At 41.1% G+C, this 72089-nt stretch overlaps 3 protein-coding genes across 5 annotated transcripts in view; all 3 read right to left on the minus strand.

Moving 5' to 3' along the window:
* Positions 1-264: 264 nt before the first annotated feature.
* Positions 265-21471, minus strand: LOC149984362 (gasdermin-E-like). 2 transcript variants are annotated; one of them, XM_090220913.1, is made up of 10 exons: positions 21229-21471; positions 20358-20613; positions 12458-12662; positions 6225-6399; positions 5990-6110; positions 4958-5083; positions 1600-1727; positions 1204-1375; positions 1023-1096; positions 265-928 (listed from the first exon to the last, which is right to left on the minus strand). In XM_090220913.1, exons 2-10 carry the CDS (start codon positions 20587-20589, stop codon positions 695-697), a joined length of 1467 nt encoding a protein of 488 aa, XP_090077039.1. In that variant the 5' UTR covers positions 20590-20613; positions 21229-21471; the 3' UTR covers positions 265-694. The 2 variants fall into 2 exon arrangements, with proteins under 2 accessions (XP_090077039.1, XP_090077043.1); XM_090220917.1 differs by having other exon boundaries at positions 20919-21450.
* Positions 21472-22795: 1324 nt separating this feature from the next.
* LOC149984363 (gasdermin-E-like) lies at positions 22796-42399 on the minus strand. Its single transcript, XM_090220925.1, has 7 exons — positions 42080-42399; positions 33761-33881; positions 33150-33275; positions 31421-31548; positions 27551-27722; positions 27370-27443; positions 22796-23425 (listed from the first exon to the last, which is right to left on the minus strand). The coding sequence occupies exons 1-7, from the start codon at positions 42269-42271 to the stop codon at positions 23198-23200; spliced, it is 1041 nt and encodes a 346-aa protein (XP_090077051.1). The 5' UTR covers positions 42272-42399; the 3' UTR covers positions 22796-23197.
* A 9489-nt stretch (positions 42400-51888) lies between these two features.
* The window catches only part of LOC149984364 (oxysterol-binding protein-related protein 3-like), a 124592-nt gene continuing 104391 nt past the window's right edge, over positions 51889-72089 (minus strand). For both annotated transcript variants that reach the window (XM_090220941.1, XM_090220932.1), the window contains 8 exons: positions 71916-72053; positions 71732-71795; positions 67353-67431; positions 65623-65767; positions 63802-63946; positions 56656-56782; positions 55712-55834; positions 51889-53290 (listed from right to left, as the gene is read on the minus strand). In XM_090220941.1, coding sequence (XP_090077067.1) covers positions 53194-53290; positions 55712-55834; positions 56656-56782; positions 63802-63946; positions 65623-65767; positions 67353-67431; positions 71732-71795; positions 71916-72053 — 918 coding nt within the window. In that variant the 3' untranslated portion in view covers positions 51889-53193. The remainder of the gene's footprint in view (positions 53291-55711; positions 55835-56655; positions 56783-63801; positions 63947-65622; positions 65768-67352; positions 67432-71731; positions 71796-71915; positions 72054-72089) is intronic.

Genomic DNA, 72089 nt, shown 5'->3' on the forward strand with positions numbered 1-72089 from the left:
TTACTGTATATGTACTAATCAGAATACTATTATGTTACTGTATATGTATGAATTTTCTTTTTAATCCTAGTACTGAATATAATGTGTGTAAATATAATCAAGAATTAGAACAATGACTGTCTGTTCCTTGGTAGAAATTAATGAACTATATCGCCAGACTGGCTAGAATGCTTATCTACACAGGCTCTAGGCGAGGTGGGAAGGCTTGAGAACTATAGAGCCTTTCTACCAGTGTCAAGAAGAGACGGAACATTTAGAAAACGCTGACGTCATTTTCAGTTTATAACCTGTGGTAAAATGTGTAAGGAGCAGTACTCACGAGAATAAACGCAGCTGGTTGATTTCAAAGGCTGGTCTCTGTCCATTTTTAAACCAATAAGAGTCTTAAAACCTCCAATGAATTGACAGAGTGATTCATTTGAATTGGTTATTAAAACAGAGGAATGTAATTCCTGTAACACCATCTGAAACCATAACATTAGGAACACATGGACGCTAATATACCAGCTATACCACATATTGTTTTATACATTTTTCTTCACGTGTATTATCTTGTTGTTTATACTTTTTACTCCTGCTCTAAGTCTCTTTGCAATCGTGAACAATACGTTATAAAATGTGACATTTCTGAAATTCATCCCTGGCGGTGCAGTTTATATATCCACTTTGTAGCACAAGGAATGTTTCTATTCAGCTAAATCTTTCCTAAAGAGGCCAGGCCATTCACAGCGATACTCATGACAAGAGGAAGGTATCCAGGCTGGTCCTTCATCTCTGTCATCAGTGTGTCCTCCTCTCTCTTCAGTGTAACTTCAGAGTGACCAAAGAGACTCTCTGTCCTCTGATACAGCTCCTCCTCAGTCAGAACAGCCAGACCTGCATCTCTCAGAGAGAGGGTCTCCCCACTCCCTGCTGCCACATGCTGCACCTGGAGGACAAGCAGCACAGGAAAAAGCTTACATGCACTCTTATCTAAAAGGCCATATAGGACTAGAGGCTCAATCAAGCAGGTGTGAACTCACCAGGATCTGCAGGGCCAGTAAGACTGGAGGACTGCAGCAGGATCCCAACACAGAGAGACCTTCATCTGTCATTCCTGAAGATATAAATATACACACATAAAACCACAGTAGTGAACCTAGTTTCCCAGGAACTGATCAAATAATAACTGGAGAATCCTGTGAAAACTGCTCTCTATCTCACCGTCCATGGCACTGACAATGAGGTGGACGGCACTGAGAAGTGAGGATCTGATCTCGTCCTCATCCTTCCCAACACATTGGTCTACAAGATCCAGTATGGCCTGGACTGTTTCCCTCTCAGACTCTTCCAGATCACCCAGGTCAGGAGTCTCACCATCACACATCTGATCCAGCTGTGATGAGAGAGAGTGAGATATTCATCCCTGCTATTAGGTAGGTGTGTGTGTGTGTGTGTGTGTGTGTGTGTGTGTGTGTGTGTGTGTGTGTGTGTGTGTGTGTGTGTGTGTGTGTGTGTGTGTGTGTGTGTGTGTGTGTGTGTGTGTGTGTGTGTGTGTGTGTGTGTGTGTGTGTGTGTGTGTGTGTGTGTTTGGGCCCTGTTTCTGTACGCCTCACTCACCACACTCTCCAGCACACTGACTGCCTCTCTGTCCTCCATGGTTGCCTTGAGGAGCTGGAGCAGAGAGGAACGTGTGTCTGCTGCCAGGACTGACAGCAGCTGGAAATGACTACTCAGTTTCTCCAGTTCTGTCAATACACAAACAACAGACAGAACGTGTTACTTTGTAAAATATTGATCAACGGGTTTTTTATATACCAAAAGTGTGTTAACTTCATAACTAATCAAAAAGAACAACTTAAATATTGAACATTCTATTCAGTAGACTACATGTTGACCAGACTTTCCATTCAGTAGACTACATGTTGACCAGACATTCTATTCAGTAGACTACATTACATGTTGACCAGACGTTCCATTCAGTAGACTACATTACATGTTGACCAGACGTTCCATTCAGTAGACTACATTACATGTTGACCAGACGTTCCATTCAGTAGACTACATTACATGTTGACCAGACGTTCCATTCAGTAGACTACATGTTGACAAGACGTTCCATTCAGTAGACTACATTACATGTTGACCAGACGTTCCATTCAGTAGACTACATTACATGTTGACCAGACGTTCTATTCAGTAGACTACATTACATGTTGACCAGACGTTCCATTCAGTAGACTACATTACATGTTGACCAGATGTTCCATTCAGTAGACTACATGTTGACCAGACGTTCCATTCAGTAGACTACATGTTGACCAGATGTTCCATTCAGTAGACTACATGTTTACCAGACATTCCATTCGGTAGACTACATTAAATGTTGACCAGACATTCCATTCAGTAGACTACATTACATGTTGACCAGACGTTCCATTCAGTAGACTACATTACATGTTGACCAGACGTTCCATTCAGTAGACTACATTACATGTTGACCAGACGTTCCATTCAGTAGACTACATTACATGTTGACCGGATGTTCCATTCAGTAGACTACATTACATGTTGACCAGATGTTCCATTCAGTAGACTACATTACATGTTGACCGGACGTTCCATTCAGTAGACTACATTACATGTTGACCAGACGTTCCATTCAGTACATTACATGTTGACCAGACGTTCCATTCAGTAGACTACATTACATGTTGACCGGACGTTCCATTCAGTAGACTACATGTTGACCGGACGTTCCATTCAGTAGACTACATTACATGTTGACCGGACGTTCCATTCAGTAGACTACATGTTGACCGGACGTTCCATTCAGTAGACTACATTACATGTTGACCAGACGTTCCATTCAGTAGACTACATGTTGACCAGACATTCCATTCAGTAGACTACATTACATGTTGACCAGACGTTCCATTCAGTAGACTACATGTTGACCAGACGTTCCATTCAGTAGACTTCATTACATGTTGACCAGACGTTCCATTCAGTAGACTACATGTTGACCAAACCTTCCATTCAGTAGACTACATGTTGACCAGACGTTCCATTCAGTAGACTACATGTTGACCAGATGTTCCATTCAGTAGACTACATTACATGTTGACCAGACGTTCCATTCAGTAGACTACATTACATGTTGACCAGACGTTCCATTCAGTAGACTACATTACATGTTGACCAGACATTCCATTCAGTAGACTACATTACATGTTGACCAGACGTTCCATTCAGTAGACTACATGTTGACAAGACGTTCCATTCAGTAGACTACATTACATGTTGACCAGACGTTCCATTCAGTAGACTACATTACATGTTGACCAGACGTTCTATTCAGTAGACTACATTACATGTTGACCAGACGTTCCATTCAGTAGACTACATTACATGTTGACCAGATGTTCCATTCAGTAGACTACATGTTGACCAGACGTTCCATTCAGTAGACTACATGTTGACCAGATGTTCCATTCAGTAGACTACATGTTTACCAGACATTCCATTCGGTAGACTACATTAAATGTTGACCAGACATTCCATTCAGTAGACTACATTACATGTTGACCAGACGTTCCATTCAGTAGACTACATTACATGTTGACCAGACGTTCCATTCAGTAGACTACATTACATGTTGACCAGACGTTCCATTCAGTAGACTACATTACATGTTGACCGGATGTTCCATTCAGTAGACTACATTACATGTTGACCAGATGTTCCATTCAGTAGACTACATTACATGTTGACCGGACGTTCCATTCAGTAGACTACATTACATGTTGACCAGACGTTCCATTCAGTACATTACATGTTGACCAGACGTTCCATTCAGTAGACTACATTACATGTTGACCGGACGTTCCATTCAGTAGACTACATGTTGACCGGACGTTCCATTCAGTAGACTACATTACATGTTGACCGGACGTTCCATTCAGTAGACTACATGTTGACCGGACGTTCCATTCAGTAGACTACATTACATGTTGACCAGACGTTCCATTCAGTAGACTACATGTTGACCAGACATTCCATTCAGTAGACTACATTACATGTTGACCAGACGTTCCATTCAGTAGACTACATGTTGACCAGACGTTCCATTCAGTAGACTTCATTACATGTTGACCAGACGTTCCATTCAGTAGACTACATGTTGACCAAACCTTCCATTCAGTAGACTACATGTTGACCAGACGTTCCATTCAGTAGACTACATGTTGACCAGATGTTCCATTCAGTAGACTACATTACATGTTGACCAGACGTTCCATTCAGTAGACTACATTACATGTTGACCAGACGTTCCATTCAGTAGACTACATTACATGTTGACCAGACATTCCATTCAGTAGACTACATTACATGTTGACCAGACGTTCCATTCAGTAGACTACATGTTTACCAGATGTTCCATTCAGTAGACTACATTACATGTTGACCAGACGTTCCATTCAGTAGACTACATGTTGACCAGACGTTCCATTCAGTAGACTACATTCCATTCAGTAGACTACATGTTGACCAGATGTTCCATTCAGTAGACTACATGTTGACCAGACGTTCCATTCAGTAGACTACATTACATGTTGACCAGACGTTCCATTCAGTAGACTACATTACATGTTGACCAGACGTTCCATTCAGTAGACTACATTACATGTTGACCAGACATTCCATTCAGTAGACTACATGTTGACCAGACGTTCCATTCAGTAGACTACATTACATGTTGACCAGACGTTCCATTCAGTAGACTACATTACATGTTGACCAGACATTCCATTCAGTAGACTACATTACATGTTGACCAGACATTCCATTCAGTAGACTACATTACATGTTGACCAGATGTTCTATTCAGTAGACTACATGTTGACCAGATGTTCCATACAGTAGACTACATGTTGACCACTAAACAGGAGACATTACCCTCCACTGGCATTATTACCTTTGTTCAGATTTAGGGGACTGTTGGCATCAAAGTCGCCTACCAGGTCCATAAATCCGTCCTCTTCAATCTCGTAATTTGACCTAACCTTTTCAAAGCCCCCATTGTTGGAGAAGAGGCACAGCTCTGTGGACAAGAGCAGAAAACAGTCATAACCAGTCACACACAGGCAGAAACAGTGGCTGTACTAAATACAGTGGCTGTACTAAATACAGTGGCTATACTAAATACAGTGGCTATACTAAATACAGTGGCTATACTAAATACAGTGGCTATACTAAATACAGTGGCTATACTAAATACAGTGGCTATACTAAATACAGTGGCCATACTAAACACAGTGGCTATACTAAATACAGTGGCTATACTAAATACAGTGGCTATACTAAATACAGTGGATATACTAAATACAGTGGCTATACGAAATACAGTGGCTATACTAAATACAGTGGATATACTAAATACAGTGGCTATACTAAATACAGTGGCTATACTAAATACAGTGGATATACTAAATACAGTGGCTATACTAAATACAGTGGATATACTAAATACAGTGGCTATACTAAATACAGTGGATATACTAAATACAGTGGCTATACTAAATACAGTGGCTATACTAAATACAGTGGATATACTAAATACAGTGGCTATACTTAATACAGTGGCTATACTAAATACAGTGGGATATACTAAATACAGTGGCTATACTAAATACAGTGGCTATACTAAATACAGTGGATATACTAAATACAGTGGCTATACTAAATACAGTGGATATACTAAATACAGTGGCTATACTAAATACAGTGGCTATACTAAATACAGTGGATATACTAAATACAGTGGCTATACTTAATACAGTGGCTATACTAAATACAGTGGGATATACTAAATACAGTGGCTATACTAAATAAAGTGGCTATACTAAATACAGTGGATATATTAAATACATTGAGGAACATAGACGCTGGCTGTGTACTTTACCATGCAGCTATACCTGGGACATTGATAAACCATACACTTCCTCACCAAACTTTCCATTGCGTTTGACCTTGAGTTCAATCAGACTGAAGGCCACGACAGTATATTCAGGAATCTTCAGCGACACATCACTCTCTGTCTGAGTACTGCCGCTCTGCTTCATAGAGGCCTGTGGAGGAAATGTCAAATCAGTCAGAGACGTTTGGTGCCCGTTTTCCACTCATGAAAATATGATAAAAACATAATTGACTTCAGTAGAACGCCTAGTAATCCTTCCTACTACCTTCACGTTCAGGGCCACGCAGGCGCTCATGTTGGCTCCTGCATTGCCACGCTTCCGGGCTTTGTTTGTGACCGGGCAAGGTTGTGATGTCATAATCCTCTCCGTCAACACCCCTAATATTGCCCTGGGCTTCTCCCGGGTCTGCTTGATCACAGGGTGGGTCATGTCCAGACGTCTGCAGGAGAGACCCAAATAAATGATGTTATACAAAATATAGAGTGGGCAAGGAAATATTATTTCAAGGTACTAGTTATGCTTCTTACTAGAGGGTTATTCTTGAACTGCAATGTATTTTACATCCCTCGCCTTTGCAACCATGAAAAACCCTTTCAAGGCTCTTTTCAATCTGTAACACTGAAGCGTTACGGATTACGCAAAATAAATGTAAAAGTCGTTTTCGTTTGAGCCGACATATGCAGCGTTTACCAGGGAAATAATCATGCATTTCAATCACACTGCAAAGCTGAATTTCCGTGATCCGGATTGAGTACAGATAGTTTTAGTTGATATTGAATTGAATTTCCGTGATCCGGATTGAGTACAGCCCTAAAATTACAAATAGTTTTAGTCGATATTGAATTGAATTTCCGTGATCTGGGTTGAGTACAGATAGTTTTAGTTGATATTGAATTGAATTTCCGTGATCTGGATTGAGTACAGCCCTAAAATGACAAATAGTTTTAGTTGATATTGAATTGAATTTCCGTGATCTGGATTTGAGTACAGATAGTTTTAGTTGATATTGAATTGAATTTCCGTGATCTGGATGAGTACAGATAGTTTTAGTTGATATTGAATTGAATTTCCGTGATCTGGGTTGAGTACAGATAGTTTTAGTTGATATTGAATTGAATTTCCGTGATCTGGATTGAGTACAGATAGTTTTAGTTGATATTGAATTGAATTTCCGTGATCTGGATGAGTACAGATAGTTTTAGTTGATATTGAACTGAATTTCCGTGATCTGGATGGAGTACAGATAGTTTTAGTTGATATTGAACTGAATTTCCGTGATCTGGGTTGAGTACAGATAGTTTTAGTTGATATTGAACTGAATTTCCGTGATCTGGGTTGAGTACAGATAGTTTTAGTTGATATTGAACTGAATTTCCGTGATCTGGATTGAGTACAGATAGTTTTAGTTGATATTGAACTGAATTTCCGTGATCTGGATGAGTACAGATAGTTTTAGTTGATATTGAACTGAATTTCCGTGATCTGGCTTGAGTACAGCCCTAAAATGACAAATAGTTTTAGTTGATATTGAATTGAATTTCCGTGATCTGGATTGAGTACAGATAGTTTTAGTTGATATTGAACTGAATTTCCGTGATCTGGATTGAGTACAGATAGTTCTAGTTGATATTGAACTGAATTTCCGTGATCTGGATTGAGTACAGATAGTTTTAGTTGATATTGAACTGAATTTCCGTGATCTGGATTGAGTACAGATAGTTTTAGTTGATATTGAACTGAATTTCCGTGATCTGGATTGAGTACAGATAGTTTTAGTTGATATTGAATTGAATTTCCGTGATCTGGATGAGTACAGCTAGTTTTAGTTGATATTGAACTGAATTTCCGTGATCTGGATTGAGTACAGATAGTTTTAGTTGATGTTGAATTGAATTTCCGTGATCTGGATTGAGTACAGCCCTAAAATGACAAATAGTTTTAGTTGATATTGAACTGAATTTCCGTGATCTGGGTTGAGTACAGATAGTTTTAGTTGATATTGAATTGAATTTCCGTGATCTGGATGAGTACAGATAGTTTTAGTTGATATTGAACTGAATTTCCGTGATCTGGATTGAGTACAGATAGTTTTAGTTGATATTGAATTGAATTTCCGTGATCTGGTTGAGTACAGATAGTTTTAGTTGATATTGAACTGAATTTCCGTGATCTGGGTTGAGTACAGATAGTTTTAGTTGATATTGAACTGAATTTCCGTGATCTGGATTGAGTACAGATAGTTTTAGTTGATATTGAACTGAATTTCCGTGATCTGGATGAGTACAGATAGTTTTAGTTGATATTGAACTGAATTTCCGTGATCTGGCTTGAGTACAGCCCTAAAATGACAAATAGTTTTAGTTGATATTGAATTGAATTTCCGTGATCTGGATTGAGTACAGATAGTTTTAGTTGATATTGAACTGAATTTCCGTGATCTGGATTGAGTACAGATAGTTCTAGTTGATATTGAACTGAATTTCCGTGATCTGGATTGAGTACAGATAGTTTTAGTTGATATTGAACTGAATTTCCGTGATCTGGATTGAGTACAGATAGTTTTAGTTGATATTGAACTGAATTTCCGTGATCTGGATTGAGTACAGATAGTTTTAGTTGATATTGAATTGAATTTCCGTGATCTGGATTGAGTACAGCTAGTTTTAGTTGATATTGAACTGAATTTCCGTGATCTGGATTGAGTACAGATAGTTTTAGTTGATGTTGAATTGAATTTCCGTGATCTGGATTGAGTACAGCCCTAAAATGACAAATAGTTTTAGTTGATATTGAACTGAATTTCCGTGATCTGGGTTGAGTACAGATAGTTTTAGTTGATATTGAATTGAATTTCCGTGATCTGGATGAGTACAGATAGTTTTAGTTGATATTGAACTGAATTTCCGTGATCTGGATTGAGTACAGATAGTTTTAGTTGATATTGAATTGAATTTCCGTGATCTGGTTGAGTACAGATAGTTTTAGTTGATAATGAATTGAATTTCCGTGATCTGGTTTGAGTACAGATAGTTTTAGTTGATATTGAATTGAATTTCCGTGATCTGGTTGAGTACAGATAGTTTTAGTTGATATTGAACTGAATTTCCGTGATCTGGATTGAGTACAGATAGTTTTAGTTGATATTGAATTGAATTTCCGTGATCTGGATTGAGTACAGATAGTTTTAGTTGATATTGAATTGAATTTCCGTGATCTGGTTTGAGTACAGATAGTTTTAGTTGATATTGAATTGAATTTCCGTGATCTGGTTGAGTACAGATAGTTTTAGTTGATATTGAACTGAATTTCCGTGATCTGGTTTGAGTACAGATAGTTTTAGTTGATATTGAACTGTTTATCAATGTGAAAACAAGTCCTATATAATGCAAAACATAATTTTTATGTTTTTATTGTTTAAAGAACTTAAGGAAAGCAAATTGGTTTGTCCCAGTAGTGATGTGTAGAGTTGTAGGGACATGTTTCGGGGATTTGGAGACATCTATCTATTATTTTGAATGATAGAAGTAAAAGTATTTCATATATTGTATAGATCAATAAAAACAAAGAAGGCTATTAAAATAAAATAAAATTTAACAAATATAATATGTGTCCTTAAGCTTTATGTCATTAGTGTTGCCACCTTATAAATCACTCATTAAAAAAATGTAAAAGGACATTAAGCATTCTCTCAAGTGGCAAACTGTTATACTAGCTAATCACAACCTTTAAGTACAGTATGTCAGACATTTGAGTATTTTATTGATCATTTGGTGTGTGTCTAAATAAAAAGTGTATTTGCTGTTACTCAATTTAAATGAAGGGAAATTACATTGTGAGCAAAATACTTAATCATATCTCTTTAGTAAACTATTTTTTAAAAGGTTAATGACTTTTAGATTTGGACATAAACGCTGCATACTGTACATGTCGTCTCAAGTGTAAATGACCTTCCATGGTCCAGATTGAATCTAGACCCTGGGATTCTTCAGTGTTATGCTGATTGTGATAGCAGTGAGGATTCTAAGCTGTATTCTAAGTGTGAGGAAGTTGCTAAATCAGTACAGTTCCACTTCTTTGTCATCTGACAGAACTTCAACCAGAAAACGCCCTTTTTACAACCAGTATACAACCTGACCATGATGTCAGATTAGATGCCAGCATGACCGCATTGCAACCCATTTTGCCCCCTGGTCTTGGGTCTAAATATGGACTCCTTGGGCAGGTGAACCGTATGATTGTAGTTAACATACCAACCTGGACTCCTTGGGCAGGTGAACCGTATGATTGTAGTTAACATACCAACCTGGACTCCTTGGGCAGGTGAACCGTATGATTGTAGTTAACATACCAACCTGGACTCCTTGGGCAGGTGAACCATATGATTGTAGTTAACATACCAACCTGGACTCCTTGGGCAGGTGAACCGTATGATTGTAGTTAACATACCAACCTGGACTCCTTGGGCAGGTGAACCGTATGATTGTAGTTAACATACCAACCTGGACTCCTTGGGCAGGTGAACCGTATGATTGTAGTTAACATACCAACCTGGACTCCTTGGGCAGGTGAACCGTATGATTGTAGTTAACATACCAACCTGGACTCCTTGGGCAGGTGAACCATATGATTGTAGTTAACATACCAACCTGGACTCCTTGGGCAGGTGAACCGTATGATTGTAGTTAACATACCAACCTGGACTCCTTGGGCAGGTGAACCGTATGATTGTAGTTAACATACCAACCTGGACTCCTTGGGCAGGTGAACCGTATGATTGTAGTTAACATACCAACCTGGACTCCTTGGGCAGGTGAACCGTATGATTGTAGTTAACATACCAACCTGGACTCCTTGGGCAGGTGAACCATATGATTGTAGTTAACATACCAACCTGGACTCCTTGGGCAGGTGAACCGTATGATTGTAGTTAACATACCAACCTGGACTCCTTGGGCAGGTGAACCATATGATTGTAGTTAACATACCAACCTGGACTCCTTGGGCAGGTGAACCGTATGATTGTAGTTAACATACCAACCTGGACTCCTTGGGCAGGTGAACCGTATGATTGTAGTTAACATACCAACCTGGACTCCTTGGGCAGGTGAACCGTATGATTGTAGTTAACATACCAACCTGGACTCCTTGGGCAGGTGAACCGTATGATTGTAGTTAACATACCAACCTGGACTCCTTGGGCAGGTGAACCGTATGATTGTAGTTAACATACCAACCTGGACTCCTTGGGCAGGTGAACCGTATGATTGTAGTTAACATACCAACCTGGACTCCTTGTGCAGGTGAACCGTATGATTGTAGTTAACATACCAACCTGGACTCCTTGGGCAGGTGAACCATATGATTGTAGTTAACATACCAACCTGGACTCCTTGGGCAGGTGAACCGTATGATTGTAGTTAACATACCAACCTGGACTCCTTGGGCAGGTGAACCGTATGATTGTAGTTAACATACCAACCTGGACTCCTTGGGCAGGTGAACCGTATGATTGTAGTTAACATACCAACCTGGACTCCTTGGGCAGGTGAACCGTATGATTGTAGTTAACATACCAACCTGGACTCCTTGGGCAGGTGAACCGTATGATTGTAGTTAACATACCAACCTGGACTCCTTGGGCAGGTGAACCGTATGATTGTAGTTAACATACCAACCTGGACTCCTTGGGCAGGTGAACCATATGATTGTAGTTAACATACCAACCTGGACTCCTTGGGCAGGTGAACCGTATGATTGTAGTTAACATACCAACCTGGACTCCTTGGGCAGGTGAACCGTATGATTGTAGTTAACATACCAACCTGGACTCCTTGGGCAGGTGAACCATATGATTGTAGTTAACATACCAACCTGGACTCCTTGGGCAGGTGAACCGTATGATTGTAGTTAACATACCAACCTGGACTCCTTGGGCAGGTGAACCGTATGATTGTAGTTAACATACCAACCTGGACTCCTTGGGCAGGTGAACCGTATGATTGTAGTTAACATACCAACCTGGACTCCTTGGGCAGGTGAACCATATGATTGTAGTTAACATACCAACCTGGACTCCTTGGGCAGGTGAACCGTATGATTGTAGTTAACATACCAACCTGGACTCCTTGGGCAGGTGAACCGTATGATTGTAGTTAACATACCAACCTGGACTCCTTGGGCAGGTGAACCGTATGATTGTAGTTAACATACCAACCTGGACTCCTTGGGCAGGTGAACCGTATGATTGTAGTTAACATACCAACCTGGACTCAGGGATTGAAGTGAACGTAAATCTGTCTTTCTCCATTTAGTGTAATATGTTACGTTTCGTATGTATTCATTTGTGGATGTCCATCATTCACTTCATATGATATGTTATGAAATACGATTTGTTACTAATTGCAACCCAGATTCACCTGGTCAGTCTGTCATGGAAAGAGCAGGTTTTCTTAATGTTTTGTACACTCACAGTGTATGTACAGTATAGGGCAACTCACTTGTCTTTCGAGTAGTTAACCAACTCCTTCACTTCCACCTCCTCTTTCTTCAGTCTGCCAAAGGACGACTCTTGTTCGTTGAAGCATTTTAAGCCCAAGTTAAGTTTTAAATCAGCCGCCAATCCGTCCACATTTCCTTCTGAGTTAATTTCTTTCTTGTCAGCAAATGTCCCACTGTGGTCCACGAAGTCAGACTCCTTCACATCTGAGGGAACATTCAACATTAGAATTCAACATGATCATTTTCATCATTTTTTCATAAAGGGGGAATTCAGACCCGAGTTATGCGCACAAACATTTCATTTATTTCACTTCTATGCACTTTTCTCTCTACACGTATTCTGACCTTGATTTAATTCCCTCATAATTCCACCACCTTCACACACACAGAAACCATGAATAAGGTTGAGCAACCTGTCGGTTCCAAGTGTAAAAACATTGACTTGGTCCTGCGTAGCTCAGTTGGAAGAGCACGGCGCTGTGGCGCTGTTTTACTCACGTTAGTCTGTCAACCATGTCCAATCACCCACCATCTCCATGTCTACGTTTCTAAAGCCAATCATGTATATAGCCATAGCTCACATTACTTATACAGTGGGGCAAAAAAGTATTTAGTCAGCCACCAATTGTGCAAGTTCTCCCACTTAAAAAGATGAGAGAGGCCTGTAATTTTCATCATAGGTACACTTCAACTATGACAGACAAAATGAGAAAAAAAATCCAGAAAATCACATTGTAGGATTTTTAATGAATTTATTTGCATATTATGGTGGAAAATAAGTATTTGGTCAATAACAAAAGTTTATCTCAATACTTTGTTATATACCCTTTTTTGGCAATGACAGAGGTCAAACGTTTTCTGTAAGCCTTCACAAGGTTTTCACACACTGTCGCTGGTATTTTGGCCCATTCCTCCATGCAGATCTCCTCTAGAGCAGTGATGTTTTGGGGCTGTTGCTTGGCAACACGGACTTTCAACTCCCTCCAAAGATGTTCTATGGGGTTGAGATCTGGAGACTGGCTAGGCCACTCCAGGACCTTGAAATGCTTCTTACGAAGCCACTCCTTCGTTGCCCGGGCAGTGTGTTTGGGATCATTGTCATTCTGAAAGACCCAGCCACGTTTCATCTTCAATGCCCTTGCTGATGGTAGGCTTTGTTACTTTGATCCCAGCTCTCTGCAGGTCATTCACTAGGTCCCCCCGTGTGGTTCTGGGATTTTTGTTCACCGTTCTTGTGATCATTTTGACCCCACTGGGTGAGATCTTGCGTGGAGCCCCAGATCGAGGGAGATTATCAGTGGTATTGTATGTCTTTCATTTCCTAATAATTGATCCCACAGTTGATTTCTTCAAACCAAGCTGCTTACCTATTGCAGATTCAGTCTTCCCAGCCTGGTGCAGGTCTACAATTTTGTTTCTGGTGTCCTTTGACAGCTCTTTGGTCTTGGCCATAGTGGAGTTTGGAGTGTGACTGTTTGAGGTTGTGGACAGGTGTCTTTTATACTGATAACAAGTTCAAACAGGTGCCATTAATACAAGTAACGAGTGGAGGACAGAGGAGCCTCTTAAAGAAGAAATTACAGGTCTGTGAGAGCCAGAAATCTTGCTTGTTTGTAGGTGACCAAATACTTATTTTCCACCATAATTTGCAAATAAATTCATAAAAAATCCTACAATGTGATTTTCTGGATATTTTTTTTCTAATTTTGTCTGTCATAGTTGAAGTGTACCTATGATGAAAATTACAGGCCTCTCTCATCTTTTTAAGTGGGAGAACTTGCACAATTGGTGGCTGACTAAATGCTTTTTTGCCCCACTGTATATCTATGAGGGGCGGCAGGTAGCATAGCGGTTAAAAGTGTTGGGTCTGTATCAGAAAGGTTGCTGGTTCAAATCCCAGAGCCGACAAGATGAAAAATCTGTCGTTCTGGTCTTGAGCATGGCAATTAATCCCCAACAACTGCTCCCCATGTCCCAATGATGTTGATTAAGGCAGCCCCCCACACCTCTCTCATTCAGACACATTTCACTTGAATGCATTCAGTTGTGCAGCTGACTAGCCCATTTGTTTGGGAATTAAAATCAGTCAGGTGATATATCAGCATGATTAATATCAGCATGATATAGCCAAAGTTAACTCATTTGCCATGATGCTTCATTAGCATACCTGCTTGAATACCGACTAATGTCCCATTAACACCATGTACTCTTGTAGGCTAAATGTCATAGAATATGAGGAGTGAAAGAGATGACTGGGTTTTATGTCAGAAGTTAATGGTTTTCTAGAGAAAGCCAGATGGCGTTGTGTTGGGGGACGGAACGAGAGCCTGTCGTCGGAAGGAGTGGACCAAAGCTCAGAGTGAAAAGTGTTCATGATTTATTTTATTATCAAAAAACACTCGAACGAAGTAACAAAACGAAAGCGAACAGTTCTGTCAGGTAACAGAGACTAAACAGAACATAAATACCCACAAAACACAGGTGGGAAAAAGGCTGCCTAAGTATGATTCCCAATCAGAGACAACGATAGACAGCTGCCTCTGATTGGGAACCATACTCGGCCAAAACAAAGAAATAGACAACATAGAACGCCCACCCAAAATAACACCCTGACCTGACCAAATAGAGAAATAAAGCGTCTCTCTAAGGTCAGGGCGTGACATTTAGCCTAGTTCACATTAGGTTTCCATTGTATTGCTAATTGTTCTTGTGGTAGTGTGATACATTCATCCTGTTGGTTACAGCCCCATAAGGGAGTGGATGTCCTGCTTGCAGACATTTGCCACCTCAGGGGTTTGGCCTGTCGATGCGGCAACATGTCAGCTCCGAGGAAGAAAAGGTGGCATGACCTCTTTCAGAAGGTACTGTATGTATTATGACGAGAGATAATGGCCATGCATAGGCCTATGACATTTTAACTTTGTGTTCATCTAGAAAACAGACTGTTTATAAAAATACCTGTCATTAAATGTAGGTCTTAAATACTAATAAACAGAAACTTTATTACAATATTAGGCCATCAAATTGTCATGGCATATTGTTACAAAGAGACTATACACAGTATCAAAGTCTCAAGCTGTGATCTTATCAACCAATCATGACAGGTTAAGGAAAGTTCCAGAGAGAGCTGGAGATCATCACCCCTTGACTCCCGGATTCGGGTGTGGGAGAGACGTAGTGGGGCGAGCTGCTTGAGAGTGGTGTGAGATGGTGAAGTCACCAGCAGAGGACTTCCTAACACATGCTTCCTTATAACAACAACCTGATTTTCACTGTACCCTGCAATTACATATGTTACATGTTACGGTGTTAGTGGTGTGAGATATTGAGATATTAAATAAATGTTAGAGAAGAAGCATAGAATATGAGGAGTGAAAGAGACGACTGGGTTTGATGTCAGAAGTTAATGGTTTTCTAGAGAAAGCCAGATGGCGTTGGAATGTGTTGGGGGACGGAACGAGAGCACCGTGTTGATACAGGAAAGACAGATGGACATCTGTGGATTATGTGAAGGAGAGGTTGAGGTCAGGAGGTGAGGACAGGTCACCTTAAGGGAGTAATAAGGGTTTGATATCCTATTACCCGTTTCCTGTAGAACCATAAGATGTAAGGATTGGAGAGAAGGAGTGTCTTAAGTGGGATGAATATAACTGTGATGGTGAGAAATGTTTTTCTGTCTGAATTACAACTGTACAGAACCTTTGGGCAGAATTAAACTTGATTAAAGCTTCTCTAGTGTCCGTTGGTTATTTACTCTGAAAAATTAGAACCTAACAGATGGCGCTGCGAGCAGAGTTCACCATGATTTGTCATCAAACCAAAGAGTCCACATCAGTGGAGCAGAGCTGGCAACAAACAAGGTGGGCTAGTTCCTATATCTGTTTCCACTCATTTTGACATCTTGGGGAAATGAGAATCGTTCGCTGAACTAATTATGGGATACGGACCTGGAGAGCCTGAGTTTAATTATATAAGCCCATTGTGTAACAACCGGTCGTAGCTTTATGGTACCTGTAGGGTAAGTCCTAGAGGGTAACTCCCTAGTGGGTTGGTTCCTGCTATTACTATAAAGTCAATAGTAAATCCCAGTGGGTTAATACCTGTGATTACTATAAATATAGGGTAAGTCCCTTAAGGTAAGCCCGCACAGGCTGGAACCTACGAAGGGTGAGTTCTAGGGGGTAAATCCCGGCGGGGTTGGTTCCCTGCATAGCTATAACGGGGTGAGTTGTATTTGCCATAAAAGTGTGTGTGAATGGAAGGTTAGTTGTGTGCCCAGTTGGGGTGGTAAACCATGGCAGATTATGTGGAAATAGGAAGACAAGTGTGAATTATTTTGATGATGTGGGTTATCAATAATAATGATATTTGAGGAAGTACTGGAATAGGACATAACATTATGTGGAAGGAAATAAAATTATGTGGATATATTGAAGCAACATCTCAAGACATCAGTCAGGAAGTTAAAGCTTGGTCGCAAATGGGTCTTCCAAATGGACAATGACCCCAAGCATACTTCTAAAGTTGTGGCAAAATGACTTAAGGACAATAAAGTCAAGGTATTGGAATGGCCATCACAAAGCCCTGACCTCAATCCTATAGAACATTTGTGTGTGTGAGCAAGGAGGCCTACAAACCTGACTCAGTTACACCAGCTCTGTCAGGAGGAATGGGCCAAAATTCACCCAATTTATTGTTTGGAGGCTTGTGGAAGGCTACCCCGAAACGTTTGACCCAAGTTAAACAATTTAAAGACAATGTTACCAAATACGAATTGAGTGTATATGTAAACTTCTGACCCACTGGGAATGTGATGAAAGAAATAAAAGCTGAAATAAATCATTCTCTCTACTATTATTCTGACATTTCACTTAAAATAAATTGGTGATCCTAAATCACCAAAGTAGGGGAATTTTTATTAGGATTAAATGTCAGATATTGTCACGCCGTGATCTTAATATTGTGTGTTTTCTTTATTATTTTGGTCAGGCCAGGATGTGACATGGGTTATTTATGTGGTGTGTTTTGTCTTGGGGTTTTTGTAGCGTTTTTTCGGATGCCCCAAACAATCGGAAAGAGGATTCATCAGAGAAATGACTTTACCCCAGTCCTCAGCAGTCCAATCCCTGTACCTTTTGCAGAATATCAGTCTGTCCTTTATGTTTTTCCTGGAGAGAAGTGGCTTCTTTGCTGACGGCACATGTTTCCTTGCAGGTAACCATGATTGACAGAGGAAGAACAATGATTCCAAGCACCACCCTCCTTTTGAAGCTTCTAGTCTGTTATTCGAACTCAATCAGCATGACAGAGTGATCTCCAGCCTTGTCCTCTCACACCTATGTTAACGAGAGAATCACTGACATGATGTTAGCTGGTCCCTTTGTGGCAGGGCTGAAATGCAGTGGAAATGTTTTCTTGGGATTCAGTTCATTTGCATGGCAGAGGGACTTTGCAATTAATTGCAATTCATCTGATCACTCTTCGTAACATTCTGTATATGCATATTGCCATCATACAAACTGAGGCAGCAGACTTTGTGAAAATGTATATTTGTGTCATTCTCAAAACTTTTAGCCACGACTATATATATATATATATATATATATACACATACATTATATACATTATATATATATATATATATTATATATATACACATTATATACATTATATATATATATATACACATTATATACATATATACATATATTTCACTGTGACCTGCTGCAACTGACTCAGGCAGTGAGGCAGGCTGTTGCTGAGTGAGTGAGTTAGGGAGTGCTGGAAGGGTGTGTATGTTGAGACACTCGATTAGGGTGGTTGAGAGATAACTGCTGCAGGCAGCTTAGTCCATTATTGGCTGAGTCACATGAGTGAGAGGAGACAAAGCAGCACACACGCACTTTATGACAACTTTTTACCAGTTGTAGGTAGGCTATTTAGAATGCCATTATGGAGTCACCTATTTTTTCCAACCATTTTACAATAAAACATGTTAACACGCTACAACTGATGCGCATCAAGAAATAACAGTGACAAAACACAGGATAACCACTTTGGGCGCATTAGAATAATTCACGTGGAGGTGGTTTAAACTCCCTTCTAATGTGGACTGGGTTTTACACATGCTCAGTTCTACGGTTTCCGAGGATGTGCAGGTGGAAATCCTAAATGGAAGTTCTGGAACTCCCTGGCTGATTCTGTGATTGGGAAAAGTCCTCAATGAAACAGACAAATGTGAAGAATGACACGTTTGCATCCGTCGACCTATTAGCCTGTTAATTGATATGCCATTGCTGGCTACTGTAGAATATCATTTGACAAAATAAATATGTTGAAATGGAGTTGCTGGAGTCGATGCAAATCAATTTGTGCTACTTGTTTAGCCTACTTGGAGCTGGAACACGGATTTAATAAATAGCCTGTAACTTCAGTTTAATGTTGTTGAAACCTTGTGTTATTATGCAGTTATTAATGGCCATGTTAGGTTTATTAAATTGTAAGTTATCAAAGCTCTATTGCAATTGTCATCAATTGTTAGAATGCATTAGATTGACAGTAAGAGTCAGTCAGATTAGGCTACAGGTAAACAAACACTGGCTGTTGTTGACAAGCATAGTCAGTTCATTACATATTATTCATTTTTAATTCAGTGATTGAAATGATGACCTCATCCCCAGTAGCCTATTCCAGCAGGCTATTGGTTAACACAAGCACCCTGCCTGAGGGGCTGCTCTGGTGTTTACCTGGGTTTAAAATATCTATAATTATGTACATGCGCTAAATGGATTTATTTACAATTATAAACCGGGTTCGAGCCCTGAATGCTGATTGGCTGACAGCCATGCTATATCAGACCGCGTACCATGGGTATGACAAAACATTTATTTTTACTCTTCTAATTACGTTGGTAACCAGTTTATAATAACCAGTTTAAACTGGTAACTAGTTTATATAGGGGCGGCAGGGTAGCCTATTGGTTAAAGCGTTGGACTAGTAACTGGAAGGTTGCAAGTTCAAATCCCCGAACCGACAAGGTACAAATCTGTCGTTCTGCCCCTGAACAGACAGTTAACCCACTGTTCCTAGGCCGTCATTGAAAATAAGAATTTGTTCTTAACTGACTTGCCTAGTTAAATAAAGGTAAAACACATGTAAAAAATGGCCAATATCCCACAGCCAAAGGCTGTATCCAGGCACTTGGCGTTTCATTGTGCGTTTAAGAACAGCCCTTAGCCGTGGTATATTGGCCATATACCACATCACCTCGGGGCTTATTGATAGGATCCCTGTCTTATAAGAGTTTATTGTTTATCTTGTCATTATTGTACTGCCGTGTATTGTTTATATGGTCTGTCTTTGAGTTTAATATCGACATCCATTGATGGAAAATTATCTGGTGAGTTTAATAAGGGCAAATTATATTTTCTCTTGCGACATATTCAAATTCCTATATTTTATCATGTTATAGTTTGCAATAAATATTATTTGGATGAAAACCGAATTTTGCTTCTAACGTCATTACAAGTTTCGTAAATATTCCTTCTATTTGGTTCGATAACGTTAATGGAAAAAATGTTTATTGCTGATGGAAATAAAGGTTGGACTAGTTTTCAGGCCTTTTTGGGTGGGTTTTGCGTAGTCAACGCTTGGGATTTTTTTTTTTGACCTGGCAACCCTGCCAGAGGGGCTAGTTTTTATTTGTTTTATTTTGACTTTTATTTAACTAGGCAAGTCAGTTAAGAACAAATTCTTATTTTCAATGAAGGCCTAGGAACAGTGGGTTAACTGCCTTGTTCGGCCGGCAGAACGACAGATTTTTAACTTGTCAGCTCGGGGATTCGATCTTGCAACCTTTCGGTTAATAGTCCAACGCTAGTCCAATGTTCTGGTGTTTACCTGGGTTTAAAGGTTTGTCTTCATGTTCTCCGGGTTTCAGCACATCACTCAGGGAAAAGCCTCTGGACTGGTATTTGGGTTCCTGCCAGAAGCATCCACATCTGGGCCTGGTCTTCACAATGAGTGAGAGGAGATTCAGTTTACCAGAGCTGTCGTTCAGACTGGACACAGGAATCAGGCTACCGTTAGAATCTACTTCCTTCAACATGGATTTCACGGCCTTGGAAATCATGATGGTGATGGATCGTGTTTCTGGCTGCAGCAGATGACAAAGACACAAATGACAAAGATGTCTAAGAAACAAAACTAGGATGAACACATGAACACTCAATACAACAGCTTCAGAAGAGCCTTCTAAATACATTTCACAGTTGGCAAGACACTCAATAATACAAACACAAGGTTCAATTTCCCTGGGAAAAGAGTGGATCAGAACAGAGTAGCATTGCTTTTGACAAGACAGGAATACAGACAGGAAATAATTTCAGTCAAAATTGTTGGTCATTCAAGACAATCGAAAGCATGCTGTATTTTATTCTGATCGCAACACTGCTTCAATACCTGGTTCCCACTGCTTCTTCCTCTGGGTCCTTATGACTTAGAGATATGTTATGAATGAGATAAGAATATGTCTGAAATGCATTAGCTAAGAGTTCATTACATACTAGTAGGAGGAGTCTCTTTTACTGGGAAACTGTCCTGTTCCACTCTTACATTCCTGCTCTTCACTTCTGTTTTATTTCATGAGAAAATAACTTCTCTAGAAGCAGTTAGAGCTACATGCCACATTACTGGGAAGTATATTCTGGTTTGATGTGTTGTCATCCTCATAGCATCCATCAACCAAGCAGACGTTAGTTCCTACAAGTACCTGGATGTCCGTATGAACAATGTGCGTCGCTGGAAATTCCAAGTAGAGTGTCTGCTCCAGTGTCCAACAACGCCTCTATTTCCTACACAGACTCAGGGTTATTAGAGTTACCAGAGAATAATGCTCCTGGTCTTACATGTAATAACTCAGTAACTCATCCACTTTCACTTTCACTTCAGGCTACCGAAGCACAGCTTTGTTTTTACACTGCTGCTACTTCCTGTTTATTATCTAGGGGAGGCCGGGGAAGGGGATTCTGGGGTAGGGGATGCTGGGATAGGGGATGCTGGGGTAGGGGATGCTGGGGTAGGGGATGCTGGGGGAGGCCGTCATTGTAAATAAAAAAGTCTTAACTGACTTGCCTAGTTAAATCATTGTTTAATTTTATAAAGTATCATTCACAACCTTTGTGTCCAACGTGTGGTAAATCAGTTGTCCAACCTGAGTGTGTACGGGGCCTAACTGTTACTACAGGGTCAGAAAGTCACATCCATATACTTCACCACTGTACCGTAGGAGAGTCCAACACCAACAGACACTTATCAGTTCCAAAGTGCAAAAACAGATCTCAAGGTCAAGTGTTAGTTTCAGTTTGAACAAATCCCAGGAGCCTTGCAGTAATAACATACTGTAGTATAGGGTTTCTGATGACAAAATGTCTATGTTGTTCAAACACTGTGAATCAGACATCACAGGAATGGACCATCATACTGACTCCACATATTCAGCATTGGGGATGTTATCTTTGAGTATAGAATCATTATTAAAAAGAATAACATCTTCATCACCCTGGTATTCAAGATTACCAGGGTGCTGGACTTTTTGAACCTGGTAGCACAGTAATGTGAGAACGTTGACACTTTCAAATGAGTCTACAACAATAACAAACTTGTTTTTGGGACATGATTCTGGTGAACAGGATTTTGAACAGGATTCTGTTTCTGTTGTTGTCATACGGGTCACTTGACAATGTGTAGGACCCCTGTCTTCTGTCTTGCTCATTCACCCTCTGAATGACACACACACACAATCTATGTCTTCATTGTCTCAAGGCTTGAAAATTGTCATTTAACCAGTCTCCTCCCCTTCATCTACTCTGACTGAAGTGGATTTAACAAGTGTCATCAATAAAGGATCATTCACCTGGACTCACCTGGTCAGTCTGTCATGGAGAGAGCAGGGGTTCTTAATGTTTAGTACACTCTGAGAATAACTATTATTTTAATGTAATGTAATGTAATATCTTATGTTGTTCTTGTCTATAACCATTCTGTAACTTGTAATGTATTTGTCGGTTTCATGTGGACTCCAGGAAGAGTAGCTGCTGCATGTGCAGTATCTAATGGGGATCCTAATAAACTACCCCCCCCCCCCCCTTTAATGTCCCACTTTATGTTGTATTATCTAATGGGGATCTAATAAACTACCCCCCCCCCCCCCTTTAATGTCCCTCCCTCCCTCCCTCCCTCCCTCCCTCCCTCCCTCCCTCCCTCCTTCCTTCTGTAATGTCCCACTTTATGTTGTATTATCTAATGACTAGAAGAATGGAGGTCGGGACGTCTGATATCGTGTGTTGAACTTTACTGAAAACATTACAAGGATACATTCACTGTTGTTCACTAGTTCTTCAGCTCAACTAGTGCAAGAGTAAAATACTGAATGGTTCAAACAGGATTGACAAGTTTCATAATATATGCCATTTAGCAGACACTTTTATCCAAAGCAACTTACAGTCATGCGTGCATACCTGTTACATTGCCAAAGCAAGTGAAATAGATAATAAACCAAATTTAAATAAACAATAAAAAATGAACAGTAAACATTACACTCACAAAATATTATGTAAGAATATTCGAAGATAAATACACAATGCAGGGAATTAACAATCAATGGAAATAGTTGTTTTTCAGTTCAACGTCTGTTTAGAATCTGCGTGTGGGATTCTAGTCCGGGACTCTCTTTCTCTCTCTCAGCTTACACTAAAAAGGCCTTTCACAGTGATACTCATGACTAGAGGAAGGTATCCAGGCTGGTCCTTCATCTCTGTCCTCAGTGTGTCCTCCTCTCTCTTCAGTGTAACTTCAGAGTGACCAAAGAGACTCTCTGTCCTCTGATACAGCTCCTCCTCAGTCAGAACAGCCAGACCTGCATCTCTCAGAGAGAGGGTCTCCCCACTCCCTGCTGCCACATGCTGCACCTGGAGGACAAGCAGCACAGGAATTAAGGTGGCATCTGCATCCCTAGAATTTGCAACAATGAAAAACACTTTAAATGACAAATAGTTAGACATTATACATGTTTAAATTGATATTAAACTGTTTATCAATGTGAAACATAATGGAAGTCAAAACGTTATCTTAGTGGCATGATTTTGGGATATATTATTTTGAATGTTCTAAAATAAACAAAAGTATTTTATATATTTTATAGATCAATGAAAACAAATAGAATACTTTGTTAACCCCTTGAACATCACTCATTACAAAGACAAATATATATATATATATATATCTACAAAGTAAACAACATTTATGAATACACTGTATATAGATCAATAAAGTAAAGAAGGCCACTAAAATATATATATATATTTACAATTATTATGTGTCCCTAAGTTTTATGTAATTAGTGTTACCGCCTTAAAATAATCACTCATTACAAAGATATACAAGGACCTTGAACATCACTCATTACAAAGACAAATATATATATATATATCTACAAAGTAAACAACATTTATGAATACACTGTATATAGATCAATAAAGCAAAGAAGGCCACTAAAATATATATATATATTTACAATTATTATGTGTCCCTAAGTTTTATGTAATTAGTGTTACCGCCTTAAAATAATCACTCATTACAAAGATATACAAGTACCTTGAACATTCCTTCCAGTGACAAACTGTTATCAGGAGAGGGGTCTATATTAAAGAAGATTTTTAGCTAATCACACCCTTTTAGTATGTCATCGATGTTATGATTCCATAGATAATTTGGTGTGTTTAAATAAAACGATATCATTGGTGTAACTCAATTTAAATGAAGGGAAATTACACTCTGAGCAAAATGATTCATCAAATCTCCTTAGTGAATGATTAAGTCAATTCTTTTTAAAGGTTAAATGACCTTAGATTTGAGATCGGTGGGCTCCATTTAAGAAACTCCTAAAATACTTACAAAAAGTCATTGGTGTGACCTATACTTTGATGCAACACATCGTTCAGCTCCACCACTATCCAAGAGATGGCGCTGATCTGCATGTAATTCTGGCTTTCACTCATGTCACAACATTGTATCAGTAAGCAAACACATTTGATGTGTAATTGCTTGAGCTAATCAAGCATACAGTACGTGCTCGCTTCCCTGTTGTATTGTTATTTTGCCAAATGTTATTTGAGGAAAGGCAGCTCGCTAATGCAGCGGTTTCATTCTCACTCAGTAATCTGTTGTGGAGAGGCTAGCCAAGCCCGCTTGGGTGCTGCTATAGAGAGTCATTAGTAGTGCCCGACTATAGTTGTTAATCGTCTTCTAGCTACCTAGCTGAAAAGTCATCATGAATCATGTCAACAATCACCAAGAAAATTATTTTCAAACTTGTAGAGCTAAAATATCTTGGTGCTCATCAACCGCTGAACAGGCTTCCGTTAAAATAAAGCAAGTTATAAAATAATTAAGCCTGAGTGGTTTGGATGGAACTTGCAGTGGCTAACAGCTGCTGTTTGAGGAAGCTAGCTAGCTAGCTAGCTAGCTAAATATCCAACCAGGAAGTGGGAAATTTGAGGTTTGTAGTTTTTCCAACTCATTGCCTATCGAATATACAGTGTCTATGGGGTCATATTGCACTTCCTAAGGCTTCCACTAGATGTAAACAGTCTTTAGAACCTTGTTTGAGGCTTCTACTGTGAAGTGGGAGCGAATGAGAGGGGATTGAGTCAGAGGTCTGGCAAAGTGCCATGAGCCGACCACACGCATTCACGTGAGAGTTAGCTTGCATTCCATTGCAATTCTACAGACAAAGGAATTCTCCGGTTGGAACATTATTGAAGATTTATGATAAAAACATCCTAAAGATTGATTCTATACTTCGTTTGACATGTTTCTACGAACTGTAATATAACTTTTCGTCTGAACGTTCGCTTGGACTTGCCTGCGCGACGTGAGATTGGATTGTGTACTAAACGTGCAAACAAAAAGGAGGTATTTGGACATAAGTGATGGACTTTATCGAACAAATCAAACATTTATTGTGTAATTGGGATTCCTGGGAGTGCATTCTGATGAAGATCATCAAAGGTAAGTTAATATTTATAATGCTATTTCTGACTTCTGTTGACTGCACAACACGGCGGATATCTGTTTGGCTGTTTTGTTGTCTGAGCGCTGTACTCAGATTATTGTAAAGCTTTTTTGAAATCTGACACAGCGGTTGCATTAAGGAGAAGTTTATCTAAAGTTCCATGTACGTTCCTCCCGGGTGGCACTGTGGTTAAGGGCGCTGTACTGCAGTGCCAGCTGTGCCACCAGAGACTCTGGGTTTGCGCCCAGGCTCTGTCGTAACCGGCCGCGACCGGGAGGTCCGTGGGGCGACCCACAATTGGCCTAGCGTCGCCCCGGTTAGGGAGGGCTTGGCCGGTAGGCAAATCCTTGTCTCATCGCGCACCAGCGACTCCTGTGGCGCGCTAACCAAGGTTGCCAGGTGCACGGTGTGTCCTCCGACACATTGGTGCGGCTGGCTTCCGGTTTGGATGGCTCTGTGTTAAGAAGCAGTGCGGCTTGGTTGGGTTGTGTATCGGAGGACACATGACTTTCAACCTTCGTCTCTCCCGAGCCCGTACGGGAGTTGTAGCGATGAGACAAGATAGTAGCTACTAAAAACAATTGGATACCATGAAATTGGGGAGAAAAAGGGGTAAAAATATACAAAAATAAAAAGTTCCATGTACAACACTTGTATTTTCATCAATATTTTTGATGAATATTTCTGTAAATTGATGTGGTTCTCTGCAAAATCACCGGATGTTTTGGAACTACTGAACATAACACGCCAATGTAAACTCAGATTTTTGGATATAAATGAGAACTTTATCGAACTAAACATACATTTATTGTGTAACATTAAGTCCTATGAGTGTCATCTGATGAAGATCATCAAAGGTTAGTGATTCATTTTATCTCTATTTCTGCCTTTTGTGACTCCTCTCTTTGTCTGGGAAAATGTCTGTGTTTCTCTGTGACTAGGTGCTTACTTAACATAATCATTAGGTGTGCCTTTGCCGTAAAGCCTTTTTGAAATCAGATACTGTGGCTGGATTAACGATAAATGTATCTTTAAAATGGTGTAAAATACTTGTATGCTTGAGGAATTTTAATTATGAGATTTCTGTTGTTTTGAATTTGGCGCCCTGCACTTTCACTGGCTGTTGCTGAGGTGGGACGCTACCGTTCCGAATATCCCAAAGAGGTTTTAACAGACAGGCAGAGGCAACTGCACTCAGAATGGTGTTCTGCTGCGTCCCATCACTCTAACAGTGATTAGCAATATTGCAGACCGGTGCTGATATTGATTCTGAAGTAAAATAGACTTTACTCTATAAAGTATGCCGGACTACCGTGGTCTTCCTTGCATTAGGAACCAAAGATATGGGCAGTAGCCTATACACTGGTCATAACCCTTATGTTATAACGTTTGTGTGTGTCTGATAATTATTTATGATGGTCCATTCAATGTTTAGTGTAGTAATGTATCGATGCATATTCACTTTTTTCATTGAGTTTGCCACACCAATATTTTTGTTAAAAATCGCCACTGGTTACCGTCATTGGTGTCAGTACTGCTACTGGTGGTACAATGTTATCATAATGGTAGAAATATCAGTTTGTTTAACATGGGAAGATACATTTACATAAACCCAAATACATTTACATAAACCCAAATACATTTACATAAACCCAAATACATTTACATAAACCCAAAACATTTATATAAACCCAAACACATTTACATAAACCCAAATACATTTACATAAACCCAAATACATTTACATAAACCCAAACACATTTACATAAACAAAAACCTAGAAAAATGAACTCCAGGTCATACAGGACTGGAGGCTCAATCAAGCAGGTGTGAACTCACCAGGATCTGCAGGGCCTGTAAGACTGGAGGACTGCAACAGGATCCCAACACAGAGAGACCTTCATCTGTCATTCCTGAAGATATAAATATACACACATAAAACCACAGTAGTGAACCTAGTTTCCCAGGAACTGATCAAATAATAACTGGAGAATCCTGTGAAAACTGCTCTCTATCTCACCGTCCATGGCACTGACAATGAGGTGGACGGCACTAAGAAGTGAGGATCTGATCTCGTCCTCATCCTTCCCAACACATTGGTCTACAAGATCCAGTATGGCCTGGACTGTTTCCCTCTCAGACTCTTCCGGATCACCCAGGTCAGGAGTCTCACCTTCACACATCTGATCCAGCTGTGACAAGGGGTGGGGGAGGGGGAGAGAGAGAGAGTGTGAGTGAGTGAGTGAGCGAGTGAGCGAGTGAGCGAGTGAGCGAGTGAGTGTGAGAGTGAGTGAGTGTGAGTGAGTGAGTGAGTGAGTGAGTGAGTGAATGAATGAATGGTAAAAAGAGACAAGGCAAGCCTTGCCTTTGCTCTTGGGGACGGCAGGTAGACTAGTGGTTAGAGCGTTGGGTCAGTAACCGAAAGGTTGCTACATCGAATCCCCGAGTAGACAAGGTCGTTCTGAACAAGGCAGTTAACCCACTATTCCTAGGATGTCATTGTAAATAAGAATTTGTTCTTAACTGACTTGCCTGGTTAAATAAAAAAATGCCATCAAAATTTGACATACCAAATTTTGCTACAAATACTTGAATCAGATATAGAACCTGTTACCACTGATTATGGTTGTGAGGTCTGAGGTCCGCGCACAAAATGGGACAAACACCAAATTGACACTCTGCAGAATTCTGCATCCTCCGTGTACAACATAAAATACCTAATAACACATGCAGAGCAGATTTAGGCAGATACCCACTAATTATCAAAATCCAGAAAAGAGCCATTAAATTCTACAACCACCTAAAAGGAAGCGATTCCCAATCCTTCCATAACAAAGCCATCACCTACAGAGAGATGAACCTGGAGAAGAGTCCCCTCAGCAAGCTGGTCCTGGGGCTCTGTTCACAAACACAAACAGACCCCACAGAGCCCCAGGACAGCAACAGCAACATAATTAGACCCAAACAAATCATGAGAAAACAAAAAGATAATTACTTGACACATTGGAAATAATTAACAAAAACTGAGCAAACTAGAATGCTATTTGGCCCTAAACAGAGAGAACACACTGGCAGAATACCTGACCACTGTGACTGACCCAAAATTAAAGAAAGCTTTGACTATGTAGAGACTCAGTGAGCATAGCCTTGCTATTGAGAAAGGCCGCCATAGGCCGACCTGGATTTCAAGAGAAGACAGGATAGGTGCACATTGCTCACAAAATGAGGTGGAAACTGAGATGCACTTCCTAACCTCCTGACAAATGTAAGACCATATTAGAGACACATGTTTCCCTCAGAATTTTAAAACAAATCCTATTTTGATAAACTCCCTTAACTATTGGGGAAATACCACAGTGTGCCATCACAGAAGCAAGTGACCTGTTGCCACGAGAAAAGGGAAACCAGTGAAGAACAAACACCATTGTAAATACAACCCATATTTATGTTTATTTATTTTTGCTTTTGTACTTTAACTATTTGCACATCGTTGCAACATATTTAAAATGTCTTTATTATTTTGGAACTTTTGTGTGTGTAATGTTTACTGTTATTTTTTATTGTTTATTTCACTTTTGTTTATTATCTATTTCACTTGCTTTGGTAATGTAAACATACAGTACCAGTCAGAAGTTTGGACATAGCTACTCATTCAAGGGTTTTTCTTCATTTTTATTATTTTCTATATTGTAGAATAAGTGAAGACATCGTAACGATGAAATTGCACATATGGAATCATGTAGTAACCAAAAAAGTGTTAAACAAGTCAAAATATATTTTAGATTCTTCAAAATAGCCCCCCTTTGCCTTTATGACAGCTTTGCACACTCTTGGCATTCCCTCAACCAGCTTTACATGGAATGCTTTCCCAACAGTCTTGAAGTAGTTCCCACATATGCTGAGCACTTGCTGGCTGCTTTTCCTTCACTCTGCGGTCCAATTCAGCCCAAACCATCTCAATTGGGTTGAGGTCGGGTGATTGTGGAGGCCAGGTCATCTGATACAGCACTCCATCACTCTCCTTATTGGTCAAATAGCCCTTACACAGCCTGGAGGTGTGTTTGGGGTCATTGTCCTGTTGAAAAATAAATGATAGTCCCACTAAGAACAAACCAGATGTGATTGAGTATCGCTGCAGAATGCTGTGGTAGCCATGCTGGTTAAGTGTGCCTTGCATTCTAAATAAATCACAGAGAGTGTCTCCAGCAAAGCACCCCACACCATCAGACCTCCTCCTCCGTGCTTTCCGGTGGGAACCACACATGCAGAGATAATCCGTTCACCTACTCTCTGCATCTCACAAACACACGTCACTTGGAACCAAAAATCGCAAATTTGGACTCATCAGACCAAAGTTGTGACGTGATGAGGTTGGATCCAGGTGCAGAGAAGAGACCAGATGAGGAATCAGTGGTTAAACATAAATACTTTACTGAGAAACGGTATCCAAAGGATCACAGTAACAACAAACACTAAGTCTCAAAAACTCACTCAGGAAACAAACGCACACGGGAAACAATTCAAGCTTCAGGAAACCAGAAAACACACCTGTTTTAACAGGGAAATCATAATGAATAGTAGGACACAGCTGAGTGTTGTTAATGTCTCTAGGTGACAGGTGGAACCATGACAAAAGGACAGATTTCCACCGGTCTAATGTCCATCGCTTGTGTTTCTTATCCCAAGCAAGTCTCTTCTTATTGGTGTCCTTTAGTAGTGGTTCATCTTTGTAGCAATTTGACCACGAAGGCCTGATTCACACAGTCTCCTCTGAACAGTTGATGTTGAGATATTTCTGTTACTTGAACTCCATAAGCATTTATTTGGGCTGCAATTTCTGAGGCTGGTAACTCTAATGAACTTATCCTCTGCAGCAAAGGTAACTCTGGGTCTTTCTTTCCTGTGGCGGTCCTCATGAGAGCCAGATTTGTCATAGAACTTGATGGTTTTTGCAACATTTTCCACATTGACTGACCTTCATGTCATAAAGTAATGATGGACTGTATTTTCTCTTTGCTTATTTGAGCTGTTCTTGCCATAATATGGACTTGGTCTTTTACCAAGTAGGGCCATCTTCTGTATACTACCCCTACTTTGTCACAACACAGCTGATTGGCTCATACTGTAAGGACCGACGCTGGAGTAGAGAAGCAGGTACGGGGAGTCAAACATTTAATCGGAACAGACATAGAACAAGACAGGAAGAGCATCAGCACAATGCTGAAGTAGGGAAAAGAGGGGGGGGGGGGGCAGACAGATATAGGGGAGGTAATGAAAGAGGTGATTGAGTCCAGGTGAGTCCAATAATCGCTGATGCAAGTGACGGGGGAAGGCAGGTGTGCGTAATGATGGCTGGCAGGAGTGCATAATGCTGGGGAGCCTGGAGCGGGAGCAGGCGTGACACAAACGCATTAAGAAGGAAAGAAATTCCACAAATTAACTTTTAACAAGGCACACCTGTTAATTGAAATACATTCCAGGTGACTACTTCATGAAGCTGGTTGAGAGAATGCCAAGAGTGTTTAAAGCTGTCATCAATGCAAAGGGTGGCTACTTTGAAGAATCTCAGATATGTGTTATTTCATAGTTTTGATGTCTTCACTATTATTTTACAATGTAGAAAATAGTAACAATTAAGATAAACCCTTGAATGAGTAGGTGTCTCCAAACCTCTGACTGGTACTGTATGTTTCCCATGCCAATAAAGCCCCTTAAATTGACATTGAATTGAATTGAGAGAGAGAAAGAGAGAGAGAGTATATTTAACACAGAGAGAATTTTACAGATATTCAGGGTGAGATATTCATTCCTGCCATTAGTTGTGTGTGTGTGTGTGTCTACATTGTGTGTGTGTGTGTGTTTGGGCCCTGTTTCTGTACGTCTCACTCACCACACTCTCCAGCACACTGACTGCCTCTCTGTCCTCCATGGTTGTCTTGAGGAGCTGGAGCAGAGAGGAACGTGTGTCTGCTGGCAGGACTGACAGCAGCTGGAAATGACCACTCAGTTTCTCCAGTTCTGTCAACACACAAACAATACAGAAACCATTTTATCAAAGTGTCTTATTTTCATGTGACAAATCCATACATTTTTATATATTTCAAAAGTGTGGTAACTTTGTAATTACTAATCAAAGAGAAATATTGAACATTCCATAGACATTACATTTTGACCAGACGTTCCATTCAGTAGACTACATGTTTACCAGACGTTCCATTCAGTAGACTACATGTTGACCAGATGTTCCATTCGGTAGACTACATGTTGACCAGATGTTCCATTCAGTAGACTACATGTTGACCAGACGTTCCATTCAGTAGACTACATTACATGTTGACCAGACGTTCCATTCAGTAGACTACATTACATGTTGACCAGATGTTCCATTCAGTAGACTACATGTTGACCAGATGTTCCATTCAGTAGACTACATTACATGTTGACCAGATGTTCCATTCAGTAGACTACATTACATGTTGACCAGACGTTCCATTCAGTAGACTACATTACATGTTGACCAGACGTTCCATTCAGTAGACTACATTACATGTTGACCAGACGTTCCATTCAGTAGACTACATTACATGTTGACCAGACGTTCCATTCAGTAGACTACATGTTGACCAGACGTTCCATTCAGTAGACTACATGTTGACCAGACGTTCCATTCAGTAGACTACATGTTTACCAGACGTTCCATTCAGTAGACTACATGTTTACCAGATGTTCCATTCAGTAGACTACATGTTTACCAGACGCTCCATTCAGTAGACTACATGTTGACCAGACGTTCCATTCAGTAGACTACATGTTGACCAGACGTTCCATTCAGTAGACTACATTACATGTTGACCAGACGTTCCATTCAGTAGACTACATGTTGACCAGACGTTCCATTCAGTAGACTACATTACATGTTGACCAGACGTTCCATTCAGTAGACTACATGTTGACCAGACGTTCCATTCAGTAGACTACATTACACGTTGACCAGACGTTCCATTCAGTAGACTACATGTTGACCAGATGTTCCATTCAGTAGACTACATGTTGACCAGACGTTCTATTCAGTAGACTACATTACATGTTGACCAGACGTTCTATTCAGTAGACTACATTACATGTTGACCAGACGTTCCATTCAGTAGACTACATTACATGTTGACCAGACATTCCATTCAGTAGACTACATTACATGTTGACCAGACGTTCTATTCAGTAGACTACATTACATGTTGACCAAACCTTCCATTCAGTAGACTACATGTTGACCAGACGTTCCATTCAGTAGACTACATGTTGACCAGACGTTCTATTCAGTAGACTTCATTACATGTTGACCAGACGTTCCATTCAGTAGACTACATGTTGACCAGACGTTCCATTCAGTAGACTACATGTTGACCAGACGTTCTATTCAGTAGACTACATTACATGTTGACCAGACGTTCCATTCAGTAGACTTCATTACATGTTGACCAGACGTTCCATTCAGTAGACTACATGTTGACCAAACCTTCCATTCAGTAGACTACATTACGTGTTGACCAAACATTCCATTCAGTAGACTACATGTTGACCGCTAAACAGGAGACATTACCCTCCACTGGCATTATTACCTTTGTTCAGATTTAGGGGACTGTTGGTATCAAAGTCGCCTCCCTGGTCCATAAATCCATCTACTTCCAACCCCTCCTTTGACTTATCTATTTCAAAGCCCCCGTTGTTGCAGATGAGGCACAGCTCTGTGGACAAGAGCAGACAACAGTCATAACCAGTCACACACAGACAGATACAGTGGCTATACTAAATACAGTGGCTATACTAAATACAGTGGCTATACTAAATACAGTGGCTATACTCAATACAGTGGCTATACTAAATACAGTGGCTATACTAAATACAGTGGATATACTAAATACAGTGGCTATACTAAATACAGTGGATATGCTAAATACAGTGGCTATACTAAATACAATGGCTGTACTAAATACAATGGCTATACTAAATACAGTGGCTATACTAAATACAGTGGCTATACTAAATACAATGGCTGTACTAAATACAGTGGCTATACTAAATACAGTGGCTATACTAAATACAGTGGCTATACTAAATACAGTGGCTATACTAAATACACTGAAGAACATAGACGCTGGCTGTGTACTTTACCATGGTACTTAACAATGCAGCTATACCTGGGACATTGACAAACCATACACTTCCTCACCAAACTTTCCATTGCATTTGACGTAGAGTTCAATCAGACTGTAGGCCATGACAGTATTTGCAGGAATACCCAGTGACACATCACTATCTGTCTGAGTACTGCCGCTCTGCTTCATAGAGGCCTGTGGAGAAAATGTAAAATCAGTCAGAGACGTTTGGTACACAGATGACCCAGATTCTAACCCAGACAGTCATCTATTCAAAGGACCTTGCTCCCAGACAGACTAAATAACTTCTTTGCTCGCTTTGAGGACAATACAGTGCCACTGACACGGCCCGCTACCAAAACCTGCGGTCTCTCCTTCACTGCAGCCGACGTAAGTAAAACATTTAAACGTGTCAACCCTCGCAAGGCTGCAGGCCCAGACGGCATCCCCAGCAGCGTCCTCAGAGCATGCGCAGACCAGCTGGCTGGTGTGTTTACGGACATATTCAATCAATCCTTATCCCAGTCTGCCGTTCCCACATACTTCAAAAGGGCCACCATTGTTCCTGTTCCCAAAAAAGCTAAGGTAACTGAGCTAAACGACTACCGCCCTTTAGCACTCACTTCCGTCATCATGAAGTGCTTTGAGAGACGAGTCAAGAACGATATCACCACCATCCTACCTGACACCCTAGACCCACTCCAATTTGCTTACCACCAAAATAGGTCCACAGACGATGCAATTGCAACCACACTGCACACTGCCCTAACCCATCTGGACAAGAGGAATACCTATGTGAGAATGCTGTTCATCGACTACAGCTCGGCATTTAACACCATAGTACCCTCCAAACTCGTCATCAAGCTCGAGACCGTGGGTCTCGACCCCGCCCTGTGCAACTGGGTACTGGACTTCTCCACTCCGCTGATCTTCAACACTGGGGCACCACAAGGGTGCGTTCTGAGCCCTCTCCTGTACTCCCTGTCCACCCACGACTGCGTGGCCATGCACACCTCCAACTCAATCATCAAGTTTGCGGACGACACTACAGTGGTAGGCTTGATTACAATGACGAGATGGCCTACAGGGAGGAGGTGAGGGCCCTCGGAGTGTGGTGTCAGGAAAATAACCTCACACTCAAAGTCAACAAAACAAAGGAGATGATGTCGCGGTGGATCGTTACAAAATATAACACTTACAAGAACTTGTGAATTCAATATAGGCTTTTAATACAAACATATCAGAAGCCTAGATGGTCCGCGGAACACACCCTTTCCCTGAGCTCTGGCTCTGTATTTATTCACATACAACATATGAGTCTATCCCACATGCAAATGAAGTTATTTCCCTCAGTCCATCTGCCACCATTATATCCCAATCTGTGCATCCTGCTTGTTCACGCCCAATACTGCCCATATCTGCTTTCAGTCAAGTTATAATGGTGACAGGACCTCTTCATGTCCCAATAATAATACATGCCCATCTATCCTATGGGCCCCTTATGTTCAGCTTGGTGTGGTCTTTGGTATGTCTGTCCTTATTAGGACTAGTAGACTATGTGTCACTTCTCTTCATGTCCTAAAAATATATGCCCTATGTCTATAGTCCATCAGTTGGTCATTTGGCTGACCCCCTCCTTTGTATGTCCCTCTGACCTTGGTATGTCCAGCTGTCCTATGCTCTCATGGCCTTACTCTGGTTTCCTATCCTATACAATAGACAATGCATTTTACCAGAATGGCAAATGCACTCTAAGTGTATCTTTCTCTTGTGGTACAGTATTAAGTTTCTCCCTATATGTACATCTTTCTCCCACAAAACCTTCCTCTGGTGCTTATTTAGCACCAAAAACTACACTAAAAGGACATATAGGGTGGAGGCCAATACCAACAGTTGACAAAAACATTAACAAAAATAAAGCTTACAAATCACCTGGACCAAACATCTCCAGATCCTATTTGAAACATAAAACACTTACAAAACCCAACTGGACCAAACATCTCCAAACAATAACATAGAGATAGGAGTAAAAGATCTAGTCTGTAAAGAATAAAACACTTATAATCAATCGTTATATTGTGAAGAAGCAATGAGCATGTAGTATGCCCACACATCCAGAAACAATCAGCTATTCCTTAATCCTGATTCTTTAACATTTCAAGATATAATGTTACTTGAGTTATATTACCACATTTTACCTTTGTGTTTTACAATCATTACTTTATCAAATTGACTAACTCCTGCAGTTTCTAACACCCAAATAGTGTATTCAATTAACTATAGTGTTTCCTACATCCATCCCATTATCTCCAATTAACTATAGTGTTTCCCACATCCATCCCATTATCTCCAATTAACTATAGTGTTTCCTACATCCATCCCATTATCTCCAATTAACTATAGTGTTTCCCACATCATCCCATTATCTCCAATTAACTATAGTGTTTCCCACATCCATCCCATTATCTCCAATTAACTATAGTGTTTCCCACATCCATCCCATTATCTCCAATTAACTATAGTGTTTCCCACATCATCCCATTATCTCCAATTAACTATAGTGTTTCCCACATCCATCCCATTATCTCCAATTAACTATAGTGTTTCCCACATCCATCCCATTATCTCCAATTAACTATAGTGTTTCCCACATCCATCCCATTATCTCCAATTAACTATAGTGTTTCCCACATCCATCCCATTATCTCCAATTAACTATAGTGTTTCCCACATCCATCCCATTATCTCCAATTAACTATAGTGTTTCCCACATCCATCCCATTATCTCCAATTAACTATAGTGTTTCCCACATCCATCCCATTATCTCCAATTAACTATAGTGTTTCCCACATCCATCCCATTATCTCCAATTAACTATAGTGTTTCCCACATCCATCCCATTATCTCCAATTAACTATAGTGTTTCCCACATCCATCCCATTATCTCCAATTAACTATAGTGTTTCCCACATCCATCCCATTATCTCCAATTAACTATAGTGTTTCCCACATCCATCCCATTATCTCCAATTAACTATAGTGTTTCCCACATCCATCCCATTATCTCCAATTAACTATAGTGTTTCCCACATCCATCCCATTATCTCCAATTAACTATAGTGTTTCCCACATCCATCCCATTATCTCCAATTAACTATAGTGTTTCCCACATCATCCCATTATCTCCATAGCTGTAGAAACATTCATTTTTTTCCCCTTTCTTTTCTTTTTACAATAGTAAACTCATCATTATGAGGATCATTCAGTTATTCTGTTGCACATTCATGTTCTCACAACATATTGTTATTTAATTCACTTCTGCCTTTAGTGTTACCTAGTGCCAAACTGCATTCTGTGTTACACAAAGGAATGTAGTATTGATGCAAGTTCAGGTACTATCAAAAGATCAGACAAAGGTGATTTTCTACACAAAAGACAATTGTCCATCCTATGTTGATTTTTTTCTGTATACTTAGCCCATTCGTACCACTCGTTCTTCACTACTTCTTCTCGTGTGGCGTCCTTTAGTGGTTCTGATTCTGAGATAGATGTCGCTTTTACAATGTTTTTGTCTTGAGGTATATCATTAGAGTTTGTCAAAAAGTTCCAAATGTCAGTAAAGAACCCTCCTGGTTCTGATGTTTTAGGTTTCTTTGTGGGTACATTGGACTGCTTGGTAAGGACTGCTTGGTAAGGACTGCTTGGTAAGGGCTGCTTGGTAAGGACTGCTTGGTAAGGACTGCTTGGTAAGGACTGCTTGGTAAGGACTGCTTGGTAAGGGCTGCTTGGTAAGGACTGCTTGGTAAGGGCTGCTTGGTAAGGGCTGCTTGGTAAGGACTGCTTGGTAAGGACTGCTTGGTAAGGACTGCTTGGTAAGGACTGCTTGGTAAGGACTGCTTGGTAAGGACTGCTTGGTAAGGGCGGTTGATGTTATCTTAGTGGTAGCTACTGTGGTCTTCACAGCAGCTTCCACTGTTGTTGTCTTTCTAGCTACCACAGGCTCTTCCTGTTTAGGTGTTGGCGTAGGACCAATTCTAATGACTGAGGTGCTGCTCCCTTCGGTCAATCTTGTTCTCGTTATTTCAACTATTAATTCTTCACCTTCAACTGGTTCAATATGATTCATGGTGAGCACCCACTCGTCTACTTCTTTGGTTAACGTCAGGTCACATCCTTTTGGGTCCCAAATGACTTCTCCCTTCGTGTGATGATGTGTCCATCCACAGAGTGCAATCTCAGGTAGAGGCTGATTGAGATTGTCTTCTGTTCTCCTGTTTCAGTTCTGTGTTGAGGTGGAACAGACATTCTAACCTTGTCAGTCTTTTTAGATTGTTTGGCTGGTTCCTCTCTTCTCTTCCTGTTTCCACCTTACATATTGATTGTGCGTGAGTCTGTTGTTGCTATACTAGCGTTCACTGTTACTTCTGTTATCTCAATGTCATTGTTCTTCTGTGGTTCTAACTTCAAGTGTCTGTTAAGGAGACCATTCAAGAGCTGAAAAGTAAATTGTGGGGAAATCCCCATTTTCTTCAGCTTGCTGGACTTTTCCTCCTCTTTGTGGGGTCTCTCCTTCTGTTCCTTGTGAGGCCTCTCCTCCTCTTTCTTCCCCTGAGGCTCCCTCCTCAGGCCGGACTGGGCTTCCATCTGGAAGGGTGTAATTTTAGGGAAAAGATGTTCCCATTCTGTAGGTGATACTTTGGGGTCCCACTGTGGAGGGCTTCTGTCAAAGAGTTCTGCCACAACAGGTATGTCATCAAGAGTATCAGGCATGTTACTCCCTCACATCCCTGGCCTCTGGCCCCACAGGAGTGAATTTTGGTTGTTCACAGGTCCTCTCTCCAGTGTTGTCTCTCCTTCTCCTTCTTCTGGGTGCATTAGGCGATGCACCTGTCGTATTTTGGCTTTCACTTGGTCTGCTGTTCTCTTGGCTCCTCCCTGGCGTCTCGATTGCTTTCGCTGTTCCTGCTCCTTCCGAGCTCCTGCCTGATGGATCAGCATCCTCTGTGTCCTCATCTATATATGGTTGTGTCCTTCTTTCTGTTGGGACTCAGGTGCAGTGATTCAGATGATACCATGGTACCACGTCTTGCTTCCTTTCACTTGGACGGCCGTGTTTGTTGCTGCGGCCTCCTCGTAGGGTCCTTCTCTCCTCGGTTGATCCCACTTCCTCCGGAACACTTAAACATAGACTAGATCTCCTGGTATCACTGGGAGAGGTCCTTCTGGTCCCCTTGGATCATCAGACATCAGACTTCTCGTCCTGGTTCAGGTTTCTGCCTTCTTTCTGTGAGGCATTCAGACTTAGAGACTTATGGCCTCTGTTCTATGATTACACCATACATTCTCTTACTTCCATCACTCATCACACAAAAAACTAACATTCCAGCTGAAGCTGGCGAACCCTTCTCCATCTGGTTTCCTAAACATAAGACTTGGAAAGCAAAGGACAAAACATAACAGTATTGACAATGTTATGTGTTATGCATGAATATATTAATGAATACTGAACTCTGAGACCATGACAATTCCCACTCTCTCTTCACCTGACTCTATGCCTCCATGATACTTTTCTGCTGGACTCCACAAAAATGAATTCCCTGAAAAGCTTCCTCATGCTTCCACCCAGTCTTCCCCTTTCGGCCGCAGGTTCTGAGAGGTGTTCCCAAATCATGTCATTTTTTACTTAGTTCCCCATCTGCTCTATTTCAACTGATGAGCATGTGCATAACCTTAATCAACATGATTTCTTCTTGAAGTAATTTAACACTGTATCTGCTTTCACATCAAGCCTTCAACATGTTGTTTAGAGTACAACTACCCTAACATCTATCCTTTTTCACATGATGCATTAACAAATAAAACAAGTAACCCCCAAACTCAACCCAGTATGTCTACAGTGGAATCTAGTCTCTCTCTCTCTCTCTCTCTGGTTCCACGTCCTCTGTCATGGTGTTTTCAAGCTCACCCATTATTCAGCTGAACCTTACTTCTTGTGAGACTTATGCACCCACCAAAGAGAGACATGACGATCTTTACCACTGCAGGTGCTGTAAGAAGTATACCCCCAGCCTGGTGTATCTTGATGTACGCTCAGTCTCCAGAATTCAGCCCATGCCCTTCCATCTGGCCTCTTATGTGCTGTTTTTTCCCGAGGACATACACACTAACACATGGGTTATTTCCTGACAACAGACTTTCTTCTTATAGCAAGATCACTAAATCTTCATTTTTAATTAACAGCCCTATGTAAACATTCTGTCTCAAATACCTGGCCTCCTGCCACAAAAATATTCATAATGATAGCCAAATGATGGTCCCTACAGGCTCTCCAGAGGGTAGTGAAGTCTGCACAACGCATCACCGGGGGCAAACTACCTGCCCTCCAGGACACCTACACCACCCAATGTCACAGGAAGGCCAAAAAGATCATCAAGGACAACAAACACCACTGTCTGTTCACCCCGTTATCATCCAGAAGGCGAGGTCAGTACAGGTGCATCAAAGCAGGGACCGAGAGACTGAAAAACAGCTTCTATCTCAAGGCCATCAGACTGTTAAACAGCCACCACTAACATTGAGTGGCTTCTGCAAACATACTGACACTGACACTGACTCAACTCCAGCCACTTTAATAATGGAAATTGATGTAAAAAATGTATCACTAGCTACTTTAAACAATGCCACTTAATATAATGTTTACATACCCTACATTATTCATTTCATATGTATATGTATATGTATATACTGTACTCTATATCATCTACTGCATCTTTATGTCATACATGTATCACTGGCCACTTTAAACTATGCCACTTTTATGTTTACATACCCTACATTACTCATCTCATACGTATATATATATATACTGTACTCGATACCATCTACTGCATCTTGCCTATGCCGTTCTGTACCATCACTCATTCATATATCTTTATGTACATATTCTTTATCCCTTTACACTTGTGTGTATAAGGTAGTAGTTGTGGAATTGTTAGGTTACACTCACATTAACATCTGCCAACCATGTGTGTGTGACAAATAAAATTGGATTTGATTTGATTCTACACCATTGCATTTTCAGGAAGTGGTTCTAATGTCAAGAACAGGAAATGATGTGGTAACTAGAGCTGGGTCATTCCACCAATTCGGTTTGAGAAGTGTAACTTGAAAAAAAAAAATTGCATCACAAGAGGTATCCTTCTTTTATGACTATAGTAAGTGCCTGTTAAGTCCCAAATAAAGTAAGGTTGAACATAACTAGGGATGTCCTTGTGACAGGGGGAATGTAAGCTTGTTGTTTGAAGGGATTGGCAGTTGAATGCAAGCTTCACAAAAAAAAATGAACAATTGTTCAAACATTTCTAGCATGTCTATCTATGGTGCGTTGCGGTCCACCTGCTCAGTGTTCCACCACAAAACACAAGATAATTGGCAAAAATAATAAAACCAGCTGACCTGCTTTTACACTATAATTTGAATATTAGATGTTCAATATTTCTTCTGAAAAAAACCCATTTAAAAATGAATAGTTTTGAGAGTTCAGTTCACATAAAAGGGTTGACCTTAAAATGAGGGACGGACGTTAATGAATGCTGCATGGATGGACAATATGCTGAATGGTGGCACTATAAACAAGTCTTTATTCATATCAAAAATCAGATTTATTGAATTCTCCATGTGGTCTATATTAATGAAAGGGCACTTCATTTAATTTAACATGCTTTTAAAATTCAATATTGGTGCACAATTTATTCTGGAACAACCCAGGTACAGCATTCTGACTTGAGCAAGAGACAGTATTACCACTACTGAACAGACATCTGTGAGTATTACCACTACTGAACAGACATCTGTGAGTATTACGACTACTGAACAGACATCTGTGAGTATTACCACTACTGAACAGACATCTGTGAGTATTACGACTACTGGACAGACATCTGTGAGTATTACCACTACTGAACAGACAGACATCTGTGAGTATTACCACTACTGAACAGACATCTGTGAGTATTACGACTACTGAACAGACATCTGTGAGTATTACCACTACTGAACAGACATCTGTGAGTATTACGACTACTGAACAGACATCTGTGAGTATTACCACTACTGAACAGACATCTGTGAGTATTACGACTACTGAACAGACATCTGTGAGTATTACGACTACTGAACAGACATCTGTGAGTATTACCACGACTGAACATCTGTGATCTGTCAATATGGTCCTGACATTGACTTTATTTATGAAGGCCTAGCTATCATGAAGTGAGATTATTAAGATTAAAAATCTATTTTACAACAGAGATTGTCTAAATCTGAGTTACCAGTAAAATATGAGGAAAATATAATTCACTTCGGTAGAACACTTGGTAATCTTTCTTCCTACCTTCCCGCTCAGGAACACACAGGCGCTCACGTTGGCTCCTACATTGCCATGCTTAAGGACATTGTTTGTGACCGGGCAAGGTAGTGACGTCATAATCCTCTCCGTCAAGACGCCTAACACTGCCCTGGGATTCGCACGGGTCTGCTTGATCACAGGATGGGACATGTCCAGAACTCTGCAGGAGGGACACATTTTAGGTCATATTTCATAGAAATCTGGAAACACTGGAAAGCTACTTTAAAAGTAAACAAATGGATGTACCAATCACAGATTGTCCCTTTAAGCTAAACTAGTAGTGAAAACAGTGAGGAGGTAGTTTAAGTTTCAGGAAGTTGCTAAACCAGTACAGTTCCACTTCTTTCTTGTCTGAAATCACTTCAACCTGAAAATGTCCTTTTTACACAAAAGATACCTGCCTGATGTCATTGCAACCAGTTTTGCTCGCTGGTCTTGGGTCTTGGACTCCTTGGGAAGGTGAACTGTATGATGTATTATGACTGTATTGTGACTGTATTATGATATATTATGACTGTATTATGATGTATTGTGACTGTATTATGATGTATTATGATGTAGTATGACTATTATGACTGTATAATGACTGTATAATGACTGTATTATGACTATATAAGACCATATTATGACTGTATTATGATGTAGTATGACAATTAGGACTGTATAATGATGTATTATGACTTTTTTCTGTTTTATGATGTATTATGACTGTATAATGACTGAATTATGACTGTATAATGATGTATTGTGATGTATTATGACTGTATTATGATGTATTATGACTGTATTATGACTGTATTATGACTGCATAATGACTGTATTATGACTGTATTATGACTGTATTATGATGTATTATGATGTATTATGACTGTATTATGACTGTATTATGATGTATTATGACTGTATTATGACTGTATAATGACTGTATTATGACTGTATTATGACTGTATTATGATGTATTATGACTGTATTATGATGTATTATGATGTATTATGACTGTATAATGACTGTATTATGACTGTATTATGACTGTATTATGATGTATTATGATGTATTATGACTGTATTATGATGTATTATGACTGTATTATGACTGTATTATGACTGTATTATGATGTATTATGATGTATTATGACTGTATAATGACTGTATTATGACTGTATTATGACTGTATTATGATGTATTATGATGTATTATGACTGTATTATGATGTATTATGATGTATTATGACTGTATTATGACTGTATTATGACTGTATTATGATGTATTATGACTGTATTATGATGTATTATGATGTATTATGATGTATTATGATGTATTATGACTGTATAATGACTGTATTATGACTGTATTATGATGTATTATGACTGTATTATGACTGTATAATGACTGTATTATGATGTATTATGATGTATTATGATGTATAATGACTGTATAATGACTGTATTATGATGTATTATGACTGTATTATGATGTATTATGACTGTATTATGACTGTATAATGACTGTATTATGACTGTATTATGACTGTATTATGATGTATTATGACTGTATTATGATGTATTATGACTGTATTATGACTGTATAATGACTGTATTATGACTATATTATGACTGTATTATGACTGTATTATGATGTATTATGATGTATTATGATGTATTATGACTGTATTATGATGTATTATGATGTATTATGACTGTATAATGACTGTATTATGACTGTATTATGATGTATTATGACTGTATTATGACTGTATAATGACTGTATTATGATGTATTATGACTGTATTATGACTGTATAATGACTGTATTATGACTGTATTATGACTGTATTATGATGTATTATGACTGACAGACACATCTCAACATCAACTGTTCAGAGGAGACTGCGTGAATCAGGCATTCATGGTTGACCTCAACCCATATGGTTTGGGATGAGTTGGACCGCAGAGTGAAGAAAAAGCAGCAAACAAGTGCTCAGCATATGTGGGAACTCCTTCAAGACTGCTGGAAAAGCATTTCTCATTAAGCTGATTGAGAGAATGCCAAGAGTGTGCAAAGCTGTCATCAAGGCAAACGGTGGCAATTTTGAAGAATCTAAAATATATTTTGTTTTGTTTAACACTTTTTTTGGTGACTACATGATTCCATATGTGTTATTTCATCGTTTCACTATTATTTACTAAGTAAACATTTGCAAAAAAAATAAACTCTTGAATGAGTAGCTGTGTCTGAACTTTTGACTGGTGCTGTATATGCTCTGTATCATTCCAAAATACTATATCCACCAATTATTCATGTGCCTTTTTTAATCACAAATTATTGCTTATGGGTTCCTTCATGTGTGTGTAAAATATTACTGTTCTCAGATTTGTTATTAATAGACTTTAATTGTATATCTTTTTTTTGTTGCTAAACGCTATTCTGTATATATCCATTGTTTAGCTAGAAAGGAATGTTGGTATCCTGTCTATTTGACTGTGATATGTGGTTGTCTCACCTAGCGAGCTTATTAAGTTGAATGCTTTAACTAAGTTACTCTGGATAAGATGTCAAATGTAAATACTTTACATACATACACAACATACACAAAAGTATGTGGACACACCTTCAAATTAGTGGATTCTGCTGTTTCAGCTACACCTGCTGCTAACAGGTGTATAGAATTGAGCACACAGCCATGCAATCTCCATAGACAAACATTGGCGGCAGAATGGCCTTACGTCAGCACGAGAACTGTTCGTCGGGAGCTTTATGAAATGGGTTTTCATGGCCGAGCAGCCGCACACAAGCCTAAGATCAACATGTGTAATGCCAAATGTCGGCTGGAGTGGTGTAAAGCTCGCTGCCATTAGACTATGGAGCAGTGGAAAAGCGTTCCCTGGAGTGTTGAATCACGCTTCACCATCTGGCAGTCTGATGGATGAATATGGGCTCATGGGATGCCAGGAGAACGCTATCTGCGCCAATGCATAGTGCCAACTGTAAAGTTTGGTGGAGGAGGAATAATGGTCTGGGGCTGTTTTTCATGGTTCGGGCTAGGCCCCTTAGTTCCAGTGAAGGGAAATCTTAACGCTACAGCATACAATGACATCCTAGACACTTCTGTGCTTCCAACTTTGTGGCAACAGTTTAGGGAAGGCCCTTTCCTGTTTCAACAAATGGTTTGTTGAGATCGGTGTGGAAGAACTCAACTGGCCTGCCCAGAGCCCTGACCTCAACTTCATTGGACACCTTTGGGATGAATTGGAACGCCGACTGCAAGCCAGGCCTACAGTAATTGCCCAACAATAGTGCCCGACTTCACTAATGCTCTTGTGGAATGAGATGTTCTACGAGCAGGTGTCCACATACTTTTGGTTATGTAGTGTATCTCATATTATATTATTGATTTTTTAAACCTTTAAAAAAGATACAACATTTGTACAGTTCTCTATTAAAAATGTAGTTATTTGTCACATTTGACTGTGTAAAACCTAGCAATACTACTTATTTCTCTGAGACTGAGGTATATAGCGTTTTGCAACAAAACGTTATTATTTGTTTCTCCCATTGTTCTCTGCAGATCCTCTCAAGCTCTGTCAGGTTGGATGGGGAGCATCGCTGCACAGCTATTTTCAGGTCTCTCCAGAGATGTTCGATCGGGTTTAAGTCCGGGCTCTTGTCCCGAAGCCACACCTGCGTTGTCTTGGCTGTGTGCTTAGGGTCGTGGTCCTGTTGGAAGGTGAACCTTCTCCCCAGTCTGAGGTCCTGAGTGCTCTGGAGCAGGTTTTCATCAAGGATCTCTCTGTACTTCACTCCGTTCATCTTTCCCTTGATCCTGACTAGTCTCCCAGTCCTTGTCGCTAAAAAACATCCCCACAGCATGATGCTGCCACCACCATGCTTCACCGTAGGGATGGTGGCAGGTTTCCTCCTGATGTGACGCTTGACATTCAGGCAAAATAATTCAATCTTGGTTTCATCAGACCAGAGAATCTTGTTTCTCATGGTCAGAGTCCTTTAGGTGCGTTTTGGCAAACTCCAAGCGGGCTGTCATGTGCCTTTTACTAAGGAGTGGCTTCCGTCTGGCCACTCTACAATAAAGGCCTGATTGGTGGAGTGCTGCAGAGATGGTTGTCCTTCTGGAAGGTTCTCCCATCTCCATATAGGAACTCTGGAGCTCTGTCAGAGTGACCATCGGGTTCTTGGTTACCTCCCTGACCAAGGCCCTTCTCCCCTGATTGCTTAGTTTGGCCGGGTGGCCAACTCTAGGAAGTCTTGGTGGTTCCAAACTTCTGTCATTTAAGAATGATGAAGGTCACTGTGTTCTTGGGGACCTTCAATGCTGCAGAAATGTTTTGGTACCCTTCCCCAGATCTGTGCCTCGACACAATCCTGATAATTCCTTCGACCTCAAGGATAGTTTTTTTCTCTGACATGCACTGTCAACTGGTGGGACCCTATATAGACAGGCGTGTGCCTTTCCAAATCATGTCCAATCAATTGAATTTACCACAGGTGGACTCCAATCAAGTTGTAGAAACATCTCAAGGATGATCAATGGAAACAGGATACAGGCTGCAACTGAGCTCAATTTTGTGTCTCATAGCCAAGGGTCTGAATACTTATGTAAATAAGGTATTTCTGTTTTATTAATTTGAAAAAATATCTAAATACCTTTTCCTGCATTGTCATTATGGGGTATTGGGTGTGGATTGATGAGGAAAAACATGTATTTAATACATTTTAGAATAAGGCTGAAACATAACAACATGTGGGAAAAGTGAAGGGGTCTGAATACAGTATCTTTACCATAGATGAATGTCAAGGGGTCTGAATACAGTATCTTTACCATTGATGAATGTCAAGGGGTCTGAATACTGTATCTTTACCATAGATGAATGTCAAGGGGTCTGAATACAGTATCTTTACCATTGATGAATGTCAAGGGGTCTGAATACTGTATCTTTACCATAGATGAATGTAAAGGGGTCTGACTACTGTATCTTTACCATAGATGAATGTCAAGGGGTCTGAATACAGTATCTTTACCATAGATGAATGTAAAGGGGTCTGAATACTGTATCTTTACCATAGATGAATGTAAAGGGGTCTGAATACTGTATCTTTACCATAGATGAATGTAAAGGGGTCTGAATACTGTATCTTTACCATAGATGAATGTCAAGGGGTCTGAATACTGTATCTTTACCATAGATGAATGTAAAGGGGTCTGAATACTGTATCTTTACCATAGATGAATGTCAAGGGGTCTGAATACTGTATCTTTACCACAGATAAATGTCAAGGGGTCTGAATACTGTATCTTTGCCATAGATGAATGTCAAGGGGTCTGAATACTGTATTGAATGTCAAGGGGTCTGAATACTGTATCTTTGCTATAGATGAATGTCAAGGGGTCTGAATACGGTATCTTTGCTATAGATTAATAGGGTAAACTTGTAATTATATTTGCTGACCCCTACAGTATCGATCTAGCCTAGCTATATAAACCACACCCCTCCGCAAACTCGCATTCTCCAATGTTGGTTCCCCGGCGGTACTTATGTAAATTAGGTAAGAGAATACAATGTTACCAGTGTTTGACATGGGGGAGGGGCCAGGAACTTTATGATCAAACTTGATAAATAAAGAAGCAACGGTCATTTTCATTCTTTGGTCATCAATACTTTAATCAGGTTCCCTTCAAATATCATACAATTTCATGAAAAACATGATTTTGACTGTTCATGACCTTTTAAATTACAAAAGCTAATTCACCAACATTTCTGAAAATGGATATATAGCATTTTTAGAATGAAACTTCATATACATACTTCATTCTTTAAAGAATTTCTCCTCGCACGAAACACACGTGCCCTTCTGAAACATCTCCGTTTGTTTACAGTAATATAGTTCACCCAGTAAGGCATTAGACAGGTGCAGAATAAATATTGACACGTACACCTTCTCAACGGTGTTACAAGTACCATGGAATCTCATCTCAGAGGTAGAAAACCGCGTGTATTAAGACAGTGTTGTACAGTCAACAGCTGTGTTAATGTGAACTAGTAGCTAAGTTAGCGAGGATCGGCAATACAAAAAGGGAAGGATTATTCCACAGTCTTTGCAGAACCCACAAGGCCAGTAATTCATTCATTAGTACCTTGTTGAAGTATACAGTATTTCCTATGTGTTCTATTCTGCACGACGAGACACCACAGGTGGAAAAACAGGACACCATTGTTGCATAATAGTCTCTGCATTCGAAGGGTATGCTCACTAAGACGCTACATTAATACACTACTCGGATAAATGTTGTCTATTAAGGCAATGAACTGGATAAACTCTCAAATGAAAACAACAATGAATTATAAAGCAGCAACATGCGTGGGGTGGGGGGGGGGGTGGACAGTAGATAGACATGTGAATGATGGATAGTAGATGGACATGTGAATGATGGATAGTAGATGGACATGTGAATGATGGATAGTAGATGGATAGTAGATGGACATGTGAATGATGGACAGTAGATGGACATGTGAATGATGGATAGTAGATGGATAGTAGATGGACATGTGAATGATGGACAGTAGATGGACATGTGAATGATGGATAGTAGATGGATAGTAGATGGACATGTGAATGATGGATAGTAGATGGATAGTAGATGGACATGTGAATGATGGACAGTAGATGGACATGTGAATGATGGATAGTAGATGGACATGTGAATGATGGATAGTAGATGGACATGTGAATGATGGATAGTAGATGGATAGTAGATGGACATGTGAATGATGGATAGTAGATGGACATGTGAATGATGGATAGTAGATGGACATGTGATGATGGATAGTAGATGGACATGTGAATGATGGACAGTAGATGGACATGTGAATGATGGACAGTAGATGGACATGTGAATGATGGATAGTAGATGGATAGTAGATGGACATGTGAATGATGGACAGTAGATGGACATGTGAATGATGGATAGTAGATGGATAGTAGATGGACATGTGAATGATGGACAGTAGATGGACATGTGAATGATGGATAGTAGATGGACATGTGAATGATGGACAGTAGATGGACATGTGAATGATGGATAGTAGATGGACAGTAGATGGACATGTGAATGATGGATAGTAGATGGACATGTGAATGATGGATAGTAGATGGACATGTGAATGATGGACAGTAGATGGACATGTGAATGATGGATAGTAGATGGACATGTGAATGATGGACAGTAGATGGACATGTGAATGATGGATAGTAGATGGACATGTGAATGATGGACAGTAGATGGACATGTGAATGATGGATAGTAGATGGACATGTGAATGATGGACAGTAGATGGACATGTGAATGATGGATAGTAGATGGACATGTGAATGATGGACAGTAGATGGACATGTGAATGATGGATAGTAGATGGATAGTAGATGGACATGTGAATGATGGACAGTAGATGGACAGTAGATGGACATGTGAATGATGGACAGTAGATGGATAGTAGATGGACATGTGAATGATGGATAGTAGATGGACATGTGAATGATGGATAGTAGATGGATAGTAGATGGACATGTGAATGATGGACAGTAGATGGACATGTGAATGATGGACAGTAGATGGACATGTGAATGATGGATAGTAGATGGATAGTATATGGATAGTAGATGGACATGTGAATGAGGGATAGTAGATGGACATGTGAATGATGGATAGTAGATGGACATGTGAATGATGGATAGTAGATGGACATGTGAATGATGGACAGTAGATGGACATTTGAATGATGGATAGTAGATGGATAGTAGATGGACATGTGAATGATGGATAGTAGATGGACATGTGAATGATGGATAGTAGATGGACATGTGAATGATGGACAGTAGATGGACATGTGAATGATGGACAGTAGATGGACATGTGAATGATGGATAGTAGATGGATAGTAGATGGACATGTGAATGATGGACAGTAGATGGACATGTGAATGATGGACAGTAGATGGACATGTGAATGATGGACAGTAGATGGACAGTAGATGGACATGTGAATGATGGATAGTAGATGGACATGTGAATGATGGATAGTAGATGGGCATGTGAATGATGGACAGTAGATGGACATGTGAATGATGGATAGTAGATGGACATGTGAATGATGGATAGTAGATGGACATGTGAATGATGGATAGTAGATGGACATGTGAATGATGGATAGTAGATGGACATTTGAATGATGGATAGTAGATGGATAGTAGATGGACATGTGAATGATGGATAGTAGATGGACATGTGAATGATGGATAGTAGATGGACATGTGAATGATGGACAGTAGATGGACATGTGAATGATGGACAGTAGATGGACATGTGAATGATGGATAGTAGATGGATAGTAGATGGACATGTGAATGATGGACAGTAGATGGACATGTGAATGATGGACAGTAGATGGACATGTGAATGATGGACAGTAGATGGACAGTAGATGGACATGTGAATGATGGATAGTAGATGGACATGTGAATGATGGATAGTAGATGGGCATGTGAATGATGGACAGTAGATGGACATGTGAATGATGGATAGTAGATGGACATGTGAATGATGGATAGTAGATGGACATGTGAATGATGGATAGTAGATGGACATGTGAATGATGGATAGTAGATGGACATGTGAATGATGGATAGTAGATGGACATGTGAATGATGGATAGTAGATGGACATGTGAATGATGGATAGTAGATGGATAGTAGATGGACATGTGAATGATGGACAGTAGATGGACATGTGAATGATGGACAGTAGATGGACATGTGAATGATGGATAGTAGATGGATAGTATATGGATAGTAGATGGACATGTGAATGATGGACAGTAGATTGACATGTGAATGATGGATAGTAGATGGACATGTGAATGATGGACAGTAGATGGACATGTGAATGATGGACAGTAGATGGACATGTGAATGATGGATAGTAGATGGATAGTAGATGGATAGTAGATGGACATGTGAATGATGGACAGTAGATGGACATGTGAATGATGGACAGTAGATGGACATGTGAATGATGGATAGTAGATGGATAGTATATGGATAGTAGATGGACATGTGAATGATGGACAGTAGATGGACATGTGAATGATGGATAGTAGATGGACATGTGAATGATGGACAGTAGATGGACATGTGAATGATGGATAGTAGATGGATAGTAGATGGACATGTGAATGATGGACAGTAGATTGACATGTGAATGATGGATAGTAGATGGACATGTGAATGATGGATAGTAGATGGACATGTGAATGATGGACAGTAGATGGACATGTGAATGATGGATAGTAGATGGACATGTGAATGATGGATAGTAGATGGACATGTGAATGATGGACAGTAGATGGACATGTGAATGATGGATAGTAGATGGATAGTAGATGGACATGTGAATGATGGACAGTAGATGGACAGTAGATGGACATGTGAATGATGGACAGTAGATGGATAGTAGATGGACATGTGCATGATGGATAGTAGATGGACATGTGAATGATGGACAGTAGATGGACAGTAGATGGACATGTGAATGATGGACAGTAGATGGACATGTGAATGATGGATAGTAGATGGACATGTGAATGATGGACAGTAGATGGACATGTGCATGATGGACAGTAGATGGACATGTGAATGATGGACAGTAGATGGATAGTAGATGGACATGTGCATGATGGACAGTAGATGGACATGTGAATGATGGATAGTAGATGGATAGTAGATGGACATGTGAATGATGGACAGTAGATGGACAGTAGATGGACATGTGCATGATGGACAGTAGATGGACATGTGAATGATGGATAGTAGATGGACATGTGAATGATGGACAGTAGATGGACATGTGAATGATGGACAGTAGATGGACAGTAGATGGACATGTGAATGATGGACAGTAGATGGACATGTGAATGATGGATAGTAGATGGACATGTGAATGATGGACAGTAGATGGACATGTGAATGATGGATAGTAGATGGACATGTGAATGATGGACAGTAGATGGACATGTGAATGATGGATAGTAGATGGACATGTGAATGATAGATAGTAGATGGACATGTGAATGATGGATAGTAGATGGACATGTGAATGATGGACAGTAGATGGACATGTGAATGATGGATAGTAGATGGACATGTGAATGATGGATAGTAGATGGACATGTGAATGATGGACAGTAGATGGACAGTAGATGGACATGTGAATGATGGACAGTAGATGGACATGTGAATGATGGATAGTAGATGGACATGTGAATGATGGACAGTAGATGGACATGTGAATGATGGATAGTAGATGGACATGTGAATGATGGACAGTAGATGGACATGTGAATGATGGATAGTAGATGGACATGTGAATGATAGATAGTAGATGGACATGTGAATGATGGACAGTAGATGGACATGTGCAAGACTGTACGTCCCAAATGGCACCCTATTCCCTTTAGCGTATGATGCACTACTTGGGCCCACAGGACTCTGGTCAAAAGCAGTACACTATGTAGGGAATAGGGTGCCATTTGAGGCGTAACCAATGAGACGGATAGAGCAGCAGGACTCCAGCCCCCAGAACCAGCCTGGGTCACAGTACAGACAGGAAGTCCAAACAGGGTCGTGTTCATAAGTGCACACCGTAGCAAAACGTTTTGCAACTGAAAACCAAAAAATTAAGTTTCTTATTGGACTGGAAGTTGCAGTCTGTCTTCTTCCGTTTGGTACCTTATGAACACACGTTCAGGTAGTCCCTCCCTGTTTCAGTCCTGGGCCTAATGAACATGACCCAGGTGTGTGACCAGTGGCCACAAATGTCACACTAAGGTCACCACAACACAGGACAGTCCAGGTGGTGATAGCCTGGTTCCCTCCTCAGGTCACCACAACACAGGACAGTCCAGGTTGTGATAGCCTGGTTCCCTCCTCAGGTCACCACAACATAGGACAGTCCAGGTGGTGATAGCCTGGTTCCCTCCTCAGGTCACAACAACACAGGACAGTCCAGGTGGGAAAAGCCTTGATCCCTTCTCAGGTCACCACAACACAGGACAGTCCAGGTGGGCAAAGCCTGGATCCCTTCTCAGGTCCCAGTAAGTGTTGCTGCTAACCCAGGTGTCGTCCTTTGATTTCCTGTGGACAACAGAAAGACATATTCTTTACTTGAACTGAATAATGAAATACCTTCTAAAAAGAATCAACAACAAAAAGATCATGATGCAAAACACAGCCTCATCATCATCATCATCAGCCTCATCATCATCATCAGCCTCATCATCAGCCTCATCATCATCAGCCTCATCATCATCAGCCTCATCATCATCATCAGCCTCCTCATCATCATCAGCCTCGTCATCATCATCAGCCTCGTCATCATCAGCCTCGTCATCATCATCAGCCTCATCATCATCATCAGCCTCATCATCATCATCATCAGCCTCCTCATCATCATCAGCCTCGTCATCATCATCAGCCTCGTCATCATCAGCCTCGTCATCATCATCAGCCTCATCATCATCATCAGCCTCATCATCATCATCATCAGCCTCATCATCATCATCAGCCTCCTCATCATCATCATCATCAGCCTCATCATCATCATCATCATCAGGTTTTTGCTTTTTATAAGAAGTGCTCTTTCTTGAAACCTTGACTGTTGACATTTTTGTGGATAAACAGTGGACTGATGAACAAAATACAAAACATGTGACCGTTTTTGAACTATGCCTTCAACACTCACAAGCCTGCCAACAGAAGTGAATGGAAACTGAGAACCAGCTACTGAAAATGGAGAAACCTAATGTTCCCATGGACATGTGACATGACTGGTGTGTCTGTTGTGGTACTTGTACATCTATATAGGTACATCCATATTGTGTTATAAACTGGGTGGTTCGAGCCCTGAATGATGATTGGCTGAAAGCCGTGGTAAATGAGACCGTATATCACGGGTATGACAAAACAATTATTTTTACTGTTCTAATTACGTTGGTAACCAGTTTATAATAGCAATAAGGCACCTCGGGGGTTTGTGGTATATGGCCAATATACCACGGCTAAGGGCCGTATCCAGGCACGTTGTGTCATGCATAAGAACAGCCCATAGCCGTGGTATATTGGCCATATACCACACCTCCTCCTTCCTGCCTTATTGCTTTAATAAACCCTGTGGGAATAAATGCAGGTGGAGTTTAGCTGTGGAGATGAATTAGAACAGGGTCCCTTTATAAGAAAAATGAAGTCTAGACCCAATGTTATTCTGCTACCAAAGACGTTTTGTTATTATCCTTTATATGAACCCTCAATTTAATTGTACGTAATTCTCTTTTACAGAAAGGGCCCGATTCCGACCTGAGTTAAGCGCAAGTAAATGGAACGTAATTATCTGAACTTGACTTGAAGCATGAGAATAGCGTGATGTTTTGTTTTGGGTGGAGATTGAATACCTGAAGGTGTGGCAGAGGTGTGTCTGCAGATACGGAGGATTCTGACCACTTTTACGCGCTAGGAAACTATGAATAAGGTCTAGCAAACCTACCGATTCCAAGTGGAAAAAGCATCAGATTACTTTTGTTTTCCAATCAAAAAAGAACCATTCTCCATGCACTGTAATTTACAACTTGATAAGAGCTGTTGATTAGAGCTAGGTAAACGAGTACTTGATAAGAGCTGTTGATTAGAGCTAGGTAAACGAGTACTTGATAAGAGCTGTTGATTAGAGCTAGGTGAACGAGTACTTGATAAGAGCTCTTGATTAGAGCTAGGTAAACGAGTACTTGATAAGAGCTGTTGATTAGAGCTAGGTAAACGAGTACTTGATCAGAGCTATTGATTAGAGCTAGGTAAACGAGTACTTGATCAGAGCTATTGATTAGAGCTAGGTAAACGAGTATTCAATTTCAGATGAGGGGATTGTAAATATAAGTGATAGTGATAAGTGATAAAACACTTGTTTTAGATCTATTTGACATTATAATCACTGGAGACCAATGTGAAACCAGTCATATGGCAGCAAACTGAAACATTTCAACATATCAACTTTCTCACAGAAAACTCCACGAGAAAATGTGTTGGCCAGCAAACGGGATTACATTTATTCAGCGTGCGAAAAAGCCCATTACGCACCTTCGTAAGGCAATACCAAGTACTGAGAAGTGCGTGGGAAAGGTGTGTGTAAGAAACGGGCCATTTCCAAAGTCGGAATCGGGCCCAAAGTGAATAGATCAATTGATAGCAACCGAATCGCACATTGTATCAGACGACTTCCCAAACAAAGATCATGTGCATCAGTGTCTTCCTCTGGGAGTCTACCACTTGTTTCTAGCATCGCAGAGTTATGTGTCATTATAGATCGGTTTATAAAATTGCTCATTTGTAAAAAAAATAAATACTGCATATACTGTCTAGTAAAAAAAGATATATCCCTCAAATCAAGGAATGTCCCGCGACCCCTAGGTTGGGAACCCCTGTACTAGAGTGCTCATATCCTGTCTGTCAAATGGCCACATACGTGACAGTTTAGGCATCGCCCTGTATCCAGCTGTAGGAGTTCACCTGAAGAATGTGGGTTGATGTGTCATGGTGTTTTCCTCCAGGACTCTGCGTCTGTCTCTCTGCTGCTGTTCTATCTTCTGTTTCTGTTCCTCTGCTGCCTCTACGTTGCCCTCCTCTAGCAGCCTGGTACACACACACACACACACACACACACAGAGGGACATTTGGATTCATTTGTATAAACAATAAAGCAACCCCAACTGTGTATGGTGTAATAAAGGTCATTTGATGCAGTGATTCATCACTGTGTATGGTGTAATAATGATCACTGTAATACGAAACTGTATTGCCAAATGCACATTTCTACATTGTTACACCATGCTGGTCCTTACGCCATGCTGGTCTCTACACCGTGCTGGTCTCTACACCATGCTGGTCCCTACACCATACTGGTCCCTACACCATGCTGGTCCCTACACCATGCTGGTCCCTACACCATGCTGGTCTCTACACCATGCTGGTCCCTACACCATGCTGGTCCCTACACCATGCTGGTCCCTACACCATGCTGGTCCCTACACCATGCTGGTCTCTACACCGTGCTGGTCTCTACACCATGCTGGTCTCTACACCATGCTGGCCCCTACACTATGCTGTCCCCTACACCATGCTGTCCCCTACACCATGCTGGCCCCTACACTATGCTGTCCCCTACACCATGCTTGCCCCTACACCATGCTGGTCTCTACACCATGCTGGTCTCTACACCATGCTGGTCTCTACACCATGCTTGCCCCTACACCATGCTGGTCACTACGCCATGCTGGCCCCTACACCATGCTGGCCCCTACACCATGCTGGCCCCTACACCATGCTGGTCTCTACACCATGCCGGTCTCTATGGCATGCTGGTCTCTACACCATGCTCGCCCCTACACCATGCTGGTCCCTACACCATGCTAAGACAACGGTGTGTTACTGTACAGTAGCACTCTGTCTCTCACCTCTGGTCGAGCCGTAGCCGGGTGTCTGTGGGAGGCAGCAGCAGTTTCAGTGAAGGGTCCAGCTCATTGAGCTCCATAGCAAACTTAGTGAAGCCGTAGTACTGCTCGTGGTCAGCCGGCATGGCATCTGAGAACACACACACACACACAGACACAGACACACACACCAGAGACACTCTTTTACATCCCAGGGAGATGATTCTATAAACTACAGGGTAAGGAATGCCTTTTATGCAATAAGGAACAGTGGTGTGAAGTACTGAAGTAAAAATACTTTAAAGTACTACTTAAGTCATTCTTTGTGTATCTGTACTTCACTATTTATATTTTTTTACAACTTTTTACTTTTACTTCACTACATTCCTAAAGAAAATATTGTACTTTTTACTCCATACATTTCCCCTGACACCCAAAAGTAGTCGTTACATTTTGAATGATTAGTAGCACAGAAAATTGTCCAATTCAAGCACTTATCAAGAGAACATCCCTGGTTATCCCTACTGCCTCTGATCTGGGGGACTCACTAAACAGAGAACATCCCTGGTCATCCCTACTGCCTCTGATCTGGGGGACTCACTAAACAGAGAACATCCCTGGTCATCCCTACTGCCTCTGATCTGGAGGACTCACTAAACAGAGAACATCCCTGGTCATCACTACTGCCTCTGATCTGGAGGACTCACTAAACAGAGAACATCCCTGGTCACCCCTACTGCCTCTGATCTGGAGGACTCACTAAACAGAGGACATCCCTGGTCATCCCTACTGCCTCTGATCTGGAGGACTCACTAAACAGAGAACATCCCTGGTCATCCCTACTGCCTCTGATCTGGCAGACTCACTAAACAGAGAACATCCCTGGTCACCCCTACTGCCTCTGATCTGGAGGACTCACTAAACAGAGGACATCCCTGGTCATCCCTACTGTCTCTGATCTGGAGGACTCACTAAACAGAGAACATCCCTGGTCATCCCTACTGCCTCTGATCTGGAGGACTCACTAAACAGAGGATATCCCTGGTCATCCCTACTGCCTCTGATCTGGAGGACTCACTAAACAGAGAACATCCCTGGTCATCCTACTGCCTCTGATCTGGCAGACTCACTAAACAGAGAACATCCCTGGTCATCCCTACTGGTCATCCCTACTGCCTCTGATCTGGAGGACTCACTAAACAGAGAACATCCCTGGTCATCCTACTGCCTCTGATCTGGCAGACTCACTAAACAGAGAACATTCCTGGTCATCCCTACTGGTCATCCCTACTGCCTCTGATCTGGAGGACTCACTAAACAGAGAACATCCCTGGTCATCCCTACTGCCTCTGATCTGGGGGACTCACTAAACAGAGAACATCCCTGGTCATCCCTACTGCCTCTGATCTGGAGGACTCACTAAACAGAGAACATCCCTGGTCATCCCTACTGCCTCTGATCTGGAGGACTCACTAAACAGAGAACATTCCTGGTCATCCCTACTGCCTCTGATCTGGAGGACTCACTAAACAGAGAACATCCCTGGTCATCCCTACTGCCTCTGATCTGGAGGACTCACTAAACAGAGAACATCCCTGGTCATCCTACTGCCTCTGATCTGGAGGACTCACTAAACAGAGAACATCCCTGGTCATCCCTACTGCCTCTGATCTGGAGGACTCACTAAACAGAGAACATTCCTGGTCATCCCTACTGCCTCTGATCTGGAGGACTCACTAAACAGAGAACATCCCTGGTCATCCCTACTGCCTCTGATCTGGGGGACTCACTAAACAGAGAACATTCCTGGTCATCCCTACTGCCTCTGATCTGGAGGACTCACTAAACAGAGAACATCCCTGGTCATCCCTACTGCCTCTGATCTGGAGGACTCACTAAACAGAGAACATCCCTGGTCATCCCTACTGCCTCTGATCTGGAGGACTCACTAAACAGAGAACATCCCTGGTCATCACTACTGCCTCTGATCTGGAGGACTCACTAAACAGAGAACATCCCTGGTCATCCCTACTGCCTCTGATCTGGAGGACTCACTAAACAGAGAACATCCCTGGTCATCCCTACTGCCTCTGATCTGGGGGACTCACTAAACAGAGAACATCCCTGGTCATCCCTACTGCCTCTGATCTGGAGGACTCACTAAACAGAGAACATCCCTGGTCATCCCTACTGCCTCTGATCTGGAGGACTCACTAAACAGAGAACATCCCTGGTCATCTCTACTGCCTCTGATCTGGGGGACTCACTAAACAGAGAACATCCCTGGTCATCTCTACTGCCTCTGATCTGGGGGACTCACTAAACAGAGAACATCCCTGGTCATCCCTACTGCCTCTGATCTGGCGGACTCACTAAACAGAGAACATCCCTGGTCATCTCTACTACCTCTGATCTGGAGGACTCACTAAACAGAGAACATCCCTGGGCATCTCTACTACCTCTGATCTGGAGGACTCACTAAACAGAGAACATCCCTGGTCATCACTACTGCCTCTGATCTGGAGGACTCACTAAACAGAGAACATCCCTGGTCATCTCTACTACCTCTGATCTGGAGGACTCACTAAACAGAGAACATCCCTGGTCATCACTACTGCCTCTGATCTGGGGGACTCACTAAACAGAGAACATCCCTGGTCATCCCTACTACCTCTGATCTGGAGGATTCACTAAACAGAGAACATTCCTGGTCATCCCTACTGCCTCTGATCTGGAGGACTCACTAAACAGAGAACATCCCTGGTCATCACTACTGCCTCTGATCTGGGGGACTCACTAAACAGAGAACATTCCTGGTCATCCCTACTACCTCTGATCTGGAGGACTCACTAAACAGAGAACATCCCTGGTCATCACTACTGCCTCTGATCTGGAGGACTCACTAAACAGAGAACATCCCTGGTCATCCCTACTGCCTCTGATCTGGAGGACTCACTAAACAGAGAACATCCCTGGTCATCCCTACTGCCTCTGATCTGGAGGACTCACTAAACAGAGAACATCCCTGGTCATCTCTACTACCTCTGATCTGGAGGACTCACTAAACAGAGAACATCCCTGGTCATCTCTACTACCTCTGATCTGGAGGACTCACTAAACAGAGAACATCCCTGGTCATCCCTACTGCCTCTGATCTGGAGGACTCACTAAACAGAGAACATTCCTGGTCATCTCTACTACCTCTGATCTGGAGGACTCACTAAACAGAGAACATCCCTGGTCATCCCTACTGCCTCTGATCTGGAGGACTCACTAAACAGAGAACATCCCTGGTCATCTCTACTACCTCTGATCTGGGGGACTCACTAAACACACATGCTTTGTTTTTAGATGGTGTCTGAGTGTTGGAGTGTCACCCTGGCTATCCGTAAAGAAAAAAACAAGAATATTGTGCCGTCTGGTTTGCTTAATATAAGGAATTTTAAATGATTTACACATTTACTTTTGATACTTAATTATATTTAGAACCAAATACTTTTAGACTTTTACTGGGTGATTTACACATTTACTTTTTACTTTTATTACGGTATCTTTACCTTTATGATAATTTAGTACTTTTTAATTTAATACTTCATAAGTAAAGATGTACTTACTTACAGTATATTAATATTGTTTAGCTTCAGACACATATTTTTCTAAGATATTTACTGGTATCAATAAAGATATAGTGATACATTTCAAAATAAACTATATGGATAAGAAAAGTAATTATGTAAATGTGATATTTCAGTTACATTTTTTGTAGAAAAAAAAATAATAACAATAAAATAAAATAAGTGTTTTTGCTTTGTCATTATGGTGTATTATGTGTAGATTAATGAGGGGGAAACAATTTAATTCATCTTAGAATAAGGCTGTAACGTAACAAAATGTGGAAAAAAGACAAGGGGTCTGAACTGTATCTACTAGTAGAAATCAAGATATAGACACAAGGGGTCTGAACTGTATCTACTAGTAGAAATCAAGATATAGACACAAGGGGTCTGAACTGTATCTACTAGTAGAAATCAAGATATAGACACAAGGGGTCTTCACTGTATCTACTAGTAGAAATCAAGATATAGACAGACACAAGGGGTCTTCACTGTATCTACTAGTAGAAATCAAGATAAAGACACAAGGGGTCTGAACTGTATATACTAGTAGAAATCAAGATATAGACAGACACAAGGGGTCTTCACTGTATCTACTAGTAGAAATCAAGATATAGACACAAGGGGTCTGAACTGTATCTACTAGTAGAAATCAAGATATAGACAGACACAAGGGGTCTTCACTGTATCTACTAGTAGAAATCAAGATAAAGACACAAGGGGTCTGAACTGTATCTACTAGTAGAAATCAAGATATAGACAGACACAAGGGGTCTTCACTGTATCTACTAGTAGAAATCAAGATATAGACACAAGGGGTCTGAACTGTATCTACTAGTAGAAATCAAGATATAGACACAATGGGTCTGAACTGTATCTACTAGTAGAAATCAAGATAAAGACACAAGGGGTCTGAACTGTATCTACTAGTAGAAATCAAGATAAAGACACAAGGGGTCTGAACTGTATCTACTAGTAGAAATCAAGATAAAGACACAAGGGGTCTGAACTGTATATACTAGTAGAAATCAAGATATAGACACAAGGGGTCTGAACTGTATCTACTAGTAGAAATCAAGATAAAGACACAAGGGGTCTGAACTGTATCTACTAGTAGAAATCAAGATAAAGACACAAGGGGTCTGAACTGTATCTACTAGTAGAAATCAAGATAAAGACACAAGAGGTCTGAACTGTATCTACTAGTAGAAATCAAGATATAGACAGACACAAGGGGTCTTCACTGTATCTACTAGTAGAAATCAAGATATAGACACAAGGGGTCTGAACTGTATCTACTAGTAGAAATCAAGATATAGACACAATGGGTCTGAACTGTATCTACTAGTAGAAATCAAGATAAAGACACAAGGGGTCTGAACTGTATCTACTAGTAGAAATCAAGATATAGACAGACACAAGGGGTCTTCACTGTATCTACTAGTAGAAATCAAGATAAAGACACAAGGGGTCTGAACTGTATATACTAGTAGAAATCAAGATATAGACAGACACAAGGGGTCTTCACTGTATCTACTAGTAGAAATCAAGATATAGACACAAGGGGTCTGAACTGTATCTACTAGTAGAAATCAAGATATAGACAGACACAAGGGGTCTTCACTGTATCTACTAGTAGAAATCAAGATAAAGACACAAGGGGTCTGAACTGTATCTACTAGTAGAAATCAAGATATAGACAGACACAAGGGGTCTTCACTGTATCTACTAGTAGAAATCAAGATATAGACACAAGGGGTCTGAACTGTATCTACTAGTAGAAATCAAGATATAGACACAATGGGTCTGAACTGTATCTACTAGTAGAAATCAAGATAAAGACACAAGGGGTCTGAACTGTATCTACTAGTAGAAATCAAGATAAAGACACAAGGGGTCTGAACTGTATCTACTAGTAGAAATCAAGATAAAGACACAAGGGGTCTGAACTGTATCTACTAGTAGAAATCAAGATATAGACACAAGGGGTCTGAACTGTATCTACTAGTAGAAATCAAGATAAAGACACAAGGGGTCTGAACTGTATATACTAGTAGAAATCAAGATATAGACACAAGGGGTCTGAACTGTATCTACTAGTAGAAATCAAGATAAAGACACAAGGGGTCTGAACTGTATCTACTAGTAGAAATCAAGATAAAGACACAAGGGGTCTGAACTGTATCTACTAGTAGAAATCAAGATAAAGACACAAGAGGTCTGAACTGTATCTACTAGTAGAAATCAAGATAAAGACACAAGGGGTCTGAACTGTATCTACTAGTAGAAATCAAGATAAAGACACAAGGGGTCTGAACTGTATCTACTAGTAGAAATCAAGATAAAGACACAAGAGGTCTGAACTGTATCTACTAGTAGAAATCAAGATAAAGACACAAGGGGTCTGAACTGTATCTACTAGTAGAAATCAAGATAAAGACACAAGGGGTCTGAACTGTATCTACTAGTAGAAATCAAGATAAAGACACAAGAGGTCTGAACTGTATCTACTAGTAGAAATCAAGATAAAGACACAAGGGGTCTGAACTGTATCTACTAGTAGAAATCAAGATAAAGACACAAGGGGTCTGAACTGTATCTACTAGTAGAAATCAAGATAAAGACACAAGAGGTCTGAACTGTATCTACTAGTAGAAATCAAGATAAAGACACAAGGGGTCTGAACTGTATCTACTAGTAGAAATCAAGATAAAGACACAAGGGGTCTGAACTGTATCTACTAGTAGAAATCAAGATAAAGACACAAGGGGTCTGAACTGTATCTACTAGTAGAAATCAAGATAAAGACACAAGGGGTCTGAACTGTATCTACTGGTAGAAATCAAGATAAAGACACAAGGGGTCTGAACTGTATCTACTAGTAGAAATCAAGACATAGACACAAGGGGTCTGAACTGTATCTACTAGTAGAAATCAAGATAAAGACACAAGAGGTCTGAACTGTATCTACTAGTAGAAATCAAGATAAAGACACAAGAGGTCTGAACTGTATCTACTAGTAGAAATCAAGATAAAGACACAAGGGGTCTGAACTGTATGTACTAGTAGAAATCAAGATAAAGACACAAGAGGTCTGAACTGTATCTACTAGTAGAAATCAAGATATAGACACAAGGGGTCTGAACTGTATCTACTAGTAGAAATCAAGATAAAGACACAAGAGGTCTGAACTGTATCTACTAGTAGAAATCAAGATAAAGACACAAGGGGTCTGAACTGTATCTACTAGTAGAAATCAAGATATAGACACAAGGGGTCTGAACTGTATCTACTAGTAGAAATCAAGATAAAGACACAAGAGGTCTGAACTGTATCTACTAGTAGAAATCAAGATATAGACACAAGGGGTCTGAACTGTATGTACTGGTAGAAATCAAGATAAAGAGATCATTTAAAAATCAACTGTACGGATGAGAAAAGTATGAATACTACCAACCGATGGGCTAAACATGTAAAGCCCTGATCTGTAGCATGTGTAGGTCAAGACACTGGGCTCAGTATAACAGGTTCAGGCTGTTATTACAATCATACATACTGGCTCTCCAGATGCAGGTGGCAGAGGGTGGGTCTCCACAGTACACCCCCTCGTTCCACTTCCCAAACAGTCTGTGGATGACCTTCCCCTTGTGGTCTGTGATGGTGCCCTCCACCTCGTTAACACTCGAGTTCCAGTACTTGGCCTGTACACAGGGAGGAATGCATAACATTGTTTTTGAATATCAAGCCCATATAAGCCAAAATATTGCAATATACACTTAGAAAAAAATATGCTATCTAGAACCTTAAAGGGTTCTTTGGCTGTCCCCATAGGAGAACCCTTTTTGGTTCCATGTAGAACCCATACCACAGAGTGTTTTACATAGAACCAAAAAGGGTTCAACCGGGAACCAAAAAGGGTTCTCCTATGGGGAAAGCTGAAGAACCCTTTTTCTAAGAGTGTATAGGGAATAGGGTTCCATTGGGGACAGCCCCTAAATTCATCTTATTTAATAGTTCTCAGGTTTAGTTTGTCTGTCACTCTGATCTATGAGTCATAATAGATCTTTATTTTCATCTTCATATACCAGCCAGTAGATGGCAGTGTTGAGTTATCTATGTTCAAACGCAACATGCTGAACCAGTAGAGTACAGTAGTTTACAATGAGAACCACTGAGGAGATGAGGGGACAGGATAAGAGAGGAGAGAAGAAAGGAGAGAGATGAGAGAGGAAAGAGGAGAGATGAGAGGGGTGAGAGGAGAGATGAGAGGAGAGAGATGAGAGAGGAAAGAGGGGACAGGGTAGAGGGGAGAGGGGAAAGAGGAGTGGGGAGAGGAGAGGGGGTAGAGATCAGAGATGAGAGAGGAGAGGGGAGAGTGGAGAGGAGACAGGAAAGAGGAGAGGACAGCACCGTAGAGGACAGGACAGGAGAGAGGACAGGACAGGACAGTAGAGGACAGGAGAGGGGAGAGGAGAGAGAAAAGAGGACAGGACAGCATCATAGAGGACAGGACAGGAGAGATGAGAGGGGTGAGAGGAGAGATGAGAGGAGAGAGATGAGAGAGGAAAGAGGGGACAGGGTAGAGGGGAGAGATGAGAGAGGAGAGGGGAGAGTGGAGAGGAGAGAGGAAAGAGGAGAGGACAGCACCGTAGAGGACAGCACCGTAGAGGACAGGAGAGAGGAGAGGGGTGAGAGGAGAGATGAGAGAGGAGAGGGGAGAGTGGAGAGGAGAGAGGAAAGAGGAGAGGACAGCACCGTAGAGGACAGGACAGGACAGGAGAGAGGAGAGGACAGGACAGTAGAGGACAGGAGAGGGGAGAGGAGAGGAGAGGAAAAAGGACAGGACAGGACAGGAGAGGTTATATTGTATAATGAGCTCCTACATGTCTTGACCTGGCATCCTTCTACACTGCAGTAGACCTTTCAACTCCTCAGAGACGAACACCAATTACCTGTCAGCTTTTGGAATGGGCTCTACGAAGTTCAACTTCAAAACGCAGAGATGCATGGAGTTGTTGTTCATTCAGGGGGAAGGCCATGCACAGGGTGTGTGTGTGTGTGTGTGTGTGTGTGTGTGTGTGTGTGTGTGGAACACAATTTTGACTGATTTAAGCTTTTAACAACCCTTTCACCAACCCGCATCCCTTATAAAGAAGCATTTCCACTCAGCTTGCAGCTTTCCAGTGTCCAGTTAGACTGGAGAGTGGCTGGATATCTCTCACTGAAAAGCAGCTTTATTACTGCCACGGCCAGGGGGGACTCACACACCGAGATACTGACTGCTCTAAATATCAAGTTAAACAGGTGGAATATCCCCTCCGGTTTACCCCCCCCCCCCCCCCCACACACACACACACACACACACACCGTCTCTCACCTTGATGAAGGTGACCTTACACTGGCAGATATCAGTGCTGGTGTTCCTGATGGAGATCTCTCCGTAGTGTTCTATCCAGCGCTGCCCACTCAGGATGTTGTGGATGCAGGACGTGACCTTGTTCCACTCATAGTGGTCCCCAAACCTGCAGGACGGGGAGAGGGCATGTCACAATATGTTTGTGTTTCAGTGTATGTGTGTGTGTGTGTGTGTGTGTGTGTGTGTGTGTGTGTGCGCATGAGATAAGATGTACGTTTAATAGAATTAAATACGTTTATCAGTCTATTATCAGTCTATTATCAGTCTATTATCAGTCTATTATCAGTCTGTTATCAGTCTATTATCAGTCTATTATCAGTCTGTTATCAGTCTATTATCAGTCTATTATCAGTCTGTTATCGGTCTGTTATCAGTCTATTATCCGTCTGTTATCAGTCTGTTATCAGTCTATTATCAGTCTGTTATCAGTCTATTATCAGTCTGTTATCAGTCTGTTATCAGTCTGTTATCAGTCTGTTATCAGTCTACTATCAGCCTGTTATCAGTCTATTATCAGTCTGTTACCGGTCTGTTATCAGTCTATTATCCGTCTGTTATCAGTCTATTATCAGTCTGTTATCAGTCTACTATCAGTCTGTTATCAGTCTGTTATCAGTCTGTTATCAGTCTGTTATCAGTCTATTATCAGTCTGTTATCAGTCTGTTATCAGTCTGTTATCAGTCTGTTATCAGTCTGTTATCAGTCTATTATCAGTCTATTATCAGTCTATTATCAGTCTGTTATCAGTCTATTATCAGTCTATTATCAGTCTGTTATCGGTCTGTTATCAGTCTATTATCCGTCTGTTATCAGTCTGTTATCAGTCTATTATCAGTCTATTATCAGTCTGTTATCAGTCTGTTATCGGTCTGTTATCGGTCTGTTATCGGTCTGTTATCAGTCTATTATCAGTCTATTATCCGTCTGTTATCAGTCTGTTATCAGTCTATTATCAGTCTGTTATCAGTCTATTATCAGTCTGTTATCAGTCTGTTATCAGTCTGTTATCAGTCTATTATCAGTCTGTTATCAGTCTGTTATCAGTCTACTATCAGCCTGTTATCAGTCTATTATCAGTCTGTTATCAGTCTATTATCCGTCTGTTATCAGTCTATTATCAGTCTGTTATCAGTCTACTATCAGTCTGTTATCAGTCTGTTATCAGTCTGTTATCAGTCTGTTATCAGTCTATTATCAGTCTGTTATCAGTCTGTTATCAGTCTGTTATCAGTCTGTTATCAGTCTGTTATCAGTCTGTTATCAGTCTATTATCAGTCTGTTATCAGTCTGTTATCAGTCTGTTATCAGTCTATTATCAGTCTGTTATCAGTCTGTTATCAGTCTACTATCAGCCTGTTATCAGTCTATTATCAGTCTGTTACCGGTCTGTTATCAGTCTATTATCCGTCTGTTATCAGTCTATTATCAGTCTGTTATCAGTCTACTATCAGTCTGTTATCAGTCTGTTATCAGTCTGTTATCAGTCTGTTATCAGTCTATTATCAGTCTGTTATCAGTCTGTTATCAGTCTGTTATCAGTCTGTTATCAGTCTATTATCAGTCTATTATCTATTTGAGTGACATTGACAAACAGGTTTGGGGGGTCTGGTTGGACCATGGATGTAGTGGCTAGTTGGTCAGTAAGGGTGGCCAGGTAGAGTGAGATTGAGAGGGACCGTAAATGACTCACCCTGGCATCATCACATGGGTGGTGCCCACAGGAACTATTTCCATAGACTTCCCCCAGAACTTGTTTTTCCACCTCATGTCTAAAGACATCACAGGAAAGACAACAGCAAGGTTAGTGCATCCAAGAGGAACAGCCCCTTTAGACTAATAGCTGGTATGATTGGTTAGGGCCTCCAGCGTTAGACTAATAGCTGGTATGGTTGGTTAGGGCCTCCAGCGTTAGACTAATAGCTGGTATGGTTGGTTAGGGACTCCAGCTTTAGACTAATAGCTGGTATGGTTGGTTAGGGCCTCCAGCTTTAGACTAATAGCTGGTATGGTTGGTTAGGGCCTCCAGCTTTAGACTAATAGCTGATATGGTTGCTTAGGGCCTCCAGCTTTAGACTAATAGCTGGTATGGTTGGTTAGGGCCTCCAGCTTTAGACTAATAGCTGGTATGGTTGGTTAGGGCCTCCAGCTTTAGACTAATAGCTGATATGGTTGGTTAGGGCCTCCATCTTTAGACTAATAGCTGGTATGGTTGGTTAGGGCCTCCAGCTTTAGACTAATAGCTGGTATGGTTGGTTAGGGCCTCCAGCTTTAGACTAATAGCTGGTATGGTTGGTTAGGGCCTCCAGCTTTAGACTAATAGCTGGTATGGTTGGTTAGGGCCTCCAGATTTAGACTCATAGCTGGTATGGTTGGTTAGGGCCTCCAGCTTTAGAATAATAGCTGGTATGGTTGGTTAGGGACTCCAGCTTTAGACTAGCTGTAATAGCTGGTATGGTTGGTTAGGGACTCCAGCTTTAGACTAATAGATGGTATGGTTGGTTAGAGCCTCCAGCTTTAGACTAACAACTGGTATGGTTGGTTAGGGCCTCCAGCTTTAGACTCATAGCTGGTATGGTTGGTTAGGGCCTCCAGCGTTAGACTAATAGCTGGTTTGGTTGGTTAGGGACTCCAGCTTTAGACTAATAGCTGGTATGGTTGGTTAGGGACTCCAGCTTTAGACTAATAGCTGGTATGGTTGGTTAGGGACTCCAGCTTTAGACTAGCTGTAAAAGCTGGTATGGTTGGTTAGGGACTCCAGCTTTAGACTAATAGATGGTATGGTTGGTTAGAGCCTCCAGCTTTAGACTAACAACTGGTATGGTTGGTTAGGGCCTCCAGCTTTAGACTAATAGCTGGTATGGTTGGTTAGGGACTCCAGCTTTAGACTAATAGCTGGTATGGTTGGTTAGGGACTCCAGCTTTAGACTAGCTGTAATAGCTGGTATGGTTGGTTCGGGACTCCAGCTTTAGACTAATAGATGGTATGGTTGGTTAGAGCCTCCAGCTTTAGACTAACAACTGGTATGGTTGGTTAGGGCCTCCAGCTTTAGACTCATAGCTGGTATGGTTGGTTAGGGCCTCCAGCGTTAGACTAATAGCTGGTATGGTTGGTTAGGGACTCCAGCTTTAGACTAATTGCTGGTATGGTTGGTTAGGCCTCCAGCTTTAGACTAATAGCTGGTATGGTTGGTTAGGGCCTCCAGCTTTAGACTCATAGCTGGTATGGTTGGTTAGGGACTCCAGCTTTAGACTAATAGCTGGTATGGTTGGTTAGGGCCTCCAACTTTAGAATAATAGCTGGTATGGTTGGTTAGGGACTCCAGCTTTAGACTAGCTGTAATAGCTGGTATGGTTGGTTAGGGACTCCAGCTTTAGACTAATAGATGGTATGGTTGGTTAGAGCCTCCAGCTTTAGACTAACAACTGGTATGGTTGGTTAGGGCATCCAGCTTTAGACTCATAGCTGGTATGGTTGGTTAGGGCCTCCAGCGTTAGACTAATAGCTGGTTTGGTTGGTTAGGGACTCCAGCTTTAGACTAATAGCTGGTATGGTTGGTTAGGTACTCCAGCTTTAGACTAATAGCTGGTATGGTTGGTTAGGGACTCCAGCTTTAGACTAGCTGTAAAAGCTGGTATGGTTGGTTAGGGACTCCATCTTTAGACTAATAGATGGTATGGTTGGTTAGAGCCTCCAGCTTTAGACTAACAACTGGTATGGTTGGTTAGGGCCTCCAGCTTTAGACTAATAGCTGGTATGGTTGGTTAGGGACTCCAGCTTTAGACTAATAGCTGGTATGGTTGGTTAGGGACTCCAGCTTTAGACTAGCTGTAATAGCTGGTATGGTTGGTTAGGGACTCCAGCTTTAGACTAATAGATGGTATGGTTGGTTAGAGCCTCCAGCTTTAGACTAACAACTGGTATGGTTGGTTAGGGCCTCCAGCTTTAGACTAATAGCTGGTATGGTTGGTTAGGGCCTCCAGCGTTAGACTAATAGCTGGTATGGTTGGTTAGGGACTCCAGCTTTAGACTAATTGCTGGTATGGTTGGTTAGGCCTCCAGCTTTAGACTAATAGCTGGTATGGTTGGTTAGGGCCTCCAGCTTTAGACTCATAGCTGGTATGGTTGGTTAGGGACTCCAGCTTTAGACTAATAGCTGGTATGGTTGGTTAGGGCCTCCAACTTTAGACTAATAGCTGGTTTGGTTGGTTAGGGACTCCAGCTTTAGACTAATAGCTGGTATGGTTGGTTAGGGACTCCAGCTTTAGACTAATAGCTGGTATGGTTGGTTAGGGCCTCCAGCTTTAGACTAATAGCTGGTATGGTTGGTTAGGGCCTCCAGCTTTAGACTAATAGCTGGTATGGTTGGTTAGGGACTCCAGCTTTAGACTCATAGCTGGTATGGTTGGTTAGGGCCTCCAGCGTTAGACTAATAGCTGGTATGGTTGGTTAGGGACTCCAGCTTTAGACTAATAGCTGGTATGGTTGGTTAGGGACTCCAGCTTTAGACTAATAGCTGGTATGGTTGGTTTGGGCCTCCAGCTTTAGACTAATAGCAGGTATGGTTGGTTAGGGACTCCAGCTTTAGACTAATAGCTTGTATGGTTGGTTAGAGCCTCCAGCTTTAGACTAATAGCTGGTATGGTTGGTTAGGGCCTCCAGCTTTAGACTAATAGCTGGTATGGTTGGTTAGGGACTCCAGCTTTAGACTAATAGCTGGTATGGTTGGTTAGGGCCTCCAGCTTTAGACTAATAGCTGGTATGGTTGGTTAGGGACTCCAGCTTTAGACTAATAGCTGGTATGGTTGGTTAGGGCCTCCAGCTTTAGACTAATAGCTGGTATGGTTGGTTAGGGACTCCAGCTTTAGACTAATAGCTGGTATGGTTGGTTAGGGCCTCCAGCTTTAGACTAGCTGTAATAGCTGGTATGGTTAAGACCAGTGATCCGCGTGGTCAGGAAAATCTCTTGCCCCTAGTTATTATGACCCAGTGTCTGTGTCAGGTGAAAGAGTGTGTATCAGTTGAAAGGGTGAGTATCAGGTGAAAGGGTGAGTATCAGGTGAAAAGGTGTGTATCAGGTGAAAGGGTGTGTATCAGGTGAAAGGGTGTGTATCAGGTGAAAGGGTGAGTATCAGGTGAAAGGGTGAGTATCAGGTGAAAGGGTGAGTATCGGGTGAAAGGGTGAGTGTCAGTTGAAAGGGTGTGTATCAGGTGAAAGGGTGTGCATCAGGTGAAAGGGTGAGTATTATGTGTACGGGTGAGTATCAGGTGAAAGGGTGTGTATCAGGTGAAAGGGTGAATATCAGGTGAAAGGGTGAGTATCAGGTGAAAGGGTGAGTATCAGATGAAAGGGTGAATATCAGGTGAAAGGGTGAATATCAGGTGAAAGGGTGAGTATCAGGTGAAAGGGTGAGTATCAGGTGAAAGGGTGAGTATCAGATGAAATGGTGAGTATCAGGTGAAAGGGTGAATATCAGGTGAAAGGGTGAATATCAGATGAAATGGTGAGTATCAGGTGAAAGGGTGAATATCAGGTGAAAGGGTGAATATCAGGTGAAAGGGTGAGTATCAGGTGAAAGTGTGAGTATCAGGTGAAAGGGTGAGTATCAGATGAAAGGGTGAGTATCAGATGAAAGGGTGAGTATCAGGTGAAAGGGTGAATATCAGGTGAAAGGGTGAATATCAGATGAAATGGTGAGTATCAGGTGAAAGGGTGAATATTAGGTGAAAGGGTGAATATCAGGTGAAAGGGTGAGTATCAGGTGAAAGGGTGAGTATCAGGTGAAAGGGTGAGTATCAGATGAAAGGGTGAATATCAGGTGAAAGGGTGAATATCAGGTGAAAGGGTGAGTATCAGGTGAAAGGGTGAATATCAGGTGAAAGGGTGAGTATCAGGTGAAAGGGTGAGTATCAGGTGAAAGGGTGAATATCAGGTGAAATGGTGAGTATCAGGTGAAAGGGTGAGTATCAGGTGAAAGGGTGAGTATCAGGTGAAAGAGTGAGTATTAGGTGGAAGGATGTGTATCAGGTGAATGGGTAATAGTTTGTAGAGGACCATGGTGTTGACTTACCTTGCCAGAACATGTAGTTTTTAGAGTCAGCGTGGCATGCTGATATAGGTGGGTGATGGCTGACCTGAGAACAGATATAAAGAATGTCAGGCTTGTACTTGATGGATCAAACCCTATGAATTCTTCAGATGTGGGACAAATACTTCCAGGTCATATTTAGGACATGTGGGTCTGTGTACAGTACCTGTTCTGCTACAAATCGGAGGCCCTTGTCGGGGCGGTCACACTCATAGGTCTCCCCCAGGACCGGGTTGAAGGGCTTCCCTCCCGCTCGGTGGTAGCTGGACGCGTACCCCGACACTGCAAACGTGGCTATGTACACCTACAGACAGTTAACAGCACCGGTCAGTTCATTACT

The sequence above is a fragment of the Oncorhynchus mykiss genome, chromosome 3, assembly GCF_057628025.1.
Source record: "Oncorhynchus mykiss isolate SJ-2025 chromosome 3, ASM5762802v1, whole genome shotgun sequence".
Lineage (NCBI taxonomy): Eukaryota > Metazoa > Chordata > Actinopteri > Salmoniformes > Salmonidae > Oncorhynchus > Oncorhynchus mykiss.

Coding starts and splice junctions, on each gene's coding strand:
- LOC149984363 (XM_090220925.1), bottom strand. CDS start 42,271: ATGTGTCCCTCCTGCAGAGTTCTGGACATGTCCCATCCTGTGATCAAG. Junction 33,276..33,760: donor CAAATGCAATGGAAAGTTTG/GTGAGGAAGTGT, acceptor TCTTGTCCACAG/AGCTGTGCCTCATCTGCAAC. Junction 27,444..27,550: donor CATTGTCAGTGCCATGGACG/GTGAGATAGAGA, acceptor TTATATCTTCAG/GAATGACAGATGAAGGTCTC.
- LOC149984362 (XM_090220913.1), bottom strand. CDS start 20,589: ATGATTTCCAAGGCCGTGAAATCCATGTTGAAGGAAGTAGATTCTAAC. Junction 6,111..6,224: donor GCGTGGCCCTGAACGTGAAG/GTAGTAGGAAGG, acceptor TTTCCTCCACAG/GCCTCTATGAAGCAGAGCGG. Junction 1,097..1,203: donor CATTGTCAGTGCCATGGACG/GTGAGATAGAGA, acceptor TTATATCTTCAG/GAATGACAGATGAAGGTCTC.